The following is a 69745-nucleotide window of genomic DNA, read 5'->3' on the forward strand; positions in this document are numbered from 1 at the left end:
GAGGAGACAGCAAAGATGAACAAGCAGGAGGGTGGTGGAGCACAACCTTCTAAACCTGGTTTGCAGCTGAAGGAAGCATGCTACATAATGACCCTCTCATTTTTTTCTCCTCTAGACTGGGTATAAAAGCAGGCATGGGTTGATGAGGAGGAGGGATGCTGCGTTAAGGGGGTTGTGGTCACCGTTGTGCTCACCCTCCCCTTTTGAGCAGGGCAGTGCCCACTGCTGCAGGTGACATGGCTGTTCATGAGATAAAGTGCTACAGTCTGGTGTGAAGACCACAGTCTAACCCACAGCAGTGGAGTTATCGTGGACAGTGGTGGCTCAGCATCAGAAATGGCAACAGGAGTCAAGAAGTCTCTGTGCCAATCCCAGCTCTGCTACCCTGTGGGACCAGCAAGGCCCCAGGAAAAACAAGTACAAGGCAAATAGAGTATAAGAGTTAGCCCCTTCCCAAAGCCCTTTCCTTTATCAGAAGTACTTCATTACACATCTATATATAAAGCTGGGATAGCAGTATTGGCCCACCTCCTCGGGTGTTGATTTCAGCAAGGAAATTGGCCCCAAGTCCTGATTTAAACTTGCATTTCATGTTCATCACGAACTTGTGCAGAACAAAACACCTCCTGTCTCACTTCCCATCCCATTAGTAAGAGGCAAAATGGCTTTTTAGGAAAGCTGTGTAATTCCTGCCTTAAATTCTCTGAAGTGCTGGGGGGTTTTTTGGTTCCTCTGTGCAGCTTTTTTTACAGTTTTTTAAGCCACAGATGAGAAGAAAAAAAAACAACCACACAACAAAAATCCAATTAAGGAAAAGCCTTGAGAAAGAGAAAGTGCTTGTTGTTTAAAGGAGAGCTGTAAAGGGAGCCAGGAAAGGTGGGTTAAATGCAGAGCCTAAATATCCAGCAGCCATAGTTGTTATCTGAGCCATTAACGATGCAGCAATACTGGTTTGGGGTTTTCCCCTCCGTTCTCCAGGTTCAGCCTGTGAGCAGGTCTCCACAAGCTCCTTGCTTATTGGTTTGATATCATGAAAAGTAAAAGCCTGTTAAGAAAAGAAAATGTATGAAGAGGCAAAGTAGTGATCCCAGAACTCTGGAAAAAAATCTTGGCTCTGCATTATTCTACATAGGGGCAAATTGATCAGGTGCCAAGAAAAAAGAATTACCCCAAAACAACAGCCTTGTTTTGATTTCCACCCATTCCAGTTGATCACAAGTCTCCAGGCTGAGCTTGTCATTTAAAGGAGAGCTTCTTATTCAGTCAGCCACAAGCAGTGACTGCAGGGAGAAAGCACAGCCTAGTTTTATTTAGTATATTTCAGCTGTTGATAAAACAACGGTTCCTTCCTTGAATGTCTCAAAACCTGCACAACCAAACTATACCATAAGTGATACGTGTTGTACCAGGATTTCCTTGTACTCTGTTAGACACAGATGACCTGAGACCCACTCACCCCATTTGCCCATGGAAAAAGAAATGAGATGAAGAAATAGAAAAAGGAGTAAGAGAATAAATGTAAAAGTAGAAGGCATCTCTGTTAATTCTTTGCCTGGTTTATGTTGCAGGCTCTTTCTCTGGCTCTTTGACCTGTAAGTTTAAAACCATTCTGGAGGGCTTCAGCCATTTTCAGCTTGCTGGCCTTGGTGGAGGGAAAAATTCTGCTTTAGTACTTTAAAATAACTGGTGATAGGCTTGTTTTCTCAGATGCTTGCACAGATGCTGGAGGCCACAGATTGAGCACTACTGACCTGCTGGGTAGAATGCAGCCATGGTTTTATGGGAAGCAGAGGAGTTTTGCACAGGTAAGTGACTGAATCTGCAGCTAGAGAAGACCAGACGAAAACACACCAGCTCACTCTATGGACTAAATTCTGCCAGTGACACAGAAAGAGTGCACAGTAGTACTAAGGTCAGTCTTGGACTCTGTGTGTATATTTGCTTAAGTAGAGATTTTCCTCCTTCCCAATTAGGACAGCTTTGTTTTATATCTGTGCCTCTCTCTGGTCTATCCAGCCCCAACATGATGGAAATGCCTGTTCCCTGCTGCTTAAAGACACAGGGCATGGAGGGATCCCCGTCTGTGGCGAGGAAAACAGGGAAAGCTGATGCGCGCATGTGTGTGTGTGTGTATTCCTATGTATCACCTCTGCTGGAAGCTATGAGGCACTGATAGCTCTTAGTTCAAACCGAAGTACCTCAGTCTATGCAGGGATCTGTTTGTATATATTATTCAAGTGAGTATACTTGTAGATATATACAAAACATGCAGATGTGACTGTATACTCAAGGTGATGTATTTCCACATGAACTCATTTATCTTGAGAGGCAGGCAAGGAACAGTGTTTGGAGCAGCTTTCTGCTGGAAAGACTCCAGGCAAGAGTGATCTCTCTTTGGTCATTTAACAAGTGGTGGGGTCAGATTGAGATCTCTGAGGCTTTGAACATTTAGCCTTTTCCTTTCTCCATCCCACCTGCCTTTCTTTCTCATATTATGCAAGAGATGAGGTACTCCGATAAAAACACTTCTTGTGGGAGAATATGACTCAGTTTTCACAAGTGGATACCCCATGAAACATGGCCAGCATCCCCTCACAAGTCTTCATATAACCAAAATAATATCAAAAGTGGAGGCAGGAGAGAAGCAGGGTCAGAGGGGTGAAGTGAAGGGGGAAGTCATAAACTTCCTTTTGTATTATGTGCACCTAACTCCTGCAGCCTCTGAATCACAACTGTGCACAAATAACTCACAGTCATCTACAGGAAATCACCACAGTTGTAATCATTGTCCTTTTTACTCAAGAATTTGCAGGCTTAAACTATTAGTGGCCCAGTATGTTTATACACATCCAAATTATACCTCTGTCATGTGGGATATAGTTTCTCTGATCTAATTTAACTGTCAAATATCTCTCGGAAGCAGCTGGGAGAAAATCTAATGCAACAAACTAGGCCTTTCTCCACCAAGGGAGACAAAAACTCATCATTGCTTCAGACCCGAGACTGAATATACCTAACTCAACCACAAATTGCTGGGCTAAGTGGAGTTTGCAGCATAGGCAGGAAGACTAATTCCTTCCCTTGCAGGAATTACCATGTTAAACTCCCTGACCTGGGTTACACAGGAGGCCAGATTAGATTATCGCTGCCCCAAATTCTGGTCTCAGAAACCAGTTTTCACTGCCCATCTGGCTGCAGTCCCAGGTAAACAAGAAAAAAATCCAAGCGCCTGGTTGGGGTATCTTGTTTCTGTGTGGTGCGGTGGAAGGACTCTCATTGGTGTCAGTAAGAAGGCAGTACAGCTTCCTGAAAACAAGAGATGAGAAAAGTATTAGTGGATGTCTGGGGTTTTTTTTAGGGTCGGTGTCGGTCAACATGGGGCCCTCCTAGCATGGCCTGTATATGCATGCAGGCAGCTCCTGCCGCTGAAGCAGGGTTCCTGAATGCCTTGAATTTGGTTAAGTACAGAGAACCCCCCCCATGGCATGGTGAATCCCAGAGATGCAAACCATTTGCAATGGGCACTGATGGGCAATGCTGTCTTTTCTCTACTTTTGGACCCTCCCCTGGGTGATTTGGTCCCTTCTAGGGAAAGGGATGCTGTCTTGCCCAATGCAGCCCTTCAACAACCTCTTCGCCATGCCCAGGGGTTGGCCATAGAAGCCCCAGACAGAGACTGAATAAGCCCTGCTGCCTGTCTTCTCTCCCTACCGCAGCCAGCCCTCAGCAAACAGACCAGGAACAGCATCTTCCCATGCCACAGATACCCACAGCCACGCCAGACCCATGCATCTGAGGGACACGATATGGTAAGAGGCAGAAGCTCTCTCCAATCAGCTGAAGAAACAGAACTTTATTTCTCAAAGAGCTGCATGAACGTCTTCTGCTTAGTAGCTCCTCACCTTCCAACACAGCTAGCAGAGCCTGCTTCCCTGGTGTGTTGGTGCTCACTTACAACTCACGCTTACCCCTAAAGCTCTAGGATCCCTTTTTAGCACCTCCTGTGTGAAATACTTAGGCAGATACTACCAGCAGGGCTTGAGCTCCCTTCTGAGGTGCCATGAAATCACATGGTGATTGACTACCCCCTAGAGCAGCTTGCCCATCCTTGATTACCGAACATGCCTCCATCTGTTTGTCCTTTCCCAACCCCTGGAAGGATGGTGAATTAACAGCAGGGCTGTGACTAATGGCAGTGTGAGCAAGCAAAGAGGCCATCGGCTATCTAAATCAGCTGAATCAGAAGGAGCAAGGAAAAGGGAAAAGAAAAAAAGCTACCTGAACAAGCACTAATCGCTTACAAGCCACAACATGAACAGCCAGGCATATTAGTGACTCACAGGTGAAATGTGTGACAGCGACTTTGGTGAGCAGTGGGAAAGGTTTCATGCTTGGGTGGCAGGAGGGGAGGTTGTGTGGTAGAGCCAGGAGCTCAGCCAGCCAAGTGTTTCCCACACACATTCCTCTGCTCCATGCACTATGAAATTTGGTCAGAAGATAAAGCATGGAAGCAGAAAGAAATTCCTAGGAAGAAAGTGAAACAGAAAAACAAAACAGCATGGTAATTTCTTGCTTGCAAAGAGTGGTATTTCCATGTGCAGGCTTGCTCCACTTGCAATTTTACATGTGTACAGTGATTGCTGATATATGCCTCTGGTAAGAAGCTTGATTTGTCTCAGGAAAATCCCTTCCTTGATAATTTATTATTTGATATATATGTAAAGCAGCATACAATATAGCCTCAGTCCAAAGAGACTCATGCCTCCAGGGATGTTGTTGAGTCACCATCCCTGGAGGTATTTAAAAGATGTGGCACTAAGGGACCTGTTTAGTGGTGGTCTTGGCAGTGTTGGGGCAACAGTTGGACTCCATGATCTTAAAGGTCTTTTCCAACCTAAATGGTTCTATGATTCTGTGAATCAAAGGGATGAACAAGAGAGAGAGAAATAAGCTAACAGCAGAGCACCCTGGTTTCAGAGCAGTCCCTGATGTTATTTTTGCCACAACTACCAGCACTGTGGTAGCACCCACAGGCTCAGCTGTGCGTGGTGTTGTACCTACACAGAGCAGGCACGTGCTGGCGGGCATCCCTCGGTGGTGCAGCCCTGCTGCTGGACAAGCACACAAAACCTCAGCCGAGCGATTTTCAAAGGGTAATGGGATCCAGGCCCTTCAGCAGCACTGAATAGGGTCAGTCAGTCCCACTGTAAGTCTCCTTGACTGGACCCCTTGCAGCAGGAGAGCATTTTTGAAGGAGCATTGTCCACCCAAGAGTCCGTACACTCCAGACCTCACCTCGATAAGGCATCTGTGCGTGGTGGATAAATAGCCAAAAATAAACTGCTCTGTAATGAGGAAACTATTATTTGCAAGCAGTGACCACACAGCCTGCCATCTACGCTGTGCCATTCAATCGCCAGGATGAGGCATGCTCTCTCGATGGTATTTCAGTCAGCTGCACTGACATGCAGGTACCCGCCGGGACACCAGCCCTGCGCCCAGCCCCGGGGTGCTTGGTGCCCTATAAAAATGGAGCAAAGAGCTTGCAGATGAAGCAATGAGCCAAACTCAGATTACAAAATAGACTGGAGGTGCAAATAAACCCTGAAATAATACAGTAGCATTGCAAACAGCAGCCCAGAGCTCCCCCAGCTGAATCGCTCGCTAGGTGTTGTCACAGCCAATAAAGCATTGGAGGCAGAACCTTGGAAGCCACCACTCTCAAGCAGCTCCTGCAGGAGAGGCACTGCCCCTGTCCCAGCGTTTCAGAGCATGCAACCCTTCTGCCAGTGCTGGCACATGTGATGAGCTTTACATGCAGCAAGCTGTGATTGCAACACAATGACTTGCAGTGTATTAAAATTAAGCAAGTAGTTAGATTATTTTCTGAATCAGGTACTAACATGAGACAAGATGCAAAGTCAGTCTAGGAGAGGAAACGAAGCGGGTGGAGGAGAAAGGGAGAAGCACTCCAGATGTGTTAGAAAATAAACCAACAGCGTGCCTGAGTTAATGATTACCAATCCCGGTGTTTTTTCAGACATACCAGATAGAGGAGGTAAATGCCAGAAGCCCAGGGATACAGAGAGCTCACCACAAGCCCACAGGATGACCAGTCTGCTGTCTGGTTCTCGTACATCTGCAAGCTCTTTTCCACTTCAGCGCATGGTGTGCAGCAGTGCCTCGTGGTGGCAGGGCATCATGGGGTTTGTGTTGTGTCAGCGCCACCCAACCTGGAAGCTCATGCGTGCAGCGCTGTCTTGTTTGCAGTGACTGCCAAGACGAGCACATGGTGCCTGCAGCCCCCTGCTCCCTTTCTTGCTGCCTGCCTGTGAAAATTTCCAGTGGTTCAGCACGTCTTCTGTTGTTTATGTTGCTGACCTTTTTATAAAAAACAACCTGTCTTTCAGAGGACACTTGCACAGAGCTAACAGGTACCTCACCAGCTCGTGGCACAACCTTGGGTGCTAACAGAGTGCTAAACAGCCTTGTGCGCACCTTGCATGACTGGCTGCAGGGGGACTTTTTTGTGGACAGGTGAATTTTAGTCCACACTTATGCGGATGCGCCAGAGGCATTGTAGGAGATGTGTAATGGCCCTTCACAGACCCTTTCCTTACGTGTTAATGAGTTACCATGACCCTGGTTTCCAGATCTCTGTTCAATTCACACCAGTTCCTCTCAGGCAGTGTAAGTTGTGCACCTCCACCGTTAGTAACAGCACCTTGAGCAGCTGGCCATTTCTCTACCACAAACACATACTTGTTTTTACAGCAAAGACATCATGCCTTCTTCTATCCTAGTAAGAAGATGAAAAGTACCTACTGTCCGCCTTTTCTCAGTTTTACCTCTGGCCTCTTCACCATCATTATATGGCAACAAGAACGTCTCATACTGTAGCTTCAGCCCTCAGAAATGTCTTTTGCCTCCCAAGTATGTGCTCTTCTAATTTGCCCCTCTGCCTTCCCAAAAGATTCTCTTGGGTTTTTTTAATTGTGGGTTAGACTGAGGCTGGCCCTGGGACAGATGGGCAGGAGCACACTGGGAAGGTGCAAACTCTTCCTTATCATAATTTCCATGAGCATATGACAGTTACAGTCCTGGCCTGGCCCCAACCTTAACAGCACAAATAAGATGTGGAGAGAGAGCCTGGCCAGCACCTGCTACCACGCTGCTGTGTCTGGCAGACACTGCAGAGGCCTGGGAGGAGGAGAGACACAACATTGCTCAGCACCCTCTCCACGGAGAAATGAGATTGCAAGATCCTATGTCAAATGAAGCTGTTGCTAATGCAAGCTGTTTCTGGGACCACCGTAATGAAAACTGCACTGAGCACTGAGCTTCTGGTGCCACTGAAGCCCTCTGCCTTCCTCAAACTTCCTGGGAAGTGTTTTGAACTTTATTTTTAAAAGTGCAATTAATCATAGAGCAGAGCTTGAAATGAGTCCAAGTGCAATAAAAGCACCCAAGCAGAGCCTGCTCAGCCCAGCAAGCATTGTTTGCCACGGCCTGACTTCAGGCATCAGGAAACTTCCAGATGTGTTAACTTTGCAGCTCCTGGCTCCTGCAGGAATCTTAACTGCTACCATCTGTACGGGTGAAAGGCTTCAGAAAAGCAGCTCTCCCTCGCCTTTACTTACATTCCTCCAAGCACCAAGAGTTATTACCCTATGGCCTCAGCAATTTCTGCTGGCTTCGCCCTCATCGACTGAAGATTGCACCCTGCAAGGGTGCTATTTTTTTCTGCTTCCACCCTTTGGCAGGGAGCATCTTGGTGGAGCCCCTCCATCGGGTGGAGGACAGGCCCCCTCCATCTGCTCCTGTTCTGCATGTGGTTTACAATATGCTACAGGAAGGCATTTTCTCACGCTATTAAGTTTTCACTAGATGCGGAGGGGGATCAGGAATGCCTCGGATGGCGTAAAAATTCCCTTCTTGGTTTGGTTATTAGGATCTAGCAGCGGCAGCAGGCAAAATTACAGTCTCCATGAAATCCAAGTCTGCTGCTCTGCCACAGGCAAGGGGCGCACACCGTCCCCATTCCAGGTATGCTCGGACCCCTCCTGGGCCAGGCCCAGAGCCTCTCCAGTTACTCCTTTTGCCTCTAACCACAGGAGTAATTTGTATGTGTGCAAGCACTGGGTCTGTGCCCAGAGCCTGTGGGCAAGGAAGTTTTGGGGCTGAAAGGCCCTCAAATGGCTCTGGGTTGCTGCCCTGGGGAGCTGCCCCTAGTCTGTCTTTTTTTTCCAAGAGGTTGCTTTTTTGCTGCATGTTTGTCACCTTTTTCTCTTTCCCAAAGTATTTCAAGTAACTACCTCATGCACAAGCTCCATAGATGGTCCTAATCATCCCAATCACATTTAGCACTTACAAAGCACAGAGTGCCTTCTCTGATGGGGAGGCTGACACAGGCAGAGGTTCATTGCTTCACCCAGGGCCACACAAGGGGTTAGTAGCACAGCTGGGATCAGAAAGCTCTGGCTCTTAAGTTATGCTCAAACCACCAAACCTTATGGCAGAGGCAAACTGGAAGGACTGGGTCCAAATGAAAAGTGAGCGGTGCCCAGGACTGTAAATAATTTCATCTGACACAGATTTTATAAGCTTATGCAAAATACAGAAAAAGCTGGTGTCATCCTGGGGTTCATGACTGTTTCTTTCAGGAACCCTGTAGATCATCAAGCCCGCCCAGTACCCAATAAGTCCTGGAAATGAAAAACCAGTGAAGCAGTTTGTGACAGCAGAGACCTTGTCTGTGGCCAGGAGTTTGGGTTCTATCAAAACAAAACCAATAATGAAGTGCAGCTGCTGAAAAGCAAACCTACGCATGAGGCCTTGAAATAGCGGAGTGTGAGCAAAAAAGCAGGAGCAGGGGAGAGAGGAAAGGAGAAGTCTGACAAGAGGGACTTCAGTAATCCAGGTTTCTCTGGTGGAAGCTAAGAGGAGGTACTGGTCACCTGCCTGGTAGCAATATGAACGGGTATGTTTGCATCCAAATACAAGCAAGGTGTTCAAGATGTAACTTTGCTTTGCTTATGCTCCTGGCTGGGAATAAACCAAACAGTGTGAGGTTGTATGGTTTTAAGGGATGACCACGCTTTCTCATATTTTGCTTTAACATACTGCTGTTCCAAAAGTGTGCCCTGCTGTTTGGAGGAGGGGGAACGTGACAGCCACACTTGCAGCAAGGAGCTCCAGTTAAGTGCCAGCATGTCAGACCTGCTGCCCTTGGGCTGTGTGCCCCAGGGCGATGGCTTCTGAGGGGAGGGATGTTTTCAGAAACACTGTGCCAAAGCAGAGGCAGGATGCAGAGACATCTGAGTTACTCATCCTGGCTTAAACCTCACAGGATGTCTCAAGTGACTGAAGCGTAGGCTGAAATACAGGCTTAAACAGTAACTTTGGGGATTTTGGCATTGGGTGACTAGCCACAGAGAGGTCCAATATGAGATGACCAAGTACATAACCCCAAGTGACAGCAGAAAATCTACCAGATGGCACTGTCCATTCCCAAGGGGGTTTGGAATCACTAGTGGAAGCTGATGACTAGGCTTTATTATGACATTATCAGAGCAGAGAAATTATGGTCATAGGGAGAGCATTATCTATTTTTTGCTCATCTCATCTGTAGGGGGGGCGGGGAGAGGGGTTCAGCTATTTATAAAATTTTGAAATCAAGAAGTTTCTGTCGTCTCTGCTTTTCTGCCTGCACAGCTTCTGTTTCTGAGAACAGTCTCCAGATGGGGAGCACTGGAAGTGACATGTGAAATGAGAATTCAGATTTCACATTAAAATTAGAAATTGTGAAGGACAGTTAGCTCACCATCTCCACTTTCCATGCAGGATAAATCCACTCCCTCCAGTTTTCAGTGCTTTCAGTGCTGTTTGCTTAATCTGATGGAACAGATCTTTTATTAGGAGATTAAAATGTTGTAGTGTGATTTATCAGGAAGCAGATAAAATATATTTAAGGAACATAGATATGTCTAAATATGTTAAATAAAACAAGGATTACAGTATCCAATCTATACAGAAAGTTGCAAGAGTTTTATCTGAGCAGCCATTCCAATGCATGTTAATAGTGGGTGTAATAGCAGAAATGAGAAACAAAGTGGAAGACAACACTTGTGACAGTTGTGACGTAGTAGAAACAACTCAGCATCACTCATTAAGGCTGAGCAATGGGAAATGGAACAGAGAGGTCAGGAAGAAGATGACACAGTGGCAGGAGAGAAAGAGCTGTTGTTGCTTCAGAATCAGACATAGTTTCTGTCTTCCCTGCCATTCCTTAGCTCATTACCCCGAAAACAGGCTCCAGCTGTACTGCATTGGCTTAGCAGAGTCAGCCATGGCTCTTTCACAACGAACTTCTCATCAAGCCTTTCACTAAAACTGGAATCAAGACCACTTGGTTCAACTGAGTTCGTGTGATAGCTCTGTCAGCGATCTGCTGAATGGATTTGGAAACCTTCACCCTCAAACACCTTCCCAGTTGGAAGGTTTTTGTCACTTGTTTGCCCTTCTCCTTGCATTCTTGCTTTCGTTTTGCCTGTATGTCCAGCAGTATCACAGACACCAGCTCCTCCACAGTGGCACAGATTGCTGTCCCAAGTGGCCTCATTAATATATGTGTAGAGTAGGCAGGATTATTATGTTTTGAATGCTTTCTAGTGCTGGTTTTATTTACTGTGCTCCTCATTTCAGGGATTATTTGTGATTCCTTGTGATTGATGGTGCTACAGATGTTGCACCACAGCCGTGATGGCAGCTGGAGCATACAATTTGAGAACTGAAACTGTTTAAAGCTTCTGCAGTAACCCAGGAAAACAATATTCATTCTTCTCCCATCCCATTCAAATACACACGTGTGGACCACTATGGCCAGATGGCAGCCTTTACAACATTTATTTCTGCAGCTCTTCAATATATTTAGAGGAGATTTTCTTTAGGAACCACATCGAATGGTGTTCGCTAAACTAAACTTGCTCAGCTGGCCTGATTCACTCAGTGTAAGGGTATGTTTCAATCTTTAGTTCATGAGAAAACGTAAATAAAAAAGTAAAGTACATCCCAACTTACTGCTGCATTCTGTAAAGGTCTGTGCCCTGCGTTATGATTTTTTTTTTGCAGACCAGGGTGTGCAGGTCTGCAGATCTGGCTGTGGGTGTCATTTCCAAACATGTTCGCTGTTAAAATGGTCAGTATCTGGTCCATTCCTACACAGAGGTCAGGTTCCCAGTATCTTTTTAGAAATTAAATAAAAATGTGACCCAAACATCACAGTGCCTTGTATAAATATTGCCCTATGGCCCAGCTTCAGGACCTGTCTGTGCCTGCATGGGGCCAAATGAAATGGCACGCATGAAAATGTGGACCTCATTCTCTGTAGGTACTAGGCTACATCACCAAATCTTGGGTCCAAGCTTATAAAGACTTTAGTTATCTCTGTTCCAGAGGCTGGTTCCTGCAGATTACTGAGCAATTCAGTGTCTCAGACAGCCTAACACGGTGCTAGAGCCCCACATCCCTGAGCCCCACATCCCTGAGGTACCTGAGCAAAAGGTCTTTCAGCTGCTCAGCTGCTCCCCAGTGCGAGATGACAGGCACTGTGCTATTGCCTAAGCTTATTTTCATTAAGGTCTGTCATCTGTGTGTATTTATTTGCCCAAACCACCAGGGTATTCAGGCTATACCTAATTCACCCAGGCTGCATCTAGGACTCATGGCATCCTTCCCCATGAGCGAGGGGATCTATGGAGTAGGGAAGAGGAGAAGGTGCCCCTTTACTTAGAGATTTTGGGATACCCAAAAGTATATAGGATGACAAGCACTGAAGATCCAGCAGGAGTAAAGAAGTGAGCTTAACTCTGTAACCTAGAACTCTACTGTGGTAGCACAAATGAATAATAACAGCAACCTGCAGGTACCAAAGTTGCATAGGTAAATATCTAGATAGTTGTCACATACCTTTCATTTATATAGCACTTTCCTTTCAAGGATCTTTGTGGACATCAGTGAACTGCTGAAGCAAATAAACATTGAACATGCAGCTCAGATGAGGAAATCCTGACCCTGCTCTGAGCAGAAATGTTGTACCAGATGGTCTCCAGAGGTCCCTTCCAGCTCCAGCGATTCTATGATTCTGTGAAACAGCCTAAAACAGCATGGAAAATCTGGGGTAGAATCAGATCCATTGGCTTCATTTAAGCTTCACGTATTTGTTCTAGCTCTCATGTTTTGCAGGAGATTGCTTTAAGGGCAGAATGGAGACCACAGAGCTCATCAGTGCATATTTACTTACAGTTACGTCTGCATTTGCTAGCATGTCTCTTACTGCAGTGGTGGTTTGCTGCCTTAGATATGCAACATCTGAACAGTTCTCCCGTTACTATGCAGAAAGTGCTTCACCTTCCCATCTCACAGAAGATCAACCCACCAATTTGTTCCTGACTGCACTTTCTGGAACAGCTGAAGCAAAGTACATGTCTGAATTGTGCTGCACTAAATGTCAGAAATAAAACTGCTCACATGGAAAGGTCTAAGTCCTGCACTGATTTATGGACCAGTTTCCCAGGAGTCAGAAATCCATGCAGCATCACACTGAATTCTGCATGTGATCCTCTGTCAGCTGAGATGCACTAATTGTAAATCCACATATACGACTTGCAGAGAACAACCTACTGACTTTGCGCCTTAAGAGGTTCATGTGTGGTACATACTCTGGAAAAATGAATTAGGTAATGCCCCTTAGTGAGCAGGAATGTGGGGTGAAGTTAGAATCTGATGTGATAATTGGACAGAGAGAGAGGCTAAATCTGTATGAGTAAACAGACAGTTCCAGGGAATATCTCTTCATGAAACTGTTCAAATGGTCTGTGGTGTGGCTTTGGCCAGGCCCATAACACAGGAGTCAGTATGGGCCAAGGACCATACCCAGCTGGAAGTTCAGTTGTGACACCTTCTTTTAGTGGTTAAGAGGCTAATAGGATGGATGTGGGCTATCCCATGCTGTTGATCTTGTGGCATTGAAAGGTCCTAGGCATGTACTAGCTTAATATGTCTAATTAAATATAAATGGTCTGATTTACTTGCATAGAAGTTGAATGGCCATGGCCCACATCAGCATATGTGGTAGGTGAGTCTTCTGAGGGGTGAACCAGCAGGCTGGCTGGCCAATATTTCAGGTGATATGAAAATGTAAATCCTCTACTGAGCTTGTCACACAGTTTTATGAAGTTAGCAATGTTTGGTTTTTATAAAGGGAAAAATCTAGAGCCATTGGGATGTCTTCACCATATTTCTTGCTTTGAGTTCCTTTGCTTATATTTAGTCCCACACTCCCCAGGGTTACCTGAGATGATGGGTGCTGGTGAACCATCAGCAAGCTGGCCCCATTTCCTCAGATTCATCACACACCAGAGGTGATCATATCTGTGCTGGAGGAGTCTGTGATTTTTGCACTAGGTGTGCAGCATCACCATTAGAAACCAGTACCCTGCTAAATAAATAGTGCCTGGAGCAAACACAGCAGATCCTCTGATGAGGATATGCTGATGAGGGATAATGTCTCACTTCTGTATCAGCGCTGCTCAGGAGCCCTCCAGCTTACTTAGCTGAGGAGTCCAGGATCAATAACACTAATAGTGCACACACATACACCCTCAGAGTCTGTCATCCATGGATGCACTCTTTGGTTTTCTTTTCCTTTTCCTTTCTCATATGTGCCTTCTCTTTTCCTAAATGTTCTATGGCTCCACTTGGTCTCTGCTTTTCCTCTTTCACAAAAAAAATGGCTTCTCAAGGACTTCCACAAGTACATCTGATGTTGTCTCTTACCAACTCCCATCACCATAAACTACTGTACCAAGGAAGTGTGATTATATTGTATGTTAAGAGCAGAATTTGATCCTCAACATTTTTAAGCAAATCAATTCACTAGCTCTTTTGTGAGACCTTCAAAAATTGTCCATCCTATACTTTCTTTTTCTCCTCCTTTCTAGAAAATTAACACCATTTTCATCCAACTTTCCTACAATTTTGAATACTGAGGTAATATAGATTGTCATGGTTTCATAATAACCCAGGAGTTCCTTGTCATTGCCTTCTTTGTCTATCCCAAAGGTGAGTCTGAACAAAAGCCCCCAAAGACCACCACCCTGTACCAGGCTAATACAAGCTCAGAAACAGTCTAAGCATCTTGCACAGAATGGGTCTGGCCTGCCTGCTCCTCAGTGGTCTTCACAGGGCTTCCTTGGATATCTTCTTGGTCTTTGTCATGGAAAATGCCTTGAGGAAGATTTTGTGGAGCTGGTAAGAAGAAAGGGTGTTGGAAATGTACACTTAGGTATAGTGTGTCAACGTGATTTTGGCTGTCTTTGACCCACAACTGAACTTTTAGGTTACACTAATTAAAAATCCCTGAGTCCTGTATATGATCACTTCGTTGGTCACAACCTACTAATTGAGTAAAATTTAGTGGAATTGCTAGTTTCCAGGATAAACACAACAATACAATTAAAAACCAACCAAAATGTGGTTTCCAAGTGGTTTTCCATTAATATCAGTTGAACCGAAAATAACCAAACCAAAATAACAGAGTGAACAGGTGAAATAAAAGAGGAGAAAAGTGAGTGAAAAAATCAACTGCTGAGAAAAAAAGTCCCACTATAAAATAGTTGTCAGGTTTTCTGCTCTGCTACATCAGCTTTGAGCCAGTGTAGCCTTGTAATTGTAAAAGAGGCACTGGGGCCAGGCACCATCGCAACAGAGCATTTCTACCTGGAAACGGCCAGCTACAACAGCTACCTGTACCCTTCTCATCTCAGTAATGGGAAAGATCTTGGATGAGATTTACACAGTCAAAATCTCTTTTGGGAATAAAATGACACCAAGCACAGCATTCAACAAACCACTTCTTAGGACTTGGATGGAAGAACTTACCATTTAGGAGTGCTGGCATCAAGATTTTTATGCTGATCCCATCTATTTCCTTCTGAGGCTGCTAAAAATTAATCTTTTTTTTCAAAGTCTTAGGAAAATAATTCTCAACGAGGCAAAGCTTCCTTCTTTGGCTGCATGTTTCCAAAGATCTCAGGCCTTGAGTTCCTTCTAGTTGAACTGGTGGAAAAATACAGCACATTGATTCAATAGGAGTGGAGTTAGGCTGGTGCATGGGAAATTCTTCCATGTAGCTTTTAGCGAACAATGAATCTAGTCAAAATAAATCACTTTTCTCTTTTGGTGCAATGATGTACTCAGAAGAAATAATTACTACTTATTACATTAACAGTTATAACAGAGGTATGTTCAGTGTTAGGTCAAGTGGTACTGGATCAGCTTCTTCTTTATACTCCAAACGGCAGCCCAGAAATCTCTTGCACACAGGGACAGACATTCGTATGTATATACCCCAAAATTACTTGAGCCCATCAACCCCCAAGCAGCACTAGTCCATGCTGTTGCATGAAATTATTCATGTTCTCCTTTCTTCTGTGCTGTCCCGTTTCAGGGCTTCCTCATTGCAACTCATTTTTCTTTGTACATTGCACACCTTGTTCAAAAAAGATTTTCAGATTCAGATAGCTTTGTTAGCTTTTATGGTACTTAGCTCCATAGGACCTTCTGGTGAGGCAAATCAAGTTGGTTGCCTCAGTGGTTTCATCTATCCCTGTCATAAACCTTAAGCCTAGTGTGATGGGTGTGTATGGGGCGTAGTGGGACAAGACAGCTGGGAACATACAGAGTGGGAGTGGGACGCCACTGCTGGGAATACTTCATCCACCATTCATGGGAAAACAGGCCACTGAGAGTGAACCATAAAGTGGATTAATTGCCCAGGAAAGATATACAGATGCCAAAGGTCATACATTAAGTATCTCTGGTCTGAACAAGCAACACAAATCACACTGAAAGCTCCCTGTGTATGCAGAGGCAGCTCGGAGAGATGAGGCGCAGCACTTCTTGTTTGATAGATCTGCCCTAGCAGGCTTGGTGGGATCCGCAGACTGGTGAGATTTGCTTTCCAGGGCAAGCTGTATTCCCAGGAAGGAGACCAATGTGGAAAAAGGTTTTAGGAAAGTGTTGGAAGGATGTAACATATGTGGGACACAGGATGCAGTGGCAGAATAAAATGGAGGTGGGAGGGAGTACAGGGAAGTGTGAACCCAAATGAATATATAGATGAAAATGTAGAGAATCCTGGTGGGGAGAAGGGAAAGGCTGAATTTTGTAGAGAAGGAGAGCAAATAGGTGCTCCAAAGAAAGGAGCAATAAATATATGTATATGTAAATACAACACTTTTATTACGAAACTCATTCAGTGGGGGGTTCTGTATATCCTAAATTTTATTTTTCTTCTGACACGGGAAAATTCCCTTAGGCTACTAACATCAGCTGCTCTCTGTTATGCTGCCATCTGTTATGTAAAATAACTAGAATTCCTTTTTTCTCTTTCCCCAGTGGCTTTCCTGTTTTTCAGCTTTGGTCAGCTCTGGTTAGTTTTGTCTTTTTAGCTTTCTTTTATGATGCAAAATAGCTTTTTACTTGCTAAATAAATAAAATATTGCAAAATAGGATAAAAGGATTTATCTCTTCATATAAAATGCATCAAATTATCTACATTAGTAATTTGTGAAATACCCTTAGTTTTACTTTCTAATTGCTGATTTAAATCACAATATATTTCAAAATGTATTTGCATTTATGCTGGGATTTGTAGCAAGTCCATTCTGGTGGTATAGTGGTATACTGCAGATCTGAATCCAGATGCAGATTTTAAAAATGTTTGAAATGCAGATGTGATTGAATTAAGGGTTTTGATTAAGAATTTCCATTCATTTAAGATCCAATATCCAAATTACTGTGCCAGGAACTAAATGTCCATATTTACCCTGCCAGTACTTAGCAGGGTACACCACAGATGGCTTTGAAGTCTTTGGAGACTTGTTAGGTTGACATGGACTTTGAAAATACGTAAAATGTACTGTAAAACAGACTGCACAGCTGTATTGTTATCTTATTTTAATTTTTTTCTTAAAACTACAACTTTTCTCTTTTTTTTTGTGACCCTTAGATAAGTTTTTAGGGTAAAGACTCTGCATGTCCTCCTCTGTAGCCTATACACTCAGTTTCTTTAAACTGAAGAAATATTCATTATACATGTAGAAAATGCAATTTATATCTGACCAAAGGGGTTTTACAGAAAAATGACTTTTCTGCAGGTTTTCAGATGACTCTATTAAAACCAGGATTCAGTAGTGCATATTGCCCCCAGAAGACAGCAAATACTGTGGCGCGATGTCTATCCCTCTAGCTCACCTTCCTCCCCGGAGTCTGTGCAGGTCCTTCTGTTCCTTCAGCTGGTGGAACCAATCTTGGAGTCTACAAACTCTACATCACAAATGCCACTTTATAAAAATAAGGCAAGGGGAGGCTTTGCCACTTTTTATCTTTGGTTTTGAGCTAGATTTCCAGGAGTAGGGAAAATGTGATGGCATGGGACCAGCCTCAGGGATTGCTGACCTTCTGCAGTTTTAAAAGAAGGGGCCATGAGAGAAAAGGTGTTCAGTGCCTGGTGAAAACTAGTTCTTCAGATGTGAACTTCTGTGAGAGAACTGGGAGGGAAGGGGCTGTGATTGCCTCTTGGAGCTCATCAAGGAGAAGCAGAGAGGGAACGACAAGAACTGCTCTCACCTGGGACTGTTGTATCTGCTGGCCTCCAGCAGATGAGCTGGTGGAGATGTTTATGTTTCCTAAACCATCTGAACCTCTTTTTTTTTTTTTAGTCTTTGAGATGAAAAGCCACAGAACCCACACAAAGCCTGGCTGTTTCTGTGTGTAAGTGCTAACTTGCCACGTGCTCCTGTAAATGCATACTGTGGCTCCACAAACTCACCACCTTCCCTGGATAGCTCTCTGTATCTAAATTAAGGTGTCCTGCCTGGGAGCTGTGTCATAAGGGCCAGCAGAATGGGCTTGTGAGCCACTGTTCCACAATCCACAGAGATTATGGATCTCCTACCACTTAAATATAGATCTGTAAAATATGTCGCCTAAGTCCCAGCTGCTTTTCTGGGTGTCCTCTAAAGACATTAGAGGTGAAATAGGAAGTTTCAAGAAATTTTTCTTCTTATCTAACATTGATATTTCCCTTTGAACAGGAAAAATACGCCCTCAGAGTGCTCCTTTGACACCAGAGATGGCAGAGAGAGCCTAAACCCAACTTGTAAATATTGACATGTAAGTGAAGCTGATTCCACCTGGGGTCTGTGCCTGATGTGTCCCAGGAGTAGTCCTAGTGAGGAACAGCAGAGCTGAAAGCCGGTGAGCAGTGAGCTGAGATTCAGCACACCAGGCTGGGAGGTGTCCAAACATGGAGATGTTGACCAGATCAGTGGCACCACAACAGACCCAACCAAACTCACTTAAATTCACTGTCACATGCCAGTCACAGATCGAACCAAACACAGCTCCGCAGAGATGTTCATTGTCAATCAGTAAGGTCTCCTGGTGTGTTTTAGAGGTTCCTCTGCAAGAGTATTCAGCACAAAGGCGTGTTCACTTTGTGAGGAATTACCCACTCTTCAGTCCCGTAGCAACACGACTTCCCTCTCTTGTAAGAAATCATGCTTTCTTGGATGGCTTGAGGAATTTGGCAATAAATAATGGCTTTGAACATTACAACTTTAAGGCTACAAAATATGGGGAAGAAATTATAAATATACAGGTTTTACTCTATGCAAGCCCTCTAAGAAGGGGCTAGATATCACGTATTGACAGAATGATTTTGTAGGAATTCTCCAGTTAGGAAACAGCAGGAAAGCTGTAACTACTAAGCTGCCCAAGCCACAGAGCAGTGGAATTTGCTCCATGAGATGCACCTTTGGGGGGGCTTAAAGGGAGTTTTAGAGAGATTTGTACATTAGGAAATTTGAGCCAGGACAGGAAAAGAAACGCTTCTGTTACACGACAGATGCACAAAGCACTACTATGAGTTGCTGAAAGTCTTCAGTCATGACAGCATATTGAGTATCACTAATAGAAACAAGAGATTTATCAGTGGAAAAAAATTCCAATAACTCATCCTGTCCATCACTTTAGAATGATATATACTTGAATTGCTTCCTCATCCACTGACTTGCAGCCACCTTCAGGGATGGGACAAGTGCAGCTGTTCAAACAGCACACAGCAACCCTAAACCATGCAAGGAAGTGGAGAGGTTTATCATTACTCTCTATCTGCAAGAAATTCTAGGAAGACAGTTGAAATTACTTTGCATCCCCAAAATACTGTGTCTCTTCTGAAGAAAATACACTAAGGTATCTTCAGTGTCCAAGTATATTTGATTATTTTGTTTCAGGACCACCAAAGCAAAGGCCTACCATTGCAAGTCTCATGGAAGGAGCAATGTTTACTTTTCAGCTCAATTTTGATAAACTGAACAAGCAAGTGTTTTGACTGAGAAAGCACAATTTAACAGGAGTACTGAAAAAAATTCTCTGAATTTTATTTCTTTCCTAATGTCTCTAAAAATGCAGAGAAGGTGAAAGAGTTTATGTAGAGAACTGGACAAAACTACTTTTGTTTATGCCTATTTCTGACTCTCTTGTCGACACATTATTTGATCACCTTCTCTGCAATGAATTTTTTTTTCTCCAAAACTAAGGTAGAATAGTCATTCCCATGTGATAATTTTCAGGAAAATATTCCCACCTTGAAGGTATCTTAAGAGTATTTATCTAACCATGAAAAGAAGCTGTTCTTCTAGTTGTGTTAAAGAGCCAGAATTATGTTGAGAGGTTCACTACAAAGGAGATCTGCACGATTATACAGATAACACATCTAGCAGAGAACTGGAAACTTTTGCAATCAATTTTTTTGAAACTGAGACACTAGCCTGGGCTGGCAGGGCTTCACTGATTTATTCAGGGTGCAGGACTTGCTCCAGAGCCCTCAAAGCACAAAGAAAATCACAATCAGGGTAGCTTTTTGCTGTATCTGCATGACCCAGACATGCTGTACTAGTGATACCTATCATACATACTACATAAGTAAAAGGTATGATCCTCCATCTGGGCTTTGGATCTCTCACGCAGGCTCTCCAACACTGAAACAGAACAGCTGAAGGTGAAAAGCTATCTGAGGCTTCACGCATCTTTAATTTTGCACAATGAAGCCTTCCTCTCTGGTTGATAGATCGAATGTTGCTCCTGGCTGGATTTAAGCAGCTGTAATGTCAGGGATTTACAAAAATTCAAGCAGTGGAGTATAGCCCAGGGCTCCACCAAGCACAGTTTAAATAGTATAATCAGACATTTACTGAGATGTTTCCTTCTGCAAATTATATTACCTGTTTTTCACACATACAGCCTTTGTTAGTGGAGGCATAAAGCACTGTTGTAAACCCTACTGAAATATTCAATTTGTGTTTAAAATGCTGGACTAGTAAAGCCAGCAATTTAAACATTTATTAGAAATGCAATTTTCAGACCTTTACATGCAACCAGGAGTTGTCAATTACTAGCCAGGTCCATTGGACCTCGCATGTTCTTCAGGCATGGCCTACATAAGACCAGCCTGGAAGTGTGGAAGAGCAGGGTTGCCCCAGCTGACGAGCACATCACTTTGCTGATGACTCTGCTTCCTCCCTTAGCCTTCATCCCTCTGTCTATCTGGACTGCAAGCTGTCCAGAAGAGGGACTCTCACTCACACAAAGTAGTCCCAATGTAGATTGAGATCTGTGGGCAGCAGTCTAATATATACATAATATAAATTTTCCAGAGGAATAACAAGATTTTTGGAAGAGGGAATTACCTCCTTTTCCTCTCTGAGCTCCCTGCAATGGGAGCTGCTTACCAATCTACCAGGAGCCAACAAGTCTTGTCATTCTTTTTTGCACTCTCACCTTGACCTTGCTACAGGTCTTCAGCATCAAGATACGATATTCCTAGTTCTGTTGAGCCTTACTTCCTGAGAGACAAAACTCTGGGTGCTCTCTCTCTGAAAGTGTGACTCACAGCAGGGAAAAAAAACCTCACAGGAGATCTACTCTTCCAGATTAATTCCTCTTAATTCTTCTAATTCTTGAGGTCAGGAAATTATATAACACAAACAAAAATGGTTTAAAGGGGAAACTTAAACTGAACAAATATCTTTTTCATTAGGATGCTCATGATGAAAACTACAAACAGCTGTCAAGGGTAGCCCTTCATCCTGGGCTGCTTTCTTTCCTGGCCTGAGTACCCTTCTAAAAAAACAGTTCACATACAGCCTTATGAAAGATGCTGACTCTGAAGTAGGAAGGAAATAGCTGCCATACAAATGTGCCATATGATTTTTAAAACTATTTCTGGTAGATATAACTACAAAGAACTGCAGATATGATAGAAGTTAATGTAAAGGAAGCCACCCCGTGGATCAGAAGGATTTTCACTTCTGTCATTAGGGTACAAGAAGTAAACGACTTTGGCTTCCAGCTACAATATTTACCAGGACCTGCCACATAACTATGAAAACGGATGGTTAGGCTTGGACATTGCCTTCATTTTCTCAATGGCTACTTTCAAGCAAAGCTTTGAGAAGCACCACAAGGCCAAAGGCTGAGCAGCTGTGGCTGCACGCTGCTGGTGGATGCCCAGCCCTGGCCAGCATGTAAGTGTCACCCGGTTTGGTGCCCGGCCCCTCCTGACCAGGTACAGGGTATTTATCACTTGCAACTAACTCACCCTAGTTTCCCATCTCCATGCAATGTATGCTGCTGCCTGTATCTGCAGAATACATAAGTCATGAATAACTCATTCTCAGCTATTGTGGCAGCCGAAAGGTTCTAGAAAGGAAATCTAAGTTGTTTCAATTCTTTCTGTGCAATTTGTTCAGCTTCAGAAAGGAGAGAAACATGCAGTGGCAAGTCTAACTATGAGTGGTTTTAGGGAGGGTGAATCTGTGGGTGTAACTATGTCATCCAGTGTACCCAAGTTCACAAAACAGGCCTATGAGCCTGAGAAAAAAGGGCAGAAAAACATAAAGACAGAGAGAAAAAAAGAACAAAAGAGAGGAGAGAAAGAAGTGAGAAAAGACAGGAGGAAAGACAGACAGACAAAGGAGAAAGACAAAGATCAGTGGAAAGGAAAGAAACAGGAAAAAAAAGGAGAAAAAAGAAAAAGACACACACACACACCCCCCCCGAAAAAAAAGAAAAAAGGAAGAACAGAGGAAAGGAGGAAAATTTATACAACTTGTTTATGACCTTCTACATAGCCTAATTTTCATCACTGAGTCAAAATACACGATTTGACATTAAAAATGTACTTAAGGAAGTGAAGCACAGCAAATACTATAATCACAGACAGCAGTAAACTGTAATGGCCCAAGGTCGGACAGACCCACTCTGCACACTAGCACCAAACATTCCATCCCCAAATACTGAGAAACAATATCAAACCAAATTAGTATCTCTGAACTCTGAACGAGTTTTGCTCTCAAGCTGTTCAAATCCATATCTGACCTCTGCTGGCCAGGTTTTTCTAGTTTCTTTACATGATCCATTTACAGAACACCACATGCTGGCTTCCCAGGCGTGGCAGAGGCTGGTAGGTGATACTTTGCATATGGCTATTTTGATTCTTCTCACAGTGGAGGAATTACACCAAGTTTTTAAGCAACTGAGGAATCCAGCCAATATTTCTAACTGTTTTCTAAACCCTGAGCAGAACACAAGTACTTTGGAGGTTAGTATTTGGCAGAGTGATGTATATGACCAGTCTCCCAACAGATACCCAAGCAGCGTGGCCTCATTTCACTCACCTGCCTGGGAACTCCCCGGGTCAGATTTCCCACAGCTAACACACCTTACTGCCACCCAGCCACCAGGACAGCTCTGACTGCATTGACAGAAAAAAAACCACCCTTTGCTTATAGAATACCTGGTGGCCAGACTATTATTAACAGATTTTCATGTTCACGTTCTTCCTGAGTTTATATAAAACAGAATTGACTTTACTTGCTTGTTTAAAACTTTTAGGGAATGCAGAGAGAACACACCTGCACGGGAACATGCTGGACTGGCCATCAAAGAGGGATGGATTCTCCTTTTTGACGGCAAGACTGCATCCAAAATGCATGTGACATGTAGTTGATGAGTTTAATACATCACTGAGAGGCATTCACATACTGGGTGTGCTACAGGGACCTGGGACAGCACAAAAAAACCCACAATGAGATGCATATTGCAAAGGTACAAGTCTCCACAAACATCCCAGCCTTATGCTCAGCCCTCACCAAGAGTCACCACCTCATGGGGCCTGTGCAAGCGTCCCTCCCCCTGAGTGCTGCGGTGTGCGTCCCGGCTCTTCGGCAATAATAACCATACCATTTCATGTGAACATCTAACAATGACAGCTACACTAACACTAATCAGAGATAGTTTCTAAAAGTAGTTTCAGGCACACATTATAGCATTCCTCAGAATCACCGAGTCCTGTTTCAATGGCAGTTTGTGAGCTCTTGCACTATAATATAAAATGTATTGTGCATGGGAATCAACAGCTTCGCATGAACTTAAATGTACTTTCTTCTTCAATGCATCAATATGTATTACGGTTGGGTTTATACTGTAATCCTTGGCTAGCCACAAAAACCTGTAGATTTTCATATGCTTGTCCCCTGTTAATGAGCCCACAAGAGTGATTTCTTGGTGTTATGACTTCAATGAGACCTCGAATCCTGAAACCCTTTCCTGAGCAGAAACTCTCATCAAAATCAGTAGGACAAAAGATGCAAGGATCACTCACATAAAAGTTCCAGGGCTGTTCTTTCAATCTACATATCTGAAAAATACCTGTTAAAATGCCTCAGATCAGTTTGCTTTGAGTTTTTTCTTGGAGCATGAAAAATGCCTTGATGATTGCACAATCACAGTCCTTCAAAGAATAGCTGCGATTTGACTTAAAAAACTTTGTAATGTTGGCTTTGCCACATAGACTACACTTGCCTTTGGGATGAATGAGATACTTTCTGCCTGTCAAGCTGAAATCCATGCAGCAGTTTTCAGATTTTAATGAGCAGAAAATCTTTGTTGAAAAGACAGGTTAGACTTGATTATTATTTTTTTTTAAGATGAGAAAATACTGTCAGTAGCAGTGGGAAGGAGTCAACATGCATTCACTGGTTACAGCAGTTACAAGATCTTTTATATGAAAAAAGGATTAGAGCAGCAGGGACTTCACCTTTTGTAGACCTGGAGAATTTAGTTACAGGTTCATATTGGTGAAGAAATGCCATGAGCAGATCCCACTTCTATTGACATTAAGAGGAATTTTGTCATTCATTTTCTAAGGAACAATTCTTATTTCTTTTCTTTATTCTATGCCCAAGGATCTTACCTGAGCAGCTCAGGGATTTAACTTTGCAACACACTCCCAGGACATTATAACACAGAGAGTGCAGAAGACTTAATTTTAAAGATGTGTCTTAGTATAGGCAGCTCCTACAAGAGCAGAGAATGGAGCCTATTGTGTAGATAGCAAGCAGCCATGGAGAACAAGGACTGCAGACAATTTAAGGGTGGCAACACGAGCTCTTAGTGTAAAGCAAAAGGGGATAATGTGATTCATGGATGTATGAACAAGGAAGTAGCGAGTAGGAGTGGGGAGCTGATCTTATCTCTCCCTACCGCTCTTGTAAGACTAATATTGGCATACTGCAAAAAAGTTCTGGTGCCTGTATTTTAAATGGGAAAGTCGGAGACAGGTCAGGGAGAGGATGAGAGAAAAAGTCTCTCTCTACTGAAAGCCTGTAAGGGATCTCTCTGCTTACCTTATCAAAAAGATGGAGACATGACTTGATTAAAGTGTACAAGTACCACCACAACAAGATAATACTGTATGCAAAAGATCTCCTTCATCTAGTGGAGAAAGCATAGCAGGAATCAACAACTAGAAGCTGAAGCCAAACAAATTCACACAAAGAAACCCAGGCATGCATTATTAATAGTAAGAGCAATTAATCCTGGGAACTACTTACCAAAAGTAGGGTTGGATTCTCTGTCTCTTGATGTTTTCAGATCAAGATTGGATGTCTTCCTAGTAGAGATGCCCTAGGCAAACCCCTATAAAAGGGAAGCAAGGTGAGACATAATAGTCTATGATATACTATCAGACCAGTTGACTGGATGATCCTGTTGTTACAACCTACTGGTTCTCTCTCTGCTAGTAAATTAAAGTGTCAGGACCCAGGCCCAGACTCTAGAACATGATCACTTATGCTATTAAATTGTTAGGCTAGTCCCTCATGTGTTGTTGGCCTGGGTCAACTAGTCCTCTGCCAGACACACTTAGCAGAGTTTGGGAATGAGCATAGTCTAGGGCTACAGGAAATTTGGACATGGGCACCCTGTTTTGGAGAGGAGAGGAAAGGAATGTAATGGTGATACATGCTGACCAGACCACCCCTTGGTTGGCAAAATCCATTTTTGCCTGTATTATTTGCAAAGGCTTGAGTTGGCTATGATCGCACAAGGTTCAATGCCAAGCAAGAGAAACACTGGTGAATCAGATATTCCAGAGCTGCCTCCCAGTAGGTGGAATGATGTTGACACACTCACAGCTTTGATGAGCCCTAAAAGGGAAAAAGGAAGAATGTTTTGACATATTTTGAATATTTAGAAAGGGTAATTGTTTCCTGCAGTAACTGACATTCCATAAGAGTAGTGTATTCCTGCTGGTCATGTCCATACTAGATAGAGACATTGAAGCAGTGCTTCCCACACAGCCCTCACAATTAGGCAACATGGATATCTTTTAAATGTCAACATAGCTTCCTATTCCAGTGCTTACTTGGTGCTCGTTAGCAGCACTGAGTTATGTTTTTTGTTGGTGACAGTGATGATATACAGGGACCCAACTGCTACCCTTCGATGTCTGCTGTAATAGGAAAACAAGGAGTGCAAGTTCATTACAAGATTTAGTATCTCATCTCAGGGATCCCAGAAGGATGCTCTTCACTGTTTCCAAGTACTGGAAGCATTTCTTGCCTCTTGAATGTTACACAGATACTAAGCCTCAGGCTTTTTACAGAAGAAAAAAAATCCCATCTACTCTGACTAAAGCTTTAGCAGGCTCCAAAACAATTTCTACAGTGAAATTACATCTACAGTATGTGTTTTCCAGCACTGCTGAACCTGGCAGCACAGTAAATATTGCATGGGCCATAAAGACAGTTGGGCAGTAGTTGCTACCACTGTGCATCAGATGTCCCTAAATGCATAGTTTGGTCTGTTGGGAGACATGGGACAAAAGACTGGCACTAGAGTGAGCCTCTATGTAAAGACTTCCAGAATTCATCTCCATTCATAAATCAACCAACACAGAACCCCCAAGAGAAAATGAAATATTATTATCCTTTCTTCTAGTTGAAGAAATCAAGACAAAAAGGCTAGATGCTTTTGGTTCACAAGACATCCAAAGAGAACTGAAGGGCCTCTGTGCAGAGATACCATGTAGCTTTATGAGCGCTGCATACCTCAAAAACAAATGTTTTCCTCCACGCTGAGTACCACAGTGCCAGGACTAACTGTCGTAGTTTAACTCCAGGCAGCAACTAAATACCACACAGCCAGTGCTCACTTCCCCCAGTGGGATGTGGGAGTGCATCGGGAGGGTGAATGTGAGAAAACTCATGCGTTTATCATGAGATAAACACAGTTTAATAGATAAAGCAAAAGCCGCACACATAAGCTAGGCAAAACAAGAAATCCATTCACCATTTCCCACCAAGCCATCACCAGGAAAGCAGAGCTCCATCACACATAACAGTTACTTGGGAAGACAAATGCCATCATTCTAAATGCCCCCCCTTTACAAGTTCTTCTGCCAGCTTTATATGCTGAGCATGATGCCACATGGTATGGAGTATCCCTTTGGCCGGTTGGGGTCACCTGTCCCATCTGTGCCCCCTCCCAGCTTCTTGTGCACCCCCAGCCTCCTTGCTGGTGGGCTGGGGTGAGGAGCAGAAAAGGCCTTGGCTCCGTGTAGGCACTGCTCAGCAATAATGAAAACATCTCTGTATTATCAGCATTGTTTTCAGCACAAATCAAAACACAGCCCCATACTAGCTGCTATGAAGAAAATCAACTCTATCCCAGCCAAAGCAAGCACACTAATTCAACAAACAATATTGGAATAAGGGAGTTTAGCATTAGTTCACGTATCTCCACAAAACACCCAAACCGGCCTTGTGCTCTGTATGTATCGCAAGACTCTCTTGCCCAAGAAAACTGAGCAATTCTGAGTCTTTCTGAGACTTATCAAAAGAGTGCTACAGCTGCAGCAAGGGAATGCAGAAAGACCCCTTTCAATTCTCTTCTGAAAGCCTAAAGATCCTATGCTGACAAAAAGGTCATCTATCTCAGATCAAGGTTTGTTATTTTTGTGAAACTCAGATCACTCAACACCTGGAGGCAATTTCCTAAGCATCTGCATTTTTACAATGTGAAGCCAAGGTGGGATGAAAGGGCAAAACCGAGTCAGCTCTCAGAAAACCTGGCACTCCTGGGCTTTGCAAGCTTGCCTTAGCTGAGTAAAGCTGTCATTTGCAGGGTATCCATGAAAAGCTTCTGGTTTAAGTGAAGCAACACTGTGGTTGTGATTTTCCCTTGCTTATATAGAACACCCATATTTTAGAAAATTTCGGTAACATTTCATCCTGGCCTTAAAAAATTATGCAGTCATAAAAAGTGGATATAACACAGAAAAGCAGCACTCTGAACAGAGGATACAAATGTACTAGCAAAGTGTAGAGAGACCCATGGGTTGGCCATCACTTAACCCCAACCCAGGCCAGTTTACACCCTTGGAGTCACAGCTCAGGCATGGTTTTCAGGAGCTGGATCATTGCCCACAGGCATTCTGGATGTAGCCACTCAGTTTTGCAGCAGAAGGTTGTTTACCTATGTGGCCATGAGGCGTGCCACCGCTCCAGACCATGGGGCAGAAAGCAGTCTTCGAAGTATTTTTCATTCACAATGGTACCGCCTTAGGATTTATCTTGCCAAGATGTGAGAGAACAAGAGCAAATGAGGATTTCCGCAGCACTTCAGACATCAGGACTCAGCAGGAGGCAGTGTTACTGTAAAAAAGTCAAGATTCAATTTAGGACACTAAGCTGAGGTGTTTACATCTAGGTGCCAACACATGAGGCAAAGGAGCAGTTCAGTTTTTATCACCTGGTGCCCTCTCTGGCTTTTGGACAGCAATGCAAAAGACATGCAGTCTTTTCTGTGCTGTGTCATTTCTCACAGCACCACCCAGAAGTCTTGTGTACCCCAGGACACGTATCTGGGCAACACTGCTGAGCCCACAGCCTTGGGGACTGGTGACCTGAATTGCCTGCTGGTCTCCGTTGACTGTACTGACAAGCTCTCCACTGACCACGATGGTCTCATATGTAAAATGCATAGTAGGTGGGGTTTGCATGTAGACACTGAAGTCTGGGAGTCTTAATACGGAGCTGAAACCTGCTCCAACTTTCTGAAGGATTAACCTTTACATTCATAATAAATTCCATTACTTTAAAAAGACAGAAAACAAATTCATATATAGGTCTTAATTAAGATGATTATAAAGAAAAAATCAGACTACTACTCTTATTTGCTCTGTGCAAAGCATAGAGAGGTACAGATACCAAGTGTTGATTTCCACACTTTATATTACTCTTCATTCTGGCATTCTAGGTACTGAAACTTTTTCTATGTCAGATGGCATTGTATTTTTAGAGAAAGTCATGGATGGATCCCATCTGTGGATGCAGCACTGGTCTCTAACATTTTTTTTTAATATTTTTATAGAACGTAGAAAGGAAAGGAGGTAATAAATTCCCAGGACATATCTACCCTGCTGCCACCCCCTCTATGATGGTGACAGTGAGCCTTCTTGGACGGAGGTGCTTGCAGTGTGAGAACTTCCAGCAGAAGAAACTAAGGGGTAATAGCAATAAGAAAGAGGCTTGGCAAATAGTTGAGTAAGAAACTTTACAGGGCATATTCAGACTTGCCAAGCTGAGCCCAAACACATGACCTAGCATCTGTCAGGATGTGTCCATGTCCACTGTATGCTCAGTCTTGTAATGGACATGTTGTCAGGCAGAGGAGCCTGACTCAAAGATCTTTTCTCCACCCTGCTGTTGATGGTCTGCTGGATCATAGAATCATAGAATATCTGAAGTTGGAAGGGACCCATAGTTGGGGTCATAGAATCATAGAACATCTTGAGTTGGTGAGGGGTCCTGGGAGCATCCCTCACTTCATCATTGTCATCCCATTTTTTTTATCTTGTCCGCTTACTTTTATAACACGTTCAGCATGTGCTGCTAAGTTGGGGTCCAGTTTTGAGCTATGCCTCCTTGAAAACTGGAGCAAGCCTGTCTCAACCTCCCATTCAGAAACTTGGAAGACTAAATTATTCTCTCTGTGCACCCTGGATTAAGTAGTGTTTTCCTAGTCACAGTAGCAAGCTCTAACAAAGTGTTTTAAATGAGCAGAATTTTATTAGAGGGAAGGGAGGGAAGGAAACAGAAGGAAGCATTAGTCTGGGAAACCTGAATTAACAGTCAGAGACCCACAGCCTTGCTCCTCAGTGTAGTTATTAAGGAATTAGCCTTGCCCCAGCTTTCTGCTTGCAGTCATGACAGTGCCAAAGGGACAGCTGCTGCCCTTCTCCCTGGTCCCATTCCCCTTGAAGTGTGTTTGTGCTCAGGATGGTTCAGTGGGGTGACTGGTCAGGCCATTTCCAGGGCTCTGAGTATCTCATGGACAATGCTCCCAGCCTCGCTGTTGGTGAAGGAAGTCCCCATGGAGTCCTTAGGCTAGGTAGATTCTCCCAGATGCCCCAGACTGGTGCCCAGTAGCCTCCATGCCACAGGTTTTACCATGGGCTGCTGGACTGCTGTGGCTCATGCAGTACCACCTCTTGCTTACAGCCAGGGATCTGCTCCTGTCTGCAGTCATCACTCTCTCAGGCCACCTCCTTGTCTTCTCAGGGCCATCCACCCAGAGGTCCCTTGAGAAGCTGGGGGTGACCCTTTCCAAAGCTCACCAGTGTACTCCACATCTTTTAAGATGACCAGCCATCATGTTTACAAGCCTTCTGGGTGCAGCAGCTGTCTCCTACTGTGTGTTTTCACTGTGCCAAGGCCAAAAAATGTAAAGTTTCTAGCTATTACTAATGTAAGTAACAATTAACAACAGTGGTTTCAATAATATAATACTACATGGGCCACAAGAGGATTATAACTCTACCAACTGGCCAAAAGTGATGGGAGAGCAAACAGGGAGGTGGGCTAAAAAAACCAGTGTAGATAGCAAACTGGTGAAGCACTGGCCTCTTTGCAGTGGAGAATGTGGTTGATAACCGTCACCCCTCTGATGCCCAAGCAGAAGGATGTGTGCTCAGTTACAGGATGAGGCATGATGCAAAAGGAAGGTAAGGAAAGGAAACACAGGGAACAGCAAGGGGGGGAAAGGATGAGCAGAGCACATGATGTGAGGTGGGGCAGGAGAGCAGAATGAGGCAGAGAAACAGCTGACCTGAGACATGGTGTTCACTACCCGCAATGTTCCATCTTCCCTGAGGATAGCCCCTCTCTTCGTTCTCTCCCTTCAAGTCTTCACTACTGGCACACGCTGTGTCCAGAGCACTGCAGACCAGGACACCTCCTTCCTGGACAGCCACAATGGCACCAGTGCTAGCGACATCCAAAAGAGCCTGGGGATCCCTGTTTCTAGCTGGTACCTCTCCTCCTCCTCCCTCAGCACGCTTTGGCAGTGATATTAGCCTTGAAGGTCCTTACATCAGGAATGAACTGCATTTGGTTCAGGTTTGCCAAGTGCTGTTAGAATCCATATTTGTATTTCTCCAAAGCTTTCCTACCAGGTACCAGAATATACGCTCCCTCTTCTTACATGTTACAGAAACTCCCTTTGAGCTGTCTCCCCTCCCCGTGTGCACTGAGCAGCACGTACAGGGTTAACTGAGCTGTTCACAGCATTCAAATTTTTGAAAAATGGGCTATGGGCATTGTAGCTTTCAGCATGTTTCCTCCCATACAGAGGCACAGAGCAGGAGCACGCTGTGGGTGGCAGACATGAGTGACATAGTACAAAGTTTAGGCTGGGCTGCCTCAGCTGCAGCTGAATTGCAGGCAGCAGTGCTGGCTCAGCCCGGGAGCGGAGAAATGCCTCTGCTGGGTACAATAGCAGAGTGTGAGAGATGTTGGGATGTGAAAGCCATGGTAGCAGGACCCTGTGAACCCCCATCTCCCAGTGCCCCCCTGCCAGGATGCCTCACTCCTAAAGATGTGATTCATGGAGATACAGTAATCAAGGGAATTGTGAAATATCTGACATTCTCCCCACCTTCTTCTAACAAAAAAAGCTTTGGCTTTCATGTCCTGCAGGCAGTTGCTCATACATTGTGCGTTCCTCAGAGCAAAGGAACAACCAGAGGTGTTTTACTGGAGAAGAGAAACAACTGAGTGGTGCTGGGGATGATGTGAGACAAGAACGAGAACGACAGCACTCAGCATCTGATACTGGTGGAGGCCATCCTCAGGCCTGGGTCATGCTGGCAACCCAAGAAGTATCAAGCTTGATGCTGGAGCAACAGTGCCATCTTCCCTGCAAGCTGATAATGAGAAGTCATGGGGTGAAACAGATTTTCCCTGTGGAAAAGCCCTGGTTCATATAAAAAATAAATCAGTCTGCTACTGCATGCATAGCTTGGCTCTGTTACAACTTCTGTGTGATTTCTGAGCAGCCCTCCTCATGGCTGGAGAGGGATGTCTTGTCTTTCTTTTCCCATCATCTGTCCTCTTTGTACCACATACAGCTGATCTGTACTCATCCTTGCTTTATAGAGAAGGGCAAAGCACCCAAGAATTCAGGTGTATTGCATTAAAGATAATGCCTTTAAAAAAAAAAAAAAAAACAAAACAGAAAAACAACAACACAAAAACCCTACCCGGGGTACGCAGTGAAAAGGCTTCCCTCCCCTCCTCTCCTTAGGTGGAGATGAGATTTTGGGAGTTTGCAACATCAATCTGGCAGTTTGGGCTCCTGTTTCAATGCAGCTTCTTCATTAAGTAAATCCTATTTAAATCTGCTTCTTTATACCAGAAGAACCACTCTGGGTAGATCCTACCTCTCTCCCTTCTAAAAATGACTGTGATGTGCTCACTCATGCACTGGATCTGCATTGCTTAAAGTTAGTAACAAACAACTTAGTGAAATAAAATTAGCATTATAGCCATTTCTTTCTCAGATTCTCATTTCCTGATTTCTCTTCATTATCTGTGTAGGAGGAAAGCAAGTGAGATCTTCATCCTTTCTGGTTGTGAGGCAATTAATGCCTTTTTTTAATTGTAAGGGTGTTTTGCCATAAATGGTTTAACTTCCACCTAGGTTGTCTTCTGCATCTCCCACTGCTTCTCAAAACCTTTAAGAAATATAACATGTTATTGCTGTATCAGTTCCCTAACTCCCACATTGTGCTACCTCTGGAAAATGCTCCCATGGGGATACCTATTGTCAAATGCTTTTTTAAAATTACAGGAACTTTAAGGTACCCTGCTCCCTACCAGTCCTGATTGCATTGCTGCGAAGACAGAGGGTTGACGTGTTGTCCCTGCCAAGGCTGCCCCTCTGCCCCCTTCTCATGGGGTCAAGGTGGCGTGAATCCCTGCCTGCCCCAGCACGGCTGCTTTTTGGGGAGCAATTTCTTCATTTACGACCTCTGTGACACCTTCTTGCCTTGGTGAAATGTGAAAGTAAAAGAAATTACTCCACAAGTACCACAGCAGCTAGACAGGGTTAAAAGCTTCCTCCAGAAACCTTCTGTATCTGAAGATTTTGGTTAATAGGAACCAAAATTATTTGCTAGAACATGTTTATCTGCTTTAGAGGGGGGAAAAAAGGGAGAGATTTTTTGCCTAACACAGGAGAAATTTATTCTACAAAGGCAGCTAACAGGTCAGTGTCAGGGACCTTTGTCCAGACCAGAGTTCAAATGTCCTCTCTATAAACAGCTGGACATGGCAGGGACTCAACTTTTCATTTACTGTATAGATCTGAGATATAAAAAAACCCTGAGTATAAAAAAATCTGAGATGTGAGTATAAGAAAAACATTTCCTGTTTTGTCAGTGGTTGAATGAACAGTTAGAGGGGAAATTTTGGCTTGGGTTGAACCTAGAAACAAATTTGGGTTTCTGGAGAAGAGAAATACTTTTGTTACCATCTAAGGTATTTTTGATCTAAACCAAAATGTTTTAAGACTTTTGGGTAGATAGAACTTAACCCTTCAAAGGCTTTCTTCTGTAAATTCCGAATAATGTCAAAATTTTAAAAGATGCCTTTCTGCAATGAGAAGTGAAAAGTTATGTTTGGCAAATGCCAAGAAGAAATACAAAGTAATATTTTCAAAATATATGCCTCCATTTTGAGGGTCAATATTTTTGGCCAAACTAAACCCAGATCTATAAATATATTTGGTCTTTCTAAAGGTGGGGGTTTTTCTTACAGGAAAAAAAGGTATTATTTGTAAAATTAAATGTAAGCTTCCATGTTCTCTCACCACAGCTGGAATCAGGACCGTGACTACTTGGCTACACTGGAGTAGGCGAGGAGCTTCTCCCTCACTCATATTCTTTTTTCATCTCTAAAAAAAGTGGTTTCCTCCTGTGGTGAAACAAGAAATCAGTTTTCTGGCTGATTACTTTCTCTTGCCAGGCAGTGCCCTGTCTCCCAGGGGGCAGTGAACTCCATTGCAAAACTTTCCCATTAAATGTCTGACCAAGGCACAGGAGCAGGAACTCTGTCAGCAAGTCCACGTGCACTTCCCAGTCCTCTGGCATCTCACCAGGCTGCTGACAGAGAAAGAGGTGGCAAAGGAATTGCCTAAAACAGTGACAAAGTCTCTTGTGGATGAATTCCAGAGGAAAGCAGGACAAAATTACCTTCCAGGTTTGAGGGTCTTACTGTCCAAGGAAGAGGAAAAAAACCCCACTAACAACTTTTGGTGAGCTAAGTATGAGGGCACGTACCTGTAGGTAAATGCGTGTTTGATTCCTTGAGCCAGATCTCAGTTACACTACTGTGAGTAATACCAGCCTGATTATGACTATTTCACCACTCCTGCAGGCTTAGAGGATGGCAAGCTGAAATCGTGGCCCTTATCTGTTCTGCCTGTTTGCTCTTGTGAAAAGCAAGGGACAGGTTTTCGAGCAGGACAGGTTTTCAAGGGCTCATTGTCAACAGCTGTAACCACTTTCAGCACAGTTCACACCCAAAGGCAGGTCAGTGAGCATTATTTTCCCTTCCCTTGGAAATGTACTGAGAAACGCCAGAGACGAGACTTTATGTAATGCAGTAATGTGGTACAGCACTCTGCGGGCAATTTACTGGACCTTGTGATTTAGACTAGCAGGAAGAAGCAAGGTTGCTTTATTAAAAGCGCACTCCTGCCTCTACAGTATCATAGAAACAAAAACTTTCACACGATTTCAGCATCAGGCACGCTGGTTTTTGATAGCAACGTGATGCACTGATACACATGGGAATCCCAGTTTCACAGCCAATGCACGTGCCATAAATTGACACAAAAAATACACTTTCCCTATATTTATAGGGCCAGGATGTTGCCATGCATACGATTGCATTTTTAGATTTTATGACAGTTTCCTTCTGTGGGCAGAGACCTTATTGCTCCCAAAATAAATACTATGAAACCAAAATAAATGCCATGGGAATATAGGCTTCAATATAAACTGCCTAAATTCTGGCTCCTTAACTGGTGCCTTGCTTGTGTAATAACCACTGAGTCAGAGTATGACCCTGAATGCTTGGTCGTTACCTCCCTGGGTGTCATGGGGAAAGCAAAGTCTCACCTCCCCAGATGCTAATTCTTGAAAGTATGTAGTGAGGTATAACATATGAAAGGGCAGGACTACGCTTTACATAATTTTTTAATTCAACGACTCATCCATTCAAATAAGATTTACAAAGACATTATGCAATTTTGTTGTACACAGTCATCAGGGGTGTGTAATGAATATCTAACTCACAGACCGAGAGATTTAATTGGATGTAGATCATCTTATGACCATAGTCAGAAAGTGAACAGGGCCTGTGCACCGAATGAGCTTGTAACAAAATGTGTTGAAGTCTCTGACTCAGTTGTTGTCTTATATAAAAGAGAAAAGCTAGAGAATTGTGAAACCTTGTGAATTATGCAAGGAGGGAGTTTAATTACTTTTATTGTATTTATAGGGGGGTTTGCACTGCTAGTAGCTTTTAATTACTCATTACCTTTTGAGCGGTTGAAAATCAGAAACGAACTGCAGGTAGATTTGCCCTCGATACTGCTTTTAGAGTAATGGGAAGTTAAACCTATCTGTACAGGTTATTTTACAGTAATATTTTTATTCATGTATAATACAATGAAAGAGAAAAACAAACAAACAAAAATCTTATTCACTCATTTCTTCCTGAAAACTTGTCAAAGAGATTAAATAAATATTTGTCAGCAACCATGTAACAGCATTTTTACTTCCGCTAGAAAGGTTCTCCCACTCTGAAAAACTCCAGACATATTTATTTATGTTATCAAAGAACATTTCAGAAAGATATAATACACACTCATGTGTTTTCCAGCCTGCAGTTTACTTGGAATGCTGACATAGTTTCTTGTAAAAAAAAGGTGAGGGAAAGGTAAAAATATAATATTGCTAAATGTATAAAAATCTAATAATAGAAAATAACACATGGATTAATTGGAAGAAAAAACTATTTTTTGCACATTTAAAATTTCTAAATGTGTCATCAAAAGGGAAAAACAGAAACTTAAGTATGCCTCGTTATCTTCCAAAGCTGTTCAGCACTAATGGAGGGGAAGACACAGTGTTTTGAATTTTTTTACACAGACATCTGCAATCATTCATTTTATAGAAAATGCCACAAGAAAAACAAGTGAAAATGCATTTGATAATGACTCATGCTTCCATTTGTAAACATGGCATAAGCACTCAGCACAAGGGTATGGAAGTCAGATCTGGGGAGCTATGGAAAGCAACATAATGTACTTTGGCCCAGAAAACTGCTGATTATTTCAAGTAATGCTGACCCCAGCCTCCCATGTCCTTTTACATAGTCACCTTCCCCGTCCGGACTTAACCAAATTCTCAGTTACATTGTGTTGTTATTTGTGTGACAGGACACGAGCTCCTTTGGGAGCTGGATGTACCCCGGTGCCACACGGGACAGCACGGTGGCCCAGGCCAGCATCACAACAGGGGTACCGGCACCTGCGCTCAGACCTGCGCCCTGCAAGCGTGGAGTTTGCTAGTGCAAGCAAACATGCTTGATGAGACCAGGCTTTCCGCCCCAGCCACCTACCCCCAGCAGTTTACAAACCAAGCCCCAAATTACACGAAGCTTGCCCATCCCACCACCGCACATTTATGCAGTCTCGCCACTCTCAAGCAAAGTTTTCAGCCAAGCAGTGAAGAAGTTGATGCTTAACGCTGAAGGGGGAAAAGAAAAATTATAAAGGGGTAAGAGTCAGTGGCAAAGAGCTGCGAATCCCGGCAGCCTGCAGTGCCTGCAGTGCCTCTTGCTTGCCTGCCCCAGCTCTGGGTTACCCTGCTGCGTGTGTGACTCAGCCAGGGAGAGTGAGCACTGGGAGGGGTCAGAAATAAATGTGTTTGGAGGAGGAAAAGTGTTTTCTGTAGGGGAACAGACCAGTACGTAGGACTGCATGGTGGAAATCCAACATAAGCCTTGCGCAAGTCTAATTGCTATGATCTCCCATGACTGTCTTCTCATTCCTTAAGTAATTGAGGCTTCAGTTCAGCAAAGCATTTAAGCTCAGGCTTCATTTTGTGCTGTCAGTAAGTGCTTTGCTGAACAGGGGCTTAAAGTATCAAGCTTATTGCATGAGATTTATCCCACCTAATTTTAGATGTTTGCAGTGCAGATATCTACACCAGAGGTAGCGACCCCAGGCTTTGCTCATTATTAATGAGGAGAAATAAGCATTTCTGAGCTGCTATTCATAAGGCCTACTCTACCTTGGAATGAGAAATACCATTCAGTAGAAATGTTTGCAAGAGGAGCTTAAAATACCTAGATCAGATGTAAACACCTACAATCCGGGTACCTACAATCATATACCTGAACCGCAACAACTTCCGATGACAGATAAGTAGAAATAAACATACCAATTGGATGGAATCAGGCAAATGCAAACTGAATTTTTACAGAGCAATGAAGCCAAAAATTATTTTTTTCAGTGAGAAAGTTAAAGTTTTAATTGCTTTAAAGACAAACAGTGGAAGAAAAGAACAGACCGTCATTATTCCCTTGTTTAAGCATTATTTCTTTCATACTTTCATTGTCTGAACTAGCTCCTCTGCGCTCCATTGCTTACTGAGGGTTCCTGCGCACCAGCCTCACTTTTAGAAAGCTGCAGCTAGGTAAGGTTTATCTCCTCTTGCATCAGACAGATATTTTTAGAGCAGGAATCCCAAAAATTCAAGCTATTTCTGCAGAATTATTCAACTGAGAACTTGTGTTTCTCTGAACGTTGAAAACTGCTGCTCTCCCTGCATAGGCAACTGGGATGTAAACTTCTGGGAATTACTGCAAATATGGGAATGCCTGGAATCCCTGTGGGAAATAATTGCAAAACCTTTAATCCTTGTTATCTCTGAGAGCACATATTTTTGTTTGCTTGATCAGCAGTGGGAGAGGATGACCGATTAATATGTTGGGCAGTAAAGCATCACGCTGTTTCTCTGTTCCCCTGCCCCAGACTGCCTCTGGGAAGATGCTGGTTCCTGAGCAAACAGCATGGAACAGAAGAGCAGCAGCAATACTTGGTGTGCAGTGGTGGTGGTGTCAGGCATTGTGTGGCAACTGCAAAACCAGCAGCCGAGACTGCAGTTGCTGAAAGTATAACAGAGCAGCAAATACACTTTTGTTAAGCTTAAGCAGTTGGTGCTTAATGTGGTCCAATGCCTACAGCAGGAGTCAAGAACACCCATTCAAGAACTAAACTGAGGCAGTAAGTTAGGAGTAAAATCACTTGACGTTTACTTCTATGAATGGTGGAGACAGACAGCTCCAGAAACCAATTCATCCTATCCCAAGGAAAAGATTTAAAATTTGTGGGTTGCATCCTTCTCTGTATACAGCAGCCTCTTTCTAACTTCAAGAAAGTCACCAGATCCTTAAATGAGGTGGATAGTCCAGTCCTTGAATGTTACTAACATAAAACATGTACTCCTTAGCACTGGAAAAATCTTTTTTCTCTGCACTTTCATACCTACCAAAATGAGGAACAGGCTGAGATTGCTGCTTCTTTGTGCTGTCACAGGGCAGCTGATAACAGAGCTCTGGACTCTGTGAAACCTGCAAAGGGAAAATTAATTTACAGGACCACAACACATCTTTCTCTTTTGATGTTTAAAGCTTTCTGATTCTAACACACATTAGAGCTTCTACCACAAGCAGCAGCCTGGGAGATATATGGGGACTGAATCTGATAAAGGGTTTATTTTACTTGGGGACAGATTCTGTCTGGGTGTTTTGTGGGACTCAAAGAAGAGGAAATGATTCACCGACAAAAGGGGGAACAGATGCCTTGACTCACAGTTTCCTGATTTGACCACTAGACAATTCCTCTAGCAATTCCTTAGCGCATCAGAAGGATGGATTAGCTTCTTAATTCCTTAAACATCATTAAATGGTTGTCCTGGATTATACATCCAGGCTTATACATACTACCTTATACATACTGCCTCCTGAGGGAAAATCTCCAGGTTTTATTCTGCAGGTTTGTAGAAACAGTGGCAAAATAAGTGTATTTGCCCAACAATCTTGTTGATGCTAATGGAACCAAAGTGCCAAGTCTGCTGCACTGCTTTTCTCTTATGTACAGGGCGGGGGTGGGGGTGGGGTGGTGGAACTCATTTAGTTCATAAAATTCCAGACATAACAGAACATGGGGTTTATGCCTAATTCTATAAGATTCTGGATGGTGGCTAAGAAACACAAAAGGATTAGGTCTGCATGAAAGCAAATTTAAGACATCACTGTTCAATTAAATCACTCTGGAGTTTCACTTTCCTTCTAGTAAAAAGAATTTTTTTGTACCCATGGCTACTATAAATTGTTTCTAGATTATAGAAAGATAATTAAAAGAGCGCTTTATGAGGCATGGATGTCAAAAAAATATAATTACATTGAAGATGTCAGATGTACTTGAGAGTCTTAAACTAAACTCTGCAGCTACCAGATTGTCTCATATATGCGGTTTCTTTTATAAAATACTTCTCCTAAAGAGGTAACACGTTATTGTCAAAAAGTTTGTTTACGTTGACAAATCATTAGACTCACTCCACAGGATCCTTTTGCAGGAGCTTTCAGATTTCTAGCCCAGGCAGTGTTCCCCCGTGCTGACCTGCCGGCTGATTTTAGTTTTAGGACTGTGCCATCTGCTGTTGGAATTGCAGATTTCCCTGGGTCTGCACAGCCTGCAACCGCCAGCTTCCACGGTCTGGCCACGCATGACTCAGTTTTGTTCCCATGTGAGGGACAGATGTTGCAGGGTAACTGTCTGCCATCCCTGTCAGAAGCTTCAACCTTCCCAGGATCGTTTTATTCTACTGTTTTGAAGGGCTTTGCTTTGGCACAGACATGTAAGGGCCTCCATTTGCGCCTGTTGCTCAGAAGTAACTTTATCAAAGGTGGTATCACACACAGAGGATGCAGGGCCATATGCTGCAATATTAAATTTTAACAGAAAATCTGACTTAGGGCTGTTGTTTGGGCTCTTCTGGGCAAGAGGACTGGGGCTGCAGGAGATGCTTTGCTTTCAAGGTCTGATCTTGCAAAGAGTTATTTCCTGACTCTTGCAATGGCCTTAAGAGCCTGTGATGCGCTGATCCCTCATTGTGCATTCGCACAGCTCCAAGCATTGAATGCATCACATGCCTGGTCCCTATGGCACAAGGCTCCAACAGGTCCATGTCCTTCTTATACTGGGGGCCCCAGAGCTGAGCACAGTACTCCAGGTTGGGGTCTCACGAGAGCAGGGTAGAGGGGGAGAATCACCTCCCTTGACCCTTTAAAAGAAGGCCATGCTTCTTTTGATGCAGTCCAGAATTTGGTTGGCTTTCTGGGCTGTGAGTGCACATTGCCAGCTCATGTTGAGCTTCTCACCAGCCAAGAAGTCCTTCTCCTCAGGGCTACTCTCAATATTGTGCAGAGCGGGTACTGTTGTACAGTAAGAAGTACCTGTCCAGTATCTCAGGTCAGCATTTCACCCTCCTGCATAGACCCCACATTTGTGCATTTGGAGCAAGCTGTGATAGCTTTAACACAGCAATGAACCATGTGGCTGAGACACAAACCTAATGTCCTCCACTGGGAACCAGCATTTTTATCAGGGCTTGGACACAGCCAGCACACAGCAGAATTGGACCATCAGGGCATGCTGAATTCCCAGCAAAAAGTGCTAGCAAAGTTCAGAAAGCCATCAGTTTTCTGAAAAATTAGTTCTTGAAATAAACACTCTGCTCAGGTGTGTATTACCTTAGTTGGGGCTTAGACTGGTGCCATGTCTACCACAGCCAAGTGCCCTCCCCTAAGTGCTAACTCGGCAGTGGTGCTTTGGTCAGCAGTGTGATAAATGAGTCTAAAATTAGCTGCTGAGAATTGAAACACAGTACTATTTTCTGTTCCTGGAGCTTGTTGAAGACTCACCATTTGTAGATTGGCATCTCAGAGGGCTGCTTTGCATGGGAATAAGAGGATCCAGAACAAGGAATGAACTCTGACCACTGCCTGGTATTGTACTTTAGTTCCTGTTGTTTACATGCTAGTGGCATCATAGAGCTATTAAAAAAGTAGACTGAACAATAGAGATGTTTATTACTGAAACTCCATTACACTCTTAACCACAACTATCTCTTATCTGACAACATGAAAGCAATACCACTTTGGGAAAACTGAAAACAACTGTGCATTTGAGGAGTCAGATTCCTCACAAGAGTAACCCATATCATCTGCAGGAGCATTTCTGAGCTCAAAGGTCCACCAGGGAGGACTGGTCAGGGAAATAATCCCAAAGATATTTTCAGTTTTAAATTTTCAACAAGGGGCATCTTCCTGGCAGTCACTGAAGAACAGGCACGCTGTGCTCCATATCCATCGATGGCAGGTCAGGAAATCACGTGATCGGTGTACAGACAAGCTCTCCAGGGGGACAAAGTCGTATTTCAAGAGACACAACTGACCTGGAACTTTTTAATCCCACTCCTGGTTCCTGTTATAATTGCATCCGACTGCCTCACATCACTAGGATGTTTCTCTACTGACACTATTAAGAAAGGAAATGCCTGAAGTTTTAGGCACAGACTTATGTTAGCAGTTCGTTAATAGCATTTTTTTATTGAGAGTTGTAGGACCTGGCATCTTTAGCATCTAGACTGTTTAAGGTGGGGGGCGAGGGGGGGCAGGTTATATGCCCAGGCATCAAACCAAAAAAGGCCAGCACACCACACGAGGTTGTTTAAACAAGCTAGTTAGAAATACAGAGACATATGCCTTAGATCCCATTCTGCTTCAGGATTTAGGCAGTTTTTAAGGTTTGTTTTTCTCTACAGCATGAAGAACTCCCAGATCAATAGGCATTATTAATACTCACAGTTGGCGTGACACCAGTGGTCCCTCAAGTACCTGGCCACAAAGCTTTAGGTGCCCGTCCTAACATCAACAGCTCCTTCACTGATACGTCACCCCGCTGGCTACACCAGCCCACGGCTCGGGAACCTGCCCTGGTGCTATTCACAGGCAGAGCAAATTCAGAAGTTAAAACCAAGCTTCACAGGGAGAGCCAGGGTTGGTGTTCCCTGGAAAACTTGTTACCTCTTGTAGCCCACAGGCCAGTGGAGTTTGGAGAACACTGATTTGAGGAGACAAGCAGATGAAAGATGTGAAAGCAAAGCCATTAACTCCTGAGCCAAAATGGCTTGGCCAGGGTTACCCAGCAGAGCTGGGAGGTGAACATGGCCCCTGAGGGGCATGTAAACCGGGTCATGTTTTCTAGTTGAGAAGTAAAATGGAAAATATCAAGAACATCAAACAAACCCAACCCTTTGCAGACTGAAAATGTGGCTAATATTGCTGTCCCTCCTGCGCTTCATTTAATCATCTTAGAACTTGCTTGTAGCATCAAATGATTCATTTTCAAATAGAAACATGATTAAGTGTCAGCAGAGACCCTTGACATAATGATGGCCAGCATTTCCTTCCAGGGTCTGAGCTTTTCCCACAGGAGATGTCATCCACTCCAATCCCTTTTTCTGTGGGAGCTGCCTTCCCTTCGTGCCGCCTGTAACCTGAGGCTAATTAGAAAGGAGTTGTTAAAAGGTTATGTGGTGATGTTGAAGACCTTTCCCAGTTTCCCTGACTTCAGGAGGTTTCAGAGCAGGCCTGGGATCAAACAGCAGGACTACAAATGAAACAGGAGCGCTGAAAGCAGGAGGCAGAATTAGCTGTGACTTTTCAACCACAGTGAGAATGAGCTGTGATGAGAAGCAAGCTCCTCTTGGAGAGAAGCCTCAGGTCCGGCTGTGGCTGCTGATTTCTCTCCAGCAGATGGACCTGGGCGCAGGGCTGCCTGCCCCTCTCCTGCCTGCCCTGAGGCCACCCACACTGCCCAGCAGAAGCACGGCTCAGGCAAAAGTCTTGTCCTGCCTTGCCGTGGTTGCCTACCATTTCCAGCCTGGATTTCCTCCTCCTGAGACACTTTGCTGCACACATTCCCGAGCTAGGCTTAAAAATAGGACTGCCTCTGATCCATGCTGGGTAAACAGTTTTCATTTTCCTGGTTTGCATGTGTTGAATTGCATGTTTTGCATGGTATCTAAAGACCACAGCAAGCTGCAGGCAGCACAGTTATTGACAGCTGAAAAAAGAGCCATCTTCTCTCTGGAGATGCTTTATACAGTGAACTTAAGCTCAATACACTAAACTTAGGAAAATGTTACGTGAAAGGAACCTGGGGTGTATGGAAGAGCTAAAGAACTTGAGCTTGGCTTAAACATGCACTCCCAAAGAGACTCAGAAAATTACAAGATACTCCCTTTTAAAAATCATCTGCCAAACACAGCCTTCCCTTCTGAAACACTGCGTTTGGGAAGAAATGTGGAGGAACAAGCAACCTTATGCATGGGAGTCTCCAACACTGCTGCTGCAACAAAATTTTATATGGCGTGGCTGGCAAGGTGGCATGAGAACAGGGTGGTGGGTTGGCTTTGAATGCTTAATTATATAAATTAAGAGAGACAACCCCCAAAATTAAATGTTGCCGGTCTAATTTACATAGTTGCTATGGCTATTATAAAATGGAAAATGACTGCCCTCATTGCTTGCATTGTCAGATGCCTTATGGTGAAATCACAGCTCCCTGGGTTATGGAAGGAGACAAAAATTGCGGGGTTCATCCCAAAAGGCTGCATTTTTGGGGCAGGGTCAGCAGAGGAGCAGCAACCCCAATGAATCTTGCAGGTTGCTCTGACTCTGGCTGGATCCTCAGGGCACAACTCAGGGACACAAGTCTGGGATCTAGACAAAAGAGCAATTTGAAAAACCTCAGGGCTCAGTCACTTATAAAAGACTTCTTTTATTACAAAGTTTTTTACAAACTTTTACTTTTATTAAAAATTTTTATAGACAAAGATTTCTTCTGCAGAGCCAGATCCAGAAGCTTCTTTGTGGTGACTCCAGGTCTTCAACCTGGCTGCTCACAGGACAGAGCCTTCAATAAAACAAACCTTTGTGCTAACACTCGCATCCCAGGCACCTACCAGCCATGGAGGAGACTCAGGCCTTTGGTATGACATCTCCTTTGAAGGAACCAGGGTCACGCATTTTCTCTTATGCAAGGGCCAGCAAGCTCCCTGGGACTACAGGGTTCACACACACGACACTTAAGAACTGGTCACTCATTTCTGTGGGTCCAGGAGACCACAGCAATCCACAACGTCTGAATTTTTGGGGGTTTTCTCAACAGCAGTGCCCAAGAAGGATGATCTCCTTCAGGTATATGGAGACCTGGGATTGAAGGTAGAGAAGATAAACCAATAAATCATCTATGATCAGGTTACATCTGGGGGGCAGCAGCCCCATAAGTCTCAGGTCTGACTCCCCATGCGGAGATGATTTGCCCCAGCTCTCCTCACCATCCCTCTGGAGCACAAGCTCTGGTGCTGGGCCAGCTCTGGCTACTTCGCTGTGGTCTTTTACAGCCAGGCTCACAATTTCTCTGCCTCAAATGTGAAAACACTGAATACAAGCCAGGTCTGAGCAACCAGATGCATGTATACTGTGGGCAGAGCAAACAGGCATATACCTACAGAGCACCATGTAAATACAGCCTCCATAAGCTACTTTTACTCTCAGGAGGTATGCCAGGAATATAAGGAATCAAATGCATTTATAATAATCCTTCATAACAGAAAGTGGTAGTGCAAACAGTGCAGAAGCAAATTTTAATCCACTGACCACACCGGCCGGACAGATAGGATGTGACAGACCACCTGAAAGCAACACTAATGCATCAGGGTTTTGTCTGCTAATGTGATACTGACCAAGGCTAACAGCCTACACAACGACCATAAACCTCTCCTACAGTATCCTCAAAAAGATCTATTTGTAAGTGCTCCAGATTCCCTGTTAATTACAAAAGGATTAAACTTTTTCTTCTTCCCAACATTGTGATGAGCTTAGCCTGAGCTGACAAAACAGGCCAAGGGGTGTAGAAACATCATTTCTCCTTTGCAGAGGAAGGATACCACATAAAGGTCACTGCTAGCAACCAACAAGTCCTGCTAGTTTGTAGATGTCATTTACTCTAGTAATCCAATAAATATTTCCAAATGGAAATTAGTAAACTGGCTAGGAAGCAGGAAAAACACGAGCAGGCAGCTCCACTGGTGCCCCTAATGCATTGGTGCTGGAAAGAGCTAAAATGATCCCACAGTGTATATGCTAGGAACAAGTGAATAGGTTAAAGAGGCTGAATATTACCTCTCCATATGACAACACAGAGGAGGTCAAGGGGATGTGCAAAATAGGACCACCACCACCCCCTGAATAGTGTGAGACCTGCTGGAAGTGCCTTTTGGTGACAACTCTGAAGAGATTTAATATCTGTGTTTATCAGAAGTGAGTTTAAGATGTAACTTGTGACACTGAAGTACTTTCTCAGGAAGAGTACAGCAGCAACAAGAGGGATATCTCTGTCAGAGATAGCCACCGAAATCAGTGGTGGGAAACTAGATATTAAGTTAGCAACAACATGTAGCTTTTTTCACGTGGAGGATGACTAAACATGAGAAGAAACCATGACGGATGTGGTGGATGCAGTACATTTTTCAAACTGTCATGTCTCCAAATCAGAGTGGAAAATCCTCTTCAGATACAGAGGTCATGTAAGCATATCTAGGGAAAATTCTGTGGCCTTTGATACCTCGATCGCATGAGAATGATATTGTCTGAACACTGTAGCATAAGTCACACTTTTATCTGTGTATACATATTCATACATTTTTGACATTAAAGCCTCCCTGAAGGTAATGATAGCTTCCCTCCAGTGTGTCAGCTGCATCTCTCTGAATGTTGTTTTTTATAGCAATAAACAGTGTGTCATCAGTAATTTACTCTTTGTTTGCTGTGTCGTATGCCAGTTTGGAACACAGCAAGGACAGACATTTATCTTGATTTTAGGAAATTTCCTTGTAGTCATCATTATATGGAAAATATGCACATGTGCTGCTGATCGCTGATGAAGAGACCTAGGAAGTTTTTAAAGCAAGAGCTTGAACAGCCTGTCAAAAGACATAGAAAATTACCATCTGTTTTCCCAGACATTTGGATCAGAGGCACAGGCTGAACAGCACTGAGAACAAATATGCATGTAAGGAACATAGTAACAGTCCTGTCCTCTGCTGCTAGACAAATCAATTTTTTATGGTATAAAATATTTACAATAGTATGTTGTAGGTTGCACTCAGCTTTTTTGTAGAGGGTAAGGGAATAAATTCTCCCTCCAGATTCCCAGATCTCCACTGCTGATGGGATGCACAGAAAACCTGCCACTGCTGCTGTATATTCCTGCAGCTCTGCACAGGCTTTCATCCAGGGGAAGAGCAGAGCGGGTGCTAAGGGTACAAGAGCAACTTGGGGCACTTAACAGCTTCTTTCTGAATTAACAGGGATGCAAACCTCTTCACCTTCAGGAAAGCCAACTATGCATATTTTTATGTCTGCTTCTGCTTTGCTTTCAAGGCCTTTGATTTTATCTTTAAACCAGCAGTGTTTATAGTTCTCAAGATGATTGTGTTCTGCTAAACAAGTTCCTTTGTCCCATACTGCTGCTGACAAATATGCTCATGAAAAAATTTTACCATTCAGTAACTTCAGTCTTGCCTCCAACTTTTTTGCTGTACCCTTTGAACTGACATTGTTGCATTAATGCCTGCTATGATTTTGTCTACCATGCATGCCATTGCTATAGCCTATTAAAAGCAGTTGCAGCCGTGCTTACTGCTGGCTTCGTCCTTCCTTTTGAAGCAGTTTTCTTTGACTGGTCTTAATTAACGCATAAGCTGGGAAAGTGCCTTCTTTCCTCCTTCCAAGATGTTTTTGTTTCTTTGGTTTAATTTCATGTCTTTGGCGGAATAGATGTTTCCAATATGTTCTTTATGAAAATGAAAGGGAAATTGAAGCTTACACAACTTCTTTGTTGTGAAAAAAACCCAGGCCATGGTTCATCTTTGACTGCATGACCATTGTGTGCTTATTTGACTCCATTTCTTCTCCCTATTCAGAAAAGCCAAGTAACATGATTAAAGTCCTCTTCCAACTCAAAGACTTTGACAGCAAACAAAGACGGATCACTTACCAACTGAATGAATCATGTACAGGAAACCAAGGCTAGTGTTAAACATATTTACTAGGGCAATCAGTTAAGAATGGTATGTTGAAGATCTGCAATTAACACCAGTTCCACATACTGAAACAAGAGATTCAAAAGCTATTAGATAATTAGTGAAAATTTATAAAGCTGCATTCCTCAAGGCAGCCACAGATGCCAAAAGGAAATGCTGGACTGCTAGGCCAGATACCAACTTGTCAAGGAATTAATCATCATATTTAATGGCAAATACCTGGCCATGTGGGCAGCCATGCAAAGAGCTGAATAGCATGAACAGATGGAGTACTCCTCTCTTAGTACTGCTTATTGTCATGCTTTTGCCAGACGTGCAGCTAGCACATTGCTGTTTCCTCATCGATAGGCAAAATGAGCTTAGTAGCTCACCAGCTTCACATGTCCATGGAAAGTCCCTAGTGCACCAGGGCTTCAGACAGGAGAAAAAATGGGAAAAGTTTGTGAATTACATCAACATGTTATGAATACATCTCCTGCATATTAGCAGGTGAACTTCAGGATTTGGTGCAAACATCCTTTTGAGCCTGTAAATAAGCGACGGGTTGTGAGACCATCTCAGCCTGTAAAATAGCTTCATTACAGCAGAGCAAGAGGGTCGCAGCCAGAAGCAGGGCCCCATGGCAGGAGTCGCTGCCCAGGGCACATGTTCTCGCTCAGTGTTTCATTACCCACGACCGCCTGAAATGGAGACTTCTGCATTGAACTCAGCTGTGTCTGAACATCCTCCTACCTGCCTCTGCACAGGGCTTGCCAGAAACAGCTCCCGACTCAGAGCACAGAAACCAGCTACCAAAAGGAGAGCTGCTCCGTGTCACTCAAAGCAGTGCAAACCCCCATGGTTTTCCATGTAGTTAGCCCAAATTCCCGTAGTCTCAGAGAGGGAGGACAAAGCCTTGTAATTTTGAGAAGTGTCTGCTCTGAACAACCATTGCTTGTAGGTTGAATGAGACACAGCTCATTCTCTCCCCTTACTCAAGGCTTTCTGAGCAGCTGTTAGAAACAAAACTCGCCTGCCTTGTTTCAGCTATAGTTTTCTGAACTCCCAGTTGAGGGAAGCTGATTAAAGAGTATTAAATACTACCAAGATGTCTTTTCGCCGCCTCTCAAAAGGCGTTCTTTGCTGAGGCAGTTTAAAAGCTTTCTCTTTACACCTCTGACTTGAAATCACTGATTTTTCTACCACATCTGCTGCTGCTGATTAAACACAAGCAGTGTCAGAGTAGGGTACTTCTCTTAGCTTCCGTGGGTGAATCCTTAAGTCTATTGCTAATACAGCAGGTCAAGACGTTACAATTTCTGTGAAGTGTTATTAAAAAATTTAGTTCCCTACTTTTCCAGAAAATTTCATTTTCTAACAATCCAATAGAAAATTTAAATAAAAGTTAATGCTTTCATTTCAGCTAGAAAACTCTGGTTTCCTTTTGCCATAGTAACTGCCCAAAACAGGATTTTTGCTTTTCTTTTTTTTCAATTGCAACCTTGTTTTGTCAAAATCAAACTGTTTGCATGAAACATTTAAACACTAATAAGACTGAATTTGTCCCCAGAAAAGCTCCCAAAGGCTACCTTCATCATTTCAGCATCTCCAATGACTAACTCTGCAGGCAGAAGCAGACAGGTTCGAATAAGGCCCATCAGGCACTAGCGACTGCACTATTTTGTCAGTGTACATGAACTGCATTTTGATCCACACCAAATAGATGGTTCCAGCTCCTGATTACTAGACTCCCATTCTGACTCTGAATAGAGAACAACTCCCCATCAGACATTTGTAATTACTTTACGTCACCGAAATAGAAAAATACCTTCTTGCACTTGACAAAAAAAATCAGGCTTTCCATATAACGTGACATCACGATAATTTATGCTAATTTCATAGACCAATACTGCAAGTGATATGCTGTTAAATAAGCCTGTATTAATACTAGAAAAAGGTCTAATGTGGTGATGCTTATCTTAGAAAATTAATACCATTACAGGCCAGCCACAGTAACTGCCTTTATTTCGTAGAGGGAAAAAAAGAAATTGAAAGGAATGTTGCATAGCAGTAATCTCATAGTCAATTAAGCAATGCTGACTCCTGAAATGTCTTTCAGCTTATGTTTCCCTGGGAAAAAGAAAAGCAAACTAATTTAGAGGACCTGAAAGCAGTGATATTTATGATCTGAGATATAGGTTGTATCCGTTTTAACAGCTCAGACCTGGAGAGATTCATTTTATGAACACAGGTATCAAGGCGGGGAAAAAATAAAAGACAAGTATCAAACTAAAATGTCATAAAACCAATCACATAGCTGCCATTTTTTAACTTCAGGGGAAGTCCCCCCCGTCTCTGACATTTGCACATGACTATTCAGTTACCACCTTAGGGCTCCAGGTAGGTACAAGATAGGCATATACTCAAAAGAAATCAGTATCAGAGCTAGGAACAGAAACACCAGTTTCTGAGGTTTCAGACCACAAGATTACTCAGTGCTGAACTTTGAAGATAAGGAGGCTGAGACAGATGAACAGAAAACAGATAATTTGTGGGATCCGTGTTTAAATGGAAACTTCCCATCCAAATAACAACATTCAAAGTACCACCATATCCCTATGGCCCTCTCCTGAGTATTCAGCATTTCTCCCTCCCTCCTAAAACCTTCTTCTCCCCATAAAGCCATTCAACACATCATTTTATTGACGATCCTCCTGTATTTTGTCTGGACATTTCTATAGTCCTATGACACCTTATTGTGCTTTCAAAACATATCATTGTTCAGCGTGAATAAGAATTAGGCCCAGGACACAGGATTAATAAATCTTTCCCCCCTGAAGAGCTGTCAATCCAACGGAAGGATGGATAATGAGCCTTCCCCATTGCTGCCTCTTGCAAGGGTGTGTGTTTGGGTTTCAGCTCCAGCACTTGGATCTGCACCTAGGAGAGAGCAGTCCCCACTGGGTGTGAAATAAAGCCAGGACAGAGAAAGACCATTTTCTTACCAAACCCCTTCTCTGCGCTGGGTTTACTACAAACATGACTTTTAATACAGGTCTATTTAAGCTTTACTCCCTACCTTCTTTGCAGTAGTGCCCTCTAGCCCTGGTGAGTCCCTGAGTTTGTGCCAGGTGTGACATGACCACATGGAGAGACACGCGTCTAAATTAGGGGCTCGCTCCTTCCCTCCGTTTATTTCTCAGAGGTTGTCCCTCTAGATAGGCCAGGATAAAACACAACTTGCCACTTTTAAAGAAGCTCTATGACTTTGAAAAAAGACTTTCTGAGAGCATCACCTGCACTTATTCATCAGGTGGGTGGAGAAATTTTCCATCCAGCAAAGTAAGAGGTTTGTGGTTTGAGGCACTCTGCCCAGGGTTCTGCTAGTGGTGGCATTTCCCTGAGGATCAGCACTAGACGGGAACACATCGTGCCTTGCATTACATAGGCAATTCTTTTAATTATCACAGGGATGTTGCTTGATAATGACATTATTTGTAACGGTGCCTGAGAACAGAAGTACATTCCTAAAACCTCTTCTGTCTAGACAGGAGAATTTTGCAAAAATGCATCACTTGTGGACATCCCTGTGTATCCTGACCCTCGACCACGCATCTGCTCTCAAATTAATCCTGATGTCCGCGGCTCCGCTGCTTTGAACCGCATCGCGTTCGTTCAGTGCATTAACTCCTTCCCCCAGCCCCGGCATAGCCCCCCACACCGCCCCCGGCAGCGCCCGCCTTCCCCCCCCCCCAATCCACGCACCGCGCAACCGCTCTCACGACCGAACCCTTCGCAACCAGAGTCCCCTCCCGCAAGCACAGACGTGTCCGCGTCCCCCCCGCTTCCCCCCATCCTCCGCTTCGACCAGCCGGTCCCCCCGCCCGGCACGGCTCCGCAGCCGCGCTGGTGCCCGCTCCCGGCTGCGGCAGCCAGCGCGGCTCCGGCACCAACTTTCCGTGCGCGGCGCGGAGCGTCCCCCGCGGGGGCAGCGGCGGCCCCGGGGCGGCCATGCTGGGGCCGGCCGTGCGGCTGGCGCTGGGCGCGGGGGAGCTGGGGCCGGCGGGGCTGCCGGGCCGGCTGATGGCCCTGCTCTGGCCGGCGCTGGTGCTGGCGGCGGCGGCGGCGGCGCTGCTGGTCCTGCGGGGGCTGCGAGGCGGCCGGGCCGCGCCGGGGCACCCGCGCCGCGCCGCCGGGGAGGCGCAGGAGGAGGAGGAGGAGGAGGAGGAGGAGGAGGAGGAGGAGGAGGAGGATGGCCCCGCGGGGGCCGGCGGCCGGGCGGCTGGGGCGCTGCCGGCGCGGCAGCCCGAGGAACAAAGGCGCACGGCGCAGGTAAGGGCGGCGGGGGGGTTCGCTCCCTGCCCGGGGTCTGCCCGGGACAAGCACCCTTCCCTCCCTCCTCCCCAGCATCTTCTCCTCCTGCCTGCCTTTCTCCCTGCAGACCCGCCGGGCAGCCCGGGGTGCCCCCTCTGCTACGGCCACCCCCCATCCCGCGCGCCCGGGCAGCCCGTCCTGTCTGGAGATGCTGCGCCCCAAACCTCTCTGGGTGGTTTAGGGGTCAGGGACTCAGCGTTCCTCTGCGAGCCCCGTGGTGGCATCAGGGTTACAGGGCAAGGCAGCAGGTTGCCAGAGCACCTGGCCTGGGATTGCTGGGTTTGGCATTTCTTCTGCCACGTTGTCTAACACCATAGCTCCATATGGGCTTGATCCCGAGTGCAGGGAATTAAGGTAACTCCACTTAATGTCCATCATATTAAGAGGGAGGATGCAAGCAGAGTATCTCAGCTGTGGTGTTAATACAATGTCCTAATAACGTATATTTACTTCGAAGCAAAGCTTCATTATTATTGCGTTAATACATGCTGGTAGCTGAGAGCTGATGACCACGGCCACCTTGTTGAATATATGTTTGAGTTTGATATGATGCACTGCGATGAAGTTTCTGTATGACATCATCATGATTGTGTCGCTTTGACTTGCTGTAAGCTGTCTGTAGCAGAAAATCTGAGGATAAATTACAGAAAACCGTTTCACCAAGGTATTGCAGTATGGAAAGTAAAACTCCCAGGAGAACATACTGAACATAAGTAAGTATGTACTTAAAATTAATACATCAAGCATTTCTGAACATGTTTATCTGACTAGTATCTCCTAGGTCTCACTTCTGAGAAAGATAAACTAAACCTGTTTGGGGGGGTGGGGGTGGAAGCTATGTGAGGTAGGCTGTAAAATAAGTGGGTTTTTTCTTCATGAATATAAATATATCAGGCTGTCCATCATAACACTAGTTTTCAGTGGTTTATTATTTGCTGTGGAAGTTTTAACTTTTAGTTGTATTAGCTTTTAATAGGTTGTTCCATTTTAAGGTATTTTGTCTTTCATCAGTAAGAGCAGAATCTTGGCCCAGCAGCATAGGTATCCCTAAATTAGTAAAGAACAATTAAATCAAAAAGCAATCCAAACAGAACTGCCCATGTCAAGGGTGACTTCAGTAAGAATTTTATTATAGCATTATAATCATCGATACTAGATGACTTCAGTAGACTAGATGGCTACAGGACAAATTAAAATTTTGCAGAGCCACCAATTATTGGAGGCAGTGTGGGACAGAAAGAGCGGGACCTCCATATGCTGTTGTCAGAGACAGGCCCGGTGCTGCGATGGTGGTGGATTTACTAGTTTAAGCTGAAGACACTGCTTCAAATAGATATTTTCTGGTCAGCGATGCTGTACCTCACAGGCCTGGGTAGCAGAAACCAAAGAAGAGCAGAAAGAGATAAACTGAAGGGATAAATTTGTTTACAGTCATCTGCAGTTTCTATCATTATTCTCATCTTTTGCTGCACTGGGGGTTTCCTGCTCTTTAGGGGCTGGGCTCTAGCAGTCGCGTTTACACAGGGTAGAATCATCCTTTATGTGAGACCCACTGATTATTCTGTAAGTGCAGAAGAGGCAGAATATGGTCCTAAGGACATGGAGGATGAGAAGGGGATGATCAAGAAAAATAACTTAAAAGATCCTAAGGAAAGATAACCTGGGGAAAATATCTTACATGCTGAAATGAAAAAATCAGGCTTGTCCTCCCATGACAGTAGCCAGCCCTTTCTCTTCTCTGTTTGTCTCGTTTTCTTTTCCCTACCCCCCTTCTCCACGGCTCCTTGTCATTTCCCATCATGTTATCTCTGGCTTTGGAACATCATATCCTTGAGGCAAAAACTTTATCTCCTTACGTAAGTGTAAAATGCTCCATGCTGCTTTGGCACTTAGCTGATGCAAGGATGCCAGAACAACAGAACACCTTTAATATGCTGAAATTTGCATATGAAAATCTCTACCAAGGCAGCATCAGAGATATTATTAATAACAAAGTCTTCCATCTGTAGACGTGGCCAATGCCATAAGCTGGGGCGCGCAGGTATTGCAGGGTGGGAGCCACTCTCTGCTGCCTGCTGAGGTATGAAGCTAAGAGACGAATTGCCTCCGGTGCTCAGGTGTGTTGATACATCCCAGCAGCCAAACATCTGCATATCCTGGAGTGGGGGATAAGCCAAGATCTTAATTAAAAGAAACTAGGCAGTTAATTATTTTTTCGGTTTGGGAATGTGTGTTTGCTGGTGATTCCCAGCCGCTGCCCCATGGGTGGGCTGCAAGACTGCCTTCCCTGGGGAATCTGCCCTTACAGGGCTGCAGTTCCTCTGATGTAGGACCAATCTCCTTTCTTCTGCATGCCCCTATGCCCCATAGCAATAGACAGCCAGAGCCTGCCCAGGGTGCCTTTGCTGGAGGGTGTAGCGCGCCCTCAGCAATCCCCAGGGCTCCTTCCCAGCCTGCAGCTCCCAGCCACAGACCAGCCCTCCCAGCCACCTCCATCCAAATCCTTCCCAGGTCCAAGTCACTAAAATGCAACAGTGCACAACTACGTTTGTCTCTCACAATGCCAGTCCTGCTGGCAGGCAGCTTTCAATCCTTTCATCTCACTACTTGTTTACTTGGTGTATAGCAGAGTAACAGGATGCGGTGATTACTAGCCTCTGAGCAGGCTGCACGCTCTAAGACCTGCTCTAAATTGCTTTCACAGCCCCTATGAGATAAGGCTGTTGAACAAACTTTGTTCAAATGGGTGCACGGCCCCAACACAACCGTAAAAGCACATTTTGAATGTGATCTTACTATGCATCACACATAACAAGTTACATTCTGGCTGCTGTCATACACAAAAAAAATCTCCAGAAATGATGCTAGAGGGTGTTCAGTCTTTTTCAAGATAACCTTTTCCCTAATAAAGAGTCTTTTAGGAAACTGCTAACGAGGCTTGCTGGAAGCCAACTGATCTGAACAAGATTGCTGTTGAGTTTCGGGGTTTGTGTTTATTCATAGGTTTTAGGTTGTTCTGTAAATTGGTCAGTCCAAAAGAAGAGCTTTTTGTACAAATGCGGTGATATCATCTTTCTTAGGCAACTTCTAAAAATATGTATTATCTGATACATCCCAAAAGAAAGCTTTCTGCTTTTCAGAAGTGTCTTTAGAAACCGGAGATACTTTTTGCCTCTTGTGGGGATTGCTTAACAACACCAGAACTAAAGATCAGTCTCCTCAGCTCCAGAGGTATGCAGATAGATCTTTTTTTCATACCTTTTCCAGTTATACTGTATTTTTCATGCCAATGCAACACTGTTCCACAATTATTTTCATACAGCAGTCTTGGATGAGAATTGATTTTGTAAGTATCCTGGAAGGTGTTGGGGTTTGGTAATTGCCTTCTTAAAATGGAGACTTGATCCCTTGATGTAATGCTGCTCTGATTAATTAGAATAGTAAATCCCAGGAAACTGATTTCTTCATCCCTCCTTGCAACAGTGGTTTTAATCCACTCATGCTGGAGAAACTCTTTTGTCTTTCCCCAGACGTCTCATCAGATGATAAGAGCAGCTGAGCTGAGGAAAGTACCTGTCAGCTCCCCGAATTTATAGCTGCTGTATATGGCCTCTCTGGCCTCTTGTGCGTCCTGGTAAGGCTGGCCAGTGGGAGGGTATGTAATGTAGGCATTACATATTACAATACATAGCATCTCAGAGCTGCTTCTCTAATTTTTCTCTTGGAATTACCTTCAGATATGAATGGCTACAGCTGTAGTTCTGGCTCCTGCTTCTTGTCATCAGTCTGTATTTGTTACCTTTCAGTGCTCAAGGGGTTCCTACAGGCAACTTCATCCCTGTGAATATGTGCAAAGGAACAGATTTTCTGTGCTGATGGCCCACATTCTTTTCCACGAGGTTCTTGGAGCATCCTTTTGATGGTAGCACCATCTCTTTCTTTCCTCTACCGGGTGCCTCAAATGAAGGGGAAAATTTCATGTATTCCCAGTAGGTTTCCCAGACAATTCTGTCTGTTGCATGTGTTTCCTGTATAATTTTCCCTTCCAACAGATTCTTTTTTCCTACTGGGAATCTATTTGTCTGAAGTGATTCTGTCAGGGAAAACATTGTATTAACACATATCAGTAATAGCTGTTAATATGATTAATATTTACAGTATTGATCAAAACCCAAGATCCTGCTCTCTTTTCCCTCCCCTTTGCAGGTACGTGTGTCTGGTGGTGTGAGCAGGCATGGCCCAAAGAAGTTCTTTTATGTTCTGCCATGCATCAAAAGCCTCTGAGTTTCTTTTGCTAAGGAACCCAGTATGTTTTTGTGGCTTCCCATTGTCACCTTAGCACAAACTGCCATTGTGTTACCCTTTCTCTAGCTATTAGGACTGAGTAATTTTCTTTGAAGCTGGTGCTTTCCTGTCTCCCTGGCCACTCTTGCTTTGTTTAAACCCCATCCTTTCTTTGACAAGTGCAGGCTTGTCCTTTCCCATTCACCTGGTTCCCATTGGTTTAGGAAATAAGTCTTCCAGGTTAAAGTCCCACAGGACCACATGGCAAAGCCGGACTGGCCAGGATGTCTGCTTCCATTTATGAAAATCTGATTCAGAATTAATGAAACTCAGTGCTGCTTTTATTTCCCAACACATTTTCATGCAGATTGCTCATTGTCTGCTGATGGAGCAATCAATACAAATTGCTGGCTGGCCCAGCAGCAGCAGCGCTTTGGTGCTTTGGTTCGCCTACCCTGTGGCTGAGCCAGTGCTTCTGCGCACAGGAGGGAAGAACCCATCCTCAGAGAGCAAACAGTGGACTGCAAGTGGCGTTGCAAATACCCAACTCACAGTGTGCCATGTGGGGAGCAAAGACCAGACATTCCAGAGGGTGCTGAGAGAGATGAAGGCTCCTGCTCAGTTTTCAGCTTGTTGAAGGTCTACTGAGAAAGCTGAGGATTGCGGTGATATTTTGTTCAGTAGTAACACAGCATGTTTCAGGGAGGTTATTTAATGCCCTGGTTATAAAGTCCATTTCTTTTTGTTCCTAAACACACACAAACCTTTCTTTTTCTTTTAATTTAGCACATGTTGGTGCTGCTTTTGCTGTACCAATGCAGCCTTTTGGCCTAAGTCCACCACATTTATCTTGTGGTATAACATAAGGTGGAACAAAAAATAGTTTCTGCACTGGAAATAAGCACTAGGAAACAATTTAATTGGAGTATTTCTTAAATCTGGAAATGGTTTTGTGTTCACAGACCCCCTGCAAGAATGGGATGGTTTTGCTTCTGTTCATTTCCAGTGTCCAGCCCATTTAATTAAAGTTTTTTGAAAGTGGTAGCTGAAAACAATTTTTCTGAATCTTTATTCATGTTCTTAAATGAATTCCTAGATTTCCAGTGTGTGAAGCATATAATAGCTCCCCTTGGGTTTCATGTGCTGAGTTTATTTTGTCCTAGTATCCCTCTTCTGGGGAAACCTTTGCATGACTTCCTTAGGGAATGCAGTTTTAAGCACCTTCCCCAAGTGGGACAAAGGGGGGTTAGCGAACCTGAAGCTAATGTTCACATAATTTTTAATTAATTCTGTAACCAGTTGGTGGCACTGCAATTTGAAAGCAGGCTTCCTGATCGGATAGACACTTACAAAGGTGTTTGGCTCTGTAAAAATGACCAGTCCTGTGAAAGTACTGAAATGCATAAAGGTAAGCATCTAGGGGTACAGTTTTATGGCTTGGAGTACACAGTTTATGTATTAATGATTAAACCCGTATTTTTTAACATTTGAAGACCTAGTCTTTGCCTCCTTTCTTTGTGACTTTATGTAGAACTATATTAACAGTAAAAATAGATTAAATGCTAGCTCAAGGGAATAAAGGTTTCAGAGCAATCATCAGAAATATAACCTTAGGTTACAGAAAAAAAAGGCAGGGGGTGGGGGGGAAATCCTGTTCCACTGGGTCATGAACCAAATGGCCATGAACTAAAAATAATCTTTCTATTGTTCCACAGAATGTGAGTAGAAATTAATATGCTAAGTCTGATTCCACTAAAAGTCCGGATTCTGTTTCTCTGCATATATTTAATGTATTTGGAATTGCACTGATAACTTTAGACAGCCACTTAATGCAGAGGGTTTAGATGTGTTGTCCCTGTACAAAACTACATTTTTCATTAAGGAAAAAATTACCCTGACAAATTCATTTCCCTTTAATGAGTCCATTAGGTTAAGCTCAATAAAATAATGAAAATTCACAATAAAATAATGAAAATTCCTTTTTCTTTTTCAGAACAGCCAAACGGCATGGTAAAGAGGCATGACTAATCCTGTATGCGAAGGGCTTAGGAAGGGAAGAATAGGGTAGGGTGGGGTTGGTACAGCCGGTTTACTGCCTGAGAAGGGCTTGGGTAAAGGCAGGATTTCATACAAAAGGTCAGGCTAGAGTAGTACCTTTCCACTAAAATGAAGTTGAACTTATAAAAATACTTGGTGATGAAAGGAAGGGAGCTGCTGCGATTACTGAAGGATGGTGGACAAGCAGCAGATATTTCAGGTTTGAAAGAAGATCATCGCCTGAGTAGTGAGCTGTTTGGTAATCACCAGTCAGTGGTCAGGTTTGGTATTTTTCTTGCACTCAGCTGCTCATGAGGAAGGATGCAACAAGGTTCAGGAGTGCAGGTGGGTACTTAGGGCTGAATAGCCAGTCATTCATCCTGAAGACCCCTGGGATATAGTAAGTGACTGTCACCAATGTATTTTTAACCTTTTAGTCAGTGATAGAGAGGGGGATGTTTGCCTAGCAGATGAAATATCATTTAAGTAGCAAATGTTGTGCTTGTCTAGTAAAAGTATACAGCAGTCAGACTGACAAAACATTAAAATGCAGTACTGCAATTTTTCCAGCTTCTTGATTGCTGTCATTTTGTATGGAGAGAAGGTCCAGGAACATGATCCTGCCCCAGCTGAGACAAGTCTGTCAGAGTCAATGTAGTTTGCATCTTCCCTCATTCTCTGTCACACTCAACGTTTTCCCTCTGGAGTTCTCCCTGCCTCTGTGAGGGCTCTGTACAGCCTCGGGCTGTGCTCACTCATGGCAGCCTGGGGGAGGAAGACAGTTGCATGTCCTTAATCTTGACGCCTCCTTGTCTCTGTGTAGTCGCTCATGCTTGCAGAAGCATCTTGATGTAAAGAGCAGCTAAGAGGAGGTGGGATGTCTCTTATCCTCTGTGTGTGTCTGAAAGAAGGCAAAAAAGCATCCTCCTCCTTGCCTTTTAAGTTGGCCCTGCTGTTTTTGTTGCTGATGGTGGCAGCCTTGCTGGAAGCGCTTTTTTTTGGGAGTTGCAATTGCAAAGCCTTTAGAAAACAGTGAAGATTTTGTTATGAGACCTGGGAAATCACCAGAGTTTGTCAAGATTGGGAAGGAATACTGTGTTTACACATTGAATGGCTTCCCCCAGTCATCCCTTCTTGTGTTCATCCCATAAAATTCAGTGTTCCTGAAGTCCTGTGCCATATAGTGGAAAGTCACAGCCCTCCACCCCCAACAAGTTATATTGCATAGGAATTTTTCACTGAGACATGATCTATTTGTATTTTCACACAGCAGACAGGAGCATATGCTGAGAAAGAATGGTGTAAGCTCAAGGTCTTTCATATCTAAGTGGTTCAAATTTTCACCAGAATTCCTCTGGTGTTGTATTTTATGTCTGTTAAGGCTGCTTCCTTCCCTGCTGCAGGCAGAGTGGGTTTTTTCCTTTGAGCAGAGCAGGATGTGGAAAATGGTTTGTTTTGTGGTGGGACTTACGGAGTAAATGTAACTTCAAGTAAATTAACCTGAGAGTCTCAGAAGAGAGATGACTGCCTGTGGGACAAACCAAAGATGGCCTTGCTAATTATTACAAAATGTGGCTGGCTTTTAACAGAAATAATTACTTTGCTAGTGAATGTTCAGAAGAATATAATTGTAAACAATTATATTGTTTGCAATTGACAGCAAAGGGAAACAAAAGAGTTGCGAACCACTTGGTTTAAGCTTATAATTTGAAGCTGGTGGAATTACTGATGTAATCGGGCAGGGATTTTGGCTCCTGTTACTGTGATATTTTACTGGAAGACTCAGAATCAGTGATGCCTGTGTGTTCAGAGTGGTATGTTGCAAAGTTGGCAATTTTGGGGTTTCCCCTCCTAATAACTGCAGTGTGTCAGTGGAACACCAGCCAGCTAGGTCCATGCTACACCGTTGTCTACCACAAGCTTGTCACTGGTCCAGGTTTCAAGCAAGCACCTCCAGGGATGAAGCATTTGCCAGCATGCAGGTGCCTGTCTTGCTGGTTTTAACATGCACTTCAAATCAGACCTTTCTGAGACTTGGGGGGAAATAGCTCTAAAATCTCCAATATACCAAAGAACTAAGCACTAAGAGGCTAAAGGACTGCAGCCCCACTGGGTTTGTTGGGGACAGGCGTGGGCAATCACCCACAGGGTTTTATTTGCTAGTAACTAATCATCGCAAACGTCAGCAGAGGTTACTTTTTTGGTGTCTAATTAATAATTGGTTCGTCTCTCAGAAGAAGCTGCTTCAGGTGCTGATGATGTTTCCAAGTGCCTTTGGGATAGCACACAAAACCTTGTTGCTCTGTGGAAAAGAGTTCCCTTCCATCTCCATGTGGCCCTGAGAGAGCTGTAATCTCGCCCATCAGAAGGTGGCTCTGGGTCTTTGCTTCTCCCAGCCGCAATGGTGTCCCTATCACCTAAAGGGATGGGGCCACCCAGTGAGCTTTTTTTTCTAAAAAACCTACCAGATTTTAGCTTTCCTGATTTACTGTGCAGCGTTTTGCAGTGTGTGTGCATTTCTGTCTCTCTTTTTCATTTATGGCACTTGTTATTCTTCGGCCCTGCAACAGCATCTGTGGCAGTGCAGAGCGGGTACCACTCCTCTGCAGCTGAATCGAGCAGATTTTGTCTTCCAGCATGCATGTGGTTAAACTCTGCCACAGTGTCTGGGGGACAGAGGTCACTTGTGAGGGAAGGGAGGAGAAGTAGAGGGTGGAACGCATCAGCTCTCTTCCCTTCCCCAAGAGGACCTGAAGCCCCTTCATCACCAGCTTGTGAGAGGGTGCCCACTGTCTCCTGATGCCAAGGGGGACAGCCCTGGGCTGCAGCCAGGGGTGTTGCTCCCTGCAGGGCTCCCTTCACCTGCCTGGCGTCTGGGCTCCCGATCACCCCTTGCCCTGGGCAGAGGTGGAGGAGGGATCAGCGCCCAGGTGACAGCCTGGATCAGGCTCCTTGCTGAGCTTTGGGTTTAGCTGGGCAGCCCAACAGGTCTGATGGAACTGAAGGAAACCTGGGCAGCATTGAATGAGGATTGCATTGCACAAGGAGAGCAGCACAGGCAGGTGGGAGGAGTGCCATACACTCAGCAACATGCTCCTGGGCTTGTCGGGTGGGAAACAGGCACCTGGAGAACAGGAGCCTGCCTTCTCTTGGTTGCTGCTGCTTCTGCGTCATGTGCAGTGGCCCTTGCTGGCACAGCCCTTGCCAGCTCAGCTGCAGATTTACACCCTCCCCCGCCGTAGCTGGAGGTTGGTTGTTGCCAGTGAATCCTGAAACAGCCAAGACATTAACCAAACCATAATTTGAAAAGTCCTTAATTTTCATGGTTTACTTCACAGGATCTAAGTAGGATGAAAGCTATTTTTTCAGTTGGTCACATAGACTTGAGGGGGAACATAAGGTCCACCCCAACCAGTAAACAAGAATTAAAATAAGCCTTCTTCTGTCTACGCTGCTTTTTTAAGACAGGCTTACCCTATTTGAAAAACAACTTTGATCCTAGACACATCTTAGGATAAACCACAAATATGTCTGCTTTGGAATAAATCTATGTAGAGTTTCTGGATTTACATTCATAAAGGCTTAGCTAGCACTAATTAATTTGGAATAAATTAACTCGAATTGGAACAAAGCCACGAATTCTAGCCCAGATTTATATGGGGGGTTATTTATCTGTGTCTTTCAGCCTATTTTATGTATTATAGGAAGGCATTCAAATAATTGTATTCACATGTATATTTACATACACACACATGCACTTATATATTCCATAATGTATTTATTGTCCATCTTCTAGGTTCCAGTGAATGGCCAGCTTCTAACATCAGTCAATATCAGAGAGAAAAAGCTCCTCAAGGTACCTGCAAGAGCTTTAGAGTTTATATGTCGTCTTTCAAGACACATACTTGTTTTAAGAATGTTCCCTGTTTGGTAGTTCTTTTTAAAGATAATTTGCTTTTCCCATTGTTGGAGCACTTAAGAGGTGACTTAGGAATGTAAGACCAAGTAACTCTGGCACAGTCACACTGTAGTGCCTGTCACTGCCATCACAAGTGGGGTAGCCTCATGGCCCAAGCCCAGAAGTGGGAGCTGGGATTTCCTGTGTTTCAGTTCCAGAGCTGACATGGGACGTTTTCTTGGATCTGGCCAAGGGTTTTATTGTGAGCATTAAGCACTTGTACTGGTGGGTGTGGAGGAAAGTGTCTGTGCTTTACAGACACTTCCAAGTGCGGAGCAGCCCCCCAGCCTGGTGTTCCTGGTGGGGGTATCATGCCTTGGAAGAGTCAAGAACCACTGTGTTAAAACTAGAGCACTCAACAGTGAAGGTTTAAGGTTAGCTCTACTGTTTCATCAAGCTATATGAAAATGGCCTCAGCCACTGCTGTGCCCTTTCAGATTAGTGCAAACTACAGATATGTTCATTAAAAATAGGCTGTTCCGTGGAGTTTCTTTTGGTTAAGTATAGGCAGGGTCCTAACTTTTGATTTCAGCATTGCTGACTGTAAAGGGGGTAAATAATTTTAGGTTTTTCTCCTTTATAGGAAGAAAATTAGGACTTAGGAATGATGAATGCAAATTTTACTAATAGAGTAGGTGGCTGAACTAAAATGTGAGCTTTGTAACGTAGCAGATAAGTCAGATTTTGTAGGCCAAAAGCTATAGCATTCATTGCTTTGGAGTTTGCAATAAAATCTGCTCAGGAAGGCTTTTGCCCCCATTTAAAGACTTCACCGAGACCACCGACTGCTGCTCTCTCTGAGTACTACTGCATGGTCTCTGTTTCAAAACTATTGCCCTGACTCTTTTTTCCTTCATGATGAAATGCAGCAAATACCTGTTTTATCTTTCTGCCATGTATCTCCTGTATACCATAGCCTAAGAAGAAGAGGAAGGCTCAATGCTCAGACAAGGAGGTGCCAAAAGATCTTCTTTCTGTGGAAAAAGACAAACTGCAAGAGGAAGAAGGTAACAAAAGATCTGGTTCTCCTGTTATCCGATTGATATTACCAAATAATAACATGGGATGAAATATTTCAAAAGGAAGGTCTTCTCTACTACTCTAGTGTTCTGCGTTACTGAGAAAAACTGCCAGTTTGAGAGCCATTTCTATCTGCTCCTTACTGCGTGTAACTGTGCGGACAAGGACCATGAGCTTTCCTGCCACACTTCTCAGGTCCCTACCGCATTCACAGGGATGGCAGATCTGCAGATGAGGAAGCCTCTCTGAAGTGGCCAGAGGTCCACTGGGTAGTGGGGTCTTGTCTTCATGCTCTTACTCTAATCCTGTGGCCCTTGCCGTGAAGCTGCGGTCTTCTCAGGCCGTGTTTTGTTGTGCTCATGATTGCGACTGGTAAAGGCGCTGCGGCAATACACAGCCAATTTCTAGCATGCCCATGAACAGAGCCAAGATCTTTGGTTGCAGGCAAATCTGTGGAGAAATCTGGCAGAGGTTAGCAAGGCTCAAGCAGCTGGAATTTCACTGGAAAATACACTGCATCCCATGAGCCCCTCTCCACCTCACCCCACCAAGGGTCATATTGAAAAAAACAAATTCTAAGCTTTTCTGGGCTTAAAAGATTATAATGTCATTAGTGTGGTGGTGAGAGCAAGAGAAGCCCTCGCTGCTGTTGGACCGGAGTCCTCCTGTGGGCCCGTGGGTCAGGAGCACAGCAAGGCTGCTGGCGGAGAAGGGGAAGCAGCAGCAGCTCTCTTCAAACGGATGTTTAATTTTTTGAACGGATGAGCCAGCTGAACTGTTTTCACACATTATTTGGGGATGCTTCGGAGAGCAAAAGTCTCAGTGAAATCCAGGGACTGTGCTTTTCCTTTTATTAACCATTTATGTCATTCTCTCCCCTGACTTCTTGGTCATGGAGAACATGGATGGAGGCAAAATGTGGCACTATCTGTGTGAATGAATGCGTGTGGAAATCAGCTGTGTGGCAGAGGGTCTCCACATAGCAGGACAGAGTATGTTCAAGGCTAGAGAAAGCCAGTAAATTGAAACCTTGTCTGACTGAAGATTTTCATGATCTTCTTTCACCTGTCAGATATACAAGGCAGTTGATGCTCTGTTGTGACATATCCCCCGAGGGAAAGGGGTGTCACATCAGGCTGACACAAAGGACAGAAGAGTATGTACAGTTACATGAGTCAGGAGACATGACAGAAAGGTTTGTGATGGGGATTTCTTATGTAACGCATTTCTGCAGAGACGCACACAGGGCAGAAGCTGCACGAGACTGGGGCAGCACTTGCTGCCCCGGTGCCACTTTTACAGCCAGCATCAGAAACTATCAGATGCTGTTTATATTGGTGCTAAGCAATAAAGGCAATAAAGGAAGTTTCTTGTTAGCTTCAAAATGAACTTTGCTCTGCGTTGTAGGAGTCTGGCAGACCAAGATCAGCAGCCGAGAAAAGCGACACTTGAGGAAGGAAAGGCTGAAACAAAAAGGTAAATGCACAGGCTCAGTTCACACACCTGATCTGGCTGGGCTTGTCACCCCTTCTCACTTCCCAGCATCTTTCTGTTTGCTCTATTCACCATTCAGCAGAAACATCTTTGCACGCACTTAGGCTGTTTACTTAGGAAAAGGCAGCTTTGGGAGCTTGCTTTTACTCCAGGCTTTCAGTAAAATACATATCATTACCCATAGGACTTTGAAAGCAAATGTCTGCTAGAACCGAGACCTGCTAAAGGCTTGATGTAATACAGATTAGTTACTTCTGTGTGACTTGACGGAAGTTGTTTTCTGATAATGGGTATACAAAAACCTGTGTAATTTGCTCAGTTCCAATTGTGTTCTTTAATCCAGGCCTACCCAGAGTAATTTATTAGAGTAACTTAGAAGCTAAGATAAAGTTTGGAATTGGGAAACATAGCTGGATAAATGTGGGTGTTTCTGCACTGTCTGCAATAGGACTACTTTAAAGTGCTCTCAGATGCTCTACTAAAACTGAAGCACAAGTGAACAGCAAATTTTAATCTCAAAATACACAGATATTTTGAGACCTCTTTCTCTGCCATTTGGATTAAGCAGAGTTAAATATCAAGAGTTTGGATTTTTAAATTTTGGATTATCAAGAGTTAAATATCTGCTTGACAGTCTCTAAGGGCTTAAGGTCCTGACATCTCTGTTTGCTCTCTAACAAAGTAGATGGGTCTACATTTGGCTTGCTTCATGTAAGTTGGCCTGTTGGCATGGGTGGTGCCAGCTGCATGTGCAGAAGGTTAACCACGCATGGTTTAACACTAAGCTGGTGCAGGCATTAAATGCTTTGCTGACCCAGGGGAAGGGAGCTCAGCAGACCAAGTCGCATTTGAAGCACCTGAAGTCCTTGGTGTGATCCTGGAGCCTGGGTTGTGCTGCAGGCTGAACCAGGTGATCATGGTGGTCCTGTTTAGTATGGATATTTACAGAGCACTGAAATGTGGTCTTCTGGGAAGAAGCCCTAATCCTGCCGAGTGCTGACTGCTGTTTCCTAGCAGGGAAGAAGCAGCAGCAGCAGCATTAAGGTGTGTGAAGGTGGGGTTGATGTCAGCAGTGGTCCCGTCCCCACCACAGCCCCAGGAAAATGCTTTCCTATTCTGAAGGCTAGAGTCATAAAGTGCTTTAGGAGTCTTTTGGAACAAAGGATGTTGGAGATAATTTTCATTATTTATAATATCCATATGCCTGGCAGTGATTTCTCTGGCAGCCTTGAACTACAACATCCAAGAGGTTTGCTTTCTTTTTCCTTGGAGGTCATGCTGTTCTCTTTCTCTCCCTTTACTGCTCTGGGTCCCCAGCTGGACTCTGGAGGCCTTGAGCCACCTTGCAGTCAGGAAGGGATGCCCAAGGCCTCTGCAGTGCGGCGTCATCTCCTGTGGGACTCATTGCTGGACTATGTGGTGCCTTCCTTCTCACATGGCCTTCGCATTTGCTGCTTCAGTGACCCGTCCCAGGGGCTCTGCGTTACTGTTATTTTATCTGCAAATAATTTCAGTTGGAATATAGCCATTAGATCTGATGAGTTTAGGTCAGGCTTTGCTTTGTTGTTTCCCCTGTACAAACTCTTTGTTGTAATTAAAAATACTGATGACCCTGTGATGTTTATTCCCTTGAAGACCCCAACAGACCATCCCTGGGTAGCTCAGCAGCTGAGCCATCCTTTGACTGGGATGAGAAGGGAGCTGTGTGGTCGCTCACAGAGGACACCAGTGGCAGTGTAAAAGGTGCTTTCATTGCCAAGGCAGAGTGTGGGACTGTGCTGAAGGTCTCAGGAGCCATACGGGAAGAATCTGTGCCCTCCCAGTCAGAAGAGGATGTTTTTTCCAATGTAGGTGAGTGTTGACATTCAAACGTTGCAGAGGGAAAGTTTCATGAATTACTACATCCAGCAGTGTACATCCCCACCAGCATTTGTCCTGCCTGCAGGCAGTGTTGTCCACCCCCTTTGAACACTGCTAGCTGGCTTTTATTTTCCAGCAATGTGAAAAGAGGGGTCTTTATGGCAGGAATGTCTTCTGTGTTGCAGACTACTTGTTGGGTGCAAGTTGGTTTCTATCCACGGGTATTTAGTGTTTGGTTCCTTTGCAACCAAAGCTTTTCCTTCTGAGGATGCTCACACATGCTCAGCATTAGGCTTCAGGGTCTATCTGTGCATTTCAAAGCAGTATGAGGCAGGGCTTTCCCAAATCAGTTTGGGTATTTGACAGTTGGAAGTACTTTGTTCATGTCAGTGCTGTGTTGTACCTACACAGTTTGCCCGGCTTCCCAGCTGATTCACCCCTTGTTGGTGTCCAGCCAAGGTCATTTAGAGCTGCTTTGGGTCTCAGTTGTGCTGCGACATTCTCTGTGTAACCTCAGATACCTTTAAAGCAGAGAAGGGATGAACAGCCAGGCCATTAGGCTAAAGATTAGGAGCCTCTGATAACAGCTGTCTCACTGGTATTTGATGACTTTTTGTTTCCATCGTGGTTTAATTTTTATGGCAGAGTTATGACTTACATTTTAATTCTACTGTGGGTGATACTGTAGATTCTAGAGCAATACGAATAATTAATAACAAGGTGGTAATTGGGCCTCTTTGTGTCTCTCTTCCTGACTTCTTGGTGGAGCAGGAGAGTTATGAGTTAAAAGTTAAAGGGGTTAATACTGCTTTTTGGTTGATTTTCAGAAGCCAATGTCACTGCTTAATTGAGCTTGTTGGCTTGATTGATTGGAGCTTGAAGTCTGTGTGATGACTCACCATCAGTAGCAGTAATCGAGTACTCTGCTGATTCAGAAAATGGTCTGTTGCCTTACCTGAATTGCTTTGTCTGCTAGACTCCTTTTTTCACAAAGTATAGGGTTGATGGGGGTGGGTGACATTAGTACCACCTTTTACTCTGAGTGCTTTCAAAAGGCCAGATTCCAAGCTGATAAGCGATGACAACTTCTGCCAGTTGTGCATAAAGGGGACATCCGTTCAGATGAGTGAGGAATTTTATTAAGTCCAGAGAATCATAGAATTGTTTAGGTTGGAAAAAACCTTTAAGATCATCAGGTCCAACTGTTAACCCAGGACTGCCCAGTCCATCACTAAACCATGTCCCTAAGCACCACATCTATGTTTTTTAAACACCTCCAGGGATGGTGATTCCATCACCTCCCTGGGCAGCCTGTTCCAATGCTTGAGAAGTGCTTTGCTGGTGTGACATGGGTTTTGAAGGGCTGAGAAGGTGTACATGGTGACTGGGCTGGACTTTCTCTGTCCATAGAAGATAATTTCTCCGTGCTTGATTCTTCTCCGGCAACAGAGGCTGCAGGCTTGGGATGGAGAGAACATGAAAGGACTGTAATGAGACTGGGAGACTCAGCCAGAAACTGCATTTGCCAGCTGTGAATGTATCATCATCACATTTTGGGTTACTGTTTGTTTGCTTTTTAAATGCAGGAACGTGGGATATTGCAGAAGTAAAATCCTGTCCTGTGACCTTTGGGACGTTATCAGAGCTGTCCAGGGAGATAGGTGAGTGGTATCTCTTTGGACTTCTGTCTGAGTTCTTCTATCTTAATAGATGCTTAGCTTAAAAGTACTCTCATTGCTCACATATGGGTCTTTTCCCTTGGAGCCACATTTCATTAGTCACTCCCTCTTGTAGAGCTTGCTTGCATCTGCAATCCAGCACACCAGCATTTTAAGGGGTGACATCAGAATGTTCTATTGAGTGCTTTCCAAAGTCGTGTCTCATCTTGGAATAAATAAAAAAAACCCCATTGCCTCCGCAGCAAATTCTTTCTTTTAGATTTGCTTGCACAGAAGGTTTTTGTTATGTTCTGATGGCCAACAAAATTCAGAGAATTTCAGACCGAGGGAGGGAGCAAACGCCCAGCTCTTTAGAGGCTGCCTAGCCAGCAGCTTCCTTTCCAGCACACTGAGGGATTTTCAGCTGGAACCTCTCCGTGCATGGCCTTGTGAAGGGTGGAGCATCTCCTGGTTTTGCATTAAGTTGAGCCTCATTTCTGGCTTTCACTTGGCCTCTCTGTGACTCTCAGTCCTTTCCACTGCCTGGCTCTGAGCACTCCTGGTTCATACACTCTCTACCTACTCAAATTTGTCTGGAGGTCCAACTGGCTGATGAATGCAAAGTCTGGTCCTGAATCTTTTAGAGATGCTGAAGGCAAACACAGATATATATAGATAGACATCCATGCACAAAACAGCATGTGCAGTGTAAGCCAGAGCACTGAAAATAGCTTCTAAAGCTAGACATTTAAAACATGCCATATTTAATCATGTGTTTTCCAACACTGTATCATTTGGATTGAAGCAATTCCTACTGTACAAGTACTCAACAGGGAGAAATATTTGTTAACATCTGCATTTATGCAGCAAAAAATCAAGCCAATACAGAACAAAACTGTGTAAACAAGGGAGTTCTGTAGGTGAAAGGAAGCAAGGAAAAGATGTGAAAAAGATCTGGTTATGAAAGAAATGAAGAAAACACTATGTGCAGGCCTTAGAAAGGGGATGAGGGGAGTCATTGAGGGAGGCATATGAATCCTACTGGTTGCTTTACTTGTTGAAAAGAATCATAAAACCCCCTTTAAATCTTCTTTTTCCACCAGCAGCTCCCTCTCATCTGTGCTTTTTCTTGGAGTAATTCATTTGGTAATTATGGATTTCTGTCAGAATGAGCAGAAGCCTTCTCACTGAAGGCAGTGGGAATTGGAGCTGGATACACTGGATATGGCCTTTGTTCTGCAGGAACTATATGCCTTTTTATGTCCCCAACAGAGATGTGTCGGAAGTTTACATCTCTGGATATTGTTAGTGTAGCCACTCCTGAGTGGGTCGTTTTTAATAAATCGTGCATGTAGTGTCCTCGTCCAGCTTTCGTTAATAAATCCACTGCAATGAGCAGCATAGATTAATGTCTGGCTTAAATTACATAACATCCAGGTGTCGTGACATAGCAAGCAGATAAAGGCATGATTAATTGTTTTTAATAATGTGAATATACCTATGTGATTATCTTTTAGGTTGGAGGGGGCGTGTTGTTTGTTTTTATTTTTTTTTTAAAAGACGCTTTCCTGTATGCAGATAATGTGAAGAGTAAATCATCTGAGGCCAGTCCTTCCAGATACTGTTGGCATGCCAGCTCGACTTTCCTCCCCACAGATGATGCATGGCAGGGGCAGGGTACGTCTCTTTGCTCTTTTTCTATTGAAACACTAGAGTACTAATGCTGATAACCCTTTTCAGTCTGTTTCCTAAGCCTCAAAAAACAGGGTCCACTTACTATGTGACTCATTTGCACAATGCTGGTAGGGGTAAGGGAGAAATTCAGTGTGGGTCTGGTTGCGGGCAGGTGCCCAGAGCTGCTGTGGGCTTGGTCAGAGCAGCAGACACCCTGTGTGGGACCCTTGAAAAGGGTGAGAATGTGCATTTTATTTATGTTTTTATTTAGAAGGTGACAAAAAAAGGATGCAGTAGGTATGGTCTTGTTTGGTGCACACATACTGCTGTGCAAAGTGTAATTAGAGC

The 69745-nt window shown here is 44.0% G+C and overlaps 1 long non-coding RNA gene across 2 annotated transcripts; it reads left to right on the forward strand.

Annotated features, from left to right (window-relative positions):
- The first annotated feature begins 33883 nt into the window (after window positions 1-33883).
- Window positions 33884-38979, forward strand: LOC119150572. 2 transcript variants are annotated; one of them, XR_005105128.1, is made up of 3 exons: window positions 33884-34093; window positions 34185-34339; window positions 36256-38979. It is a non-coding gene; the product is annotated as an uncharacterized LOC119150572 (long non-coding RNA). The 2 variants fall into 2 exon arrangements; XR_005105127.1 differs by having other exon boundaries at window positions 33884-34062.
- The last annotated feature ends 30766 nt before the right edge of the window (window positions 38980-69745 follow it).

This window comes from Falco rusticolus, chromosome 6 (genome assembly GCF_015220075.1).
Source record: "Falco rusticolus isolate bFalRus1 chromosome 6, bFalRus1.pri, whole genome shotgun sequence".
NCBI lineage: Eukaryota > Metazoa > Chordata > Aves > Falconiformes > Falconidae > Falco > Falco rusticolus.